General features: G+C 40.3%; 1 protein-coding gene and 3 pseudogenes across 1 annotated transcript; 2 read left to right on the plus strand and 2 right to left on the minus strand.

The window, feature by feature from the left end:
- Positions 1-9435: 9435 nt before the first annotated feature.
- Positions 9436-10827, minus strand: LOC147455345 (protein ASPARTIC PROTEASE IN GUARD CELL 2-like). Its single transcript, XM_086513695.1, has one exon. It carries the CDS (start codon positions 10825-10827, stop codon positions 9436-9438), a length of 1392 nt encoding a protein of 463 aa, XP_086369821.1.
- Positions 10828-19150: 8323 nt separating this feature from the next.
- LOC147455346 (uncharacterized) lies at positions 19151-19899 on the minus strand (annotated as a pseudogene).
- Positions 19900-20657: 758 nt separating this feature from the next.
- On the plus strand, positions 20658-21140 carry LOC147455347 (uncharacterized; annotated as a pseudogene).
- A 2131-nt stretch (positions 21141-23271) lies between these two features.
- LOC147455348 (uncharacterized) lies at positions 23272-24574 on the plus strand (annotated as a pseudogene).
- The last annotated feature ends 47515 nt before the right edge of the window (positions 24575-72089 follow it).

Below are 72089 nucleotides of genomic sequence, written 5' to 3' on the forward strand. Positions count from 1 at the left end.
TAGTGAACCTCATTTGCACCTTTTCTTAAAAAACATGGTTCAAATCGTGAATTCATGGTATATGAAGCATCTTGCCTTCCAAAACTTGTTAAGAATGGCCAACTAGTGAATCTATGATGCACAAAATCTTTTAGAATAGATTGTTTGGATGGATTTATCCACTAGTATGGATACATTTCCTTGCCCTATCTTTATACCACAATGAGTGGAATCTTCATTGGTTCTACATACACAACCAACACAAACAATTTCATTGTCAAGTACCATGTGCCCTTTTTTTCGAGATTCAAAGTCCATCCTACAAATGAAGGAAGTGGTAGAACTTATGCTTGAATGATCCTTTATGATCGAATGGAGCATAGCTTGGAAAAGTGGTAGAAATTATGGTTCTCTATGATTCAATAGAGCCTAGATTTCAATAAATCTTTTAGAATAGATTGTTTGGATGGATTTATCCACTAGTATGGATACATTTCCTTGCCCTATCTTTATACCACAATGAGTGGAATCTTCATTGGTTCTACATACACAACCAACACAAACAATTTCATTGTCAAGTACCATGTGCCCTTTTTTTCGAGATTCAAAGTCCATCCTACAAATGAAGGAAGTGGTAGAACTTATGCTTGAATGATCCTTTATGATCGAATGGAGCATAGCTTGGAAAAGTGGTAGAAATTATGGTTCTCTATGATTCAATAGTGGTGGACCTTGTGGCTCTCTATGCTAGAATGGAACTTTGCTTGGACACTGGTGGACCTTGTGGCTACCTATGGTGGAATGGAGCATAGCTTGAACATGTGTTGGATTTAATGGTCTCTATGTTTCAATAGAACATAAATTGGACAAGTGGTGGACCTTATGGTCCTCTATGCTTTAATGGAGCATAGCTTAGACAAGTGGTGGACCTTATGGATCTCTGTCTTTCAATATAGAAGATATTGGGCACACGGTGAACCTTGTATCTTTCTATGCTTGAATGGGTTAGTTCCTTGGACAAGTGGTGGATCTTATGGATCTATACCCTTCAATAAAGAATAGACTAGACAACTGATGGACCTTGTGTTCTCTATGCTTGAATCGATCTTAGCTTGGACAAGTGGTGGGTCTTGTGGCTCTCTATGCTTCAATAGAGCATAGATCGGACAAGTGGTGCACCTCATGGATCTCTATGCTGGAATAGATCATAGAATGGGACCTTATGGTCCTCTATGCTTGAATGAAACATAGCTTGGACAAGTGGTGAACCTTATGGCTCTCTATGTTTCAATAGGGCATATATTATACAAGTGGTGGATCGTATGGTCCTCTATAACTCAATAGATCTTGGCTTGGACAAGTGGAATGGAAAGGTAGTGAATCTAGGATGCATTTTTTCTCTTACACCACCATGTTTAGAATGGTCTTGTGATGGATCTTTGATGCACCAAACCTTCCTTAATTTGTTTCAAAGGGCAAGTACTCAATACAAGATGCACTTTTCCTTCTCACACCTTGCTCAAAGTGGCTTGGTGGTGGATTAAGATTTCCCTTACTCTTCAACAAGAACTTGAACATCAAATATCCAAGTGATGCATCTAAGAAACAATATTTGCTCTATAACTTTTTAGAATGGACAAGTGATAGATTTAAAATGCAACAAAGCTTCTATAAGTTGTTTAAAATAGTCACTTATTTTGGATCAAGGATGTGACAAGTTGTGAAAATGTTTGTTGGTGGATGTTGAGCTTATATGTGAAGCTACTCAATATATGGATTACATATATAGCTTCTCTATATATAGCACCCAGGTCCCCTCCATATATACATCATCTCATGTATGTATTCAACAAACTTTTGGGTTCTATTTCTGTGCTCTCTCTTTCTTTGTCAACATGGTATTAGAGCATGCCGTTTTGGTTTTTGATTTTTCTCCTAGTTGAAAACGATTTTGTAGAAGAAACTTTTTTCAAATTCTACACCGATTTCGAGTTATCGTTCTTAGACTGCAAACATGTCTGAAAAGCAACTTTCACTTTTTACTTCTGATTTTTCTCCTAATTGAAAACAATTTTGTAGAAACAATTTGAGGAGGCACCGAAATCAATGTTGTCTACAACTTTGCAGAATAATTTTTTTAAAGATTTTGCACCGATTTCAAGTTATTGTTCTCAGACTGCAAACATGTCTAAAAAGCAAATTTTGCTTTTTGCTTTTGATTTTCCTCCTAATTGAAAACAATTTTACAGAAACGGCCAACAGTATCCACCGGAATCAATGTGATCTACAACTTTCCAAAAGAAACTTTTTCCAAATTCTACACTGATTCGAATTATCGTTTTTAGATTGCAAACATGTCTGAAAAGAAACTTTTGTTATTTGCTTTTGATTTTCCTCCTAACTGAAAACGGTTTTGCTGAACTGGTTTGCGTAAGGCGTCAAAATCATTGTGGTCTATAACTTTACAGAAGAAACTTTTTCCAAATTTTGCACCATTTCGAGTCAGGGAAAAGGAGATTAGAAGGAACAAAATAATAGAAATAATGGCAAAAGAAAAAACCCGTATTGATACGATGAAGGGAGCACAATTAATATCTTTAGCAAGGAAGTTGGGTTGTGCCACACCATGATTGAAGAATGTAGTAGCTAAGGCTTTTGTGAAGAAGCTACTAAATGAGCACAATCTTCTCAAACACTAAGGTACTACTCACTAGAAATCATGTTGAATTTTCAATAAATACTTTTGCAAATGATATTTGTATTTTGATTCAAAACACTCACTTCATCATGGTTTCTTGCAGATTTCATCCAGATTATTCTTTGAAGGAGTATTTCATAGGGAATTTGGACGATTTCATTTAGATAAAAGAAGAAACCTCTAAGAACAACCAAGGGTTACTTTGCAAAATTTTGTGTCGTTGCAATCTAAAAACAATTAACACAAATATTATTCTCTGTGTTTGAGTTTTTCTAGATATTAAACCATTGGTTTTTAGACCAAATGTCACCTAATCGTACTTCACCATTGGTTTTTAGACCAATTGTATCAATTGACTTGGAGAGCTTTAAAGTTTACTTATGTATTGACAAATTGCCCTACTTTTATAATCACATGGTTTTTTAGTATTGTGATACCAATTTTAGATTCTTTTGGATGTCTATAGTGATCAAATGTTGAATGCTAAAACCGTCAATTTTGTTTTAAGGTTTAAAAATGAATAGCAACTAAATGTTTTGTGTTTCTTTTCAGAGCCGAAAGAAAGAAATATGTTGTTCTTAGAGTGGGATAATTCATTTGAAAGAGAAAATTCTTTTATTCAACCTTTTATGGGGCCTCATCAAAGCCATCAACCACCCCCTACTCAGTTACTACTTACCTTGAAGCAACAACGGAGGGTTCTTATCTTAGATATAGAGGGTTTACTACTTTATTCAGTTGAAATGTGACACGGTGATATTGTTCCGTCATGGACCAAATACATGCGAATTGCACTTGAAGAAGATGAAGTTTATCATGTGGTGCACCAGGATGCAGAAGCTTTCTCGGACTTTTGTTTTGATTATGAACTTGGATATGGAGTTGCTATAACCTAACCAAAGCTCAACATATACTTGAGATGTGCTTTCCTAGGCATTGTTCAAAGTTCAAGATGTTTATGAGCAATAAGCATTGTCAAAATCCAAACATCATGATTGGACATAAAAGAGTATATCATAAGAATTTGCCTTTGGTTTGAGGGATGTTTTAGGATCTACATGCTAGCAACACATTAATTTTTTATGATACTCCATATAGAGTGATGTAGAATATGCCATGAACTTATCTCATATCTCCAAAATTTTGGAGACAAACACCTGAAAAACTTCAATGCTTCTTAGAAGGCACAATAGCTCCATGGTTAGTGGTATGGTTGTGTGCAAGAAAGAAGAGGAGTTATAATTCCAATACAATTGTGAACAAGGTAGAGGATCCTGAGACAACTTATGTCATGAATGTCTACTTTGTCAAGAAGACAATGTTGAGAGTCACATGTTGAAGTTGTTTGGCAAGAATGTAGTGACAAAGATATCAATTGTACACAAAACCACATATCAATAGAACTAGTTCATTGTAAATTTTTATTCAAGGTGAATATAAATTTACATTTATCTTTTATCCAACCATTTATCACATTATTGTTTTCTTCTTGAAGTGTATCCTATTGTAAGGGGACTTCTGTTCAATCTAATGTGTTTCACATGGAGTGCACCTTAACATCTGGGAGACTCTTTATTAATGGAGTGCATCCTTCTTATGGGTGGTCTTTTTCTTGTTGCTTTGAGTAGAGAACTATCTATATTTTGCTCATATCTTGTGTAAATGGATCCACTTTTCTTGGATGAGTTTGAATGTCATAGAAAAGTAGAGTGTTTTCCTCAATTTGGGTCATAGCTTGGACAAGTGGTAGATCTTGAATAAGTTTAGGTACTCATTTTGAACTTAGCTTGGATAAGTGGTGGGCCTTGAAACTTTACCTTTAGATAAATCATAGGTAGGAGTTCAATAAGGCATACACGACAATAATAAATAGAATGCACTAGTATCTTAATGGTTTAATTGACTAAAACCATGAAATTTCATGTCCAATTTTGTTCTCAATCTATAATCTACGTTCAGAAATTGGAATGAGACCTTAAGCAAATTGACTTCTTTGACAAAGATCTCATTATTTTATACGTGAAATGTTGAAAGTTGTCCAACCTAGGCATTGGGATTTTCCCACCTTACCTAATATAGTCTTTCAAACAAAAAATGTTGCAAATGTCCATAAACACAACAACAATTTCAAAATCATTGCCGCTCAGTAATATGATATTGTTACGATCCAAGAAGATCACTAGAGACTCATGGAAGAGAAGAGGTTTGTTGAAACCACAATGGAGGTGTAGGAAAGGTTAGAGGAGAAAAGATCATCTTTGAAATTCCTTATGGCCAATCACCATAGTACTCTGAAGCAGGTAATCACAGAAAAAATACATATATCAATCTTTAATTGACATTGCTAACCCAGAGGGGAGTCTTACCTTGAATAGAGGAATTCCAAAATATATTGGAGTTGATAAAATACGAGCTAGAAGAGAAGTCAAAAAAATACACTAGTGTGCTTATGAATCAGGTCTTCATTGAGTATATCAAGAACCATAATGATGCTAAGGAGGAAGAAGATGAAGAAGACCAAGAAGAACAAGAGGAAACATGTGATGGTCATTAGGATGATGATGATGATGATGATGATGAGGATGAGGATAATGACCAGCCACCTCTAGGCTCTACAACTAGATCCCAATCCACACAAGGTGCTAGATCAAGCACTTAAGGTGACCAGTCTCAGAATCAGGCAAAACATCAAAACCAGTGTTACTAATAGCAAAGTCAAGACCAATCTTAGAGACAAGGCCACATTGGTTCCAAAGAAACAACAATACAAAAAACCATGGTTCAATATACAACATAGGATTAGGACAAGGGCAAGGTCTAGTTAGTGAAATCTAGTTCACACTCTGAATAAAAAGAATGTTAGTAAACAAGCTACTAGCTTTAAATAAAGCTCTTGGATAACAAAAAGCACTCAAAAGTAGCTTTTTTGGATTAAATGGCATACTTGGATCTGGAATGCTTTCAGATGTTGTTTATGGAAGCTAGAAGGATGGCTAATTGCTAGAAATTGATCAACAAGAAGGATGGTTAAAATCAATCAGCTACCACAACCGACAGCTGTCGTAGCTACCTCCACATCTAAGATGCATTGATGTCATGGAAAGAATCCTAGAATTGTATGTCAAAAATGGAGATCTCATGGTCAACCCCCATTTACAAAAAACACTTTACTCTTAATTTAAGCTCTCTTGGGCTAAAACTGGAGACTCTTTTGGGGAATAAACCACCATACCAGTGTACGAACGTATAGATCACAAACGTACTAATCCTGCTTCAAAGTGCTAGAAAGATATTGGACCATAAAGTTCAAATGCTACTGGAGAACAATGCTACTTCTAGAAAAGGGGCTAGAACTAGAATAAGTCTAGGAGAGCAAAAAAAATCAAAAGTATTTTTCAAATTGTTAAAATCATTAAAAAAATGATGCATTAAGAAAACCGGGTGGTAATGAATTTCTTAGAGTTTGCTCTAGATTCATCTACATTTCTCTATGCTCTTGCAGCTAATGATTTTGAAATGCCCAGATTCTTCCTTGCATTATATCCATTGTACTTGGAGCCTATAGATCAGCAGAGATACATTAGAATTGTTGAAGAGCTCAGAGAGTGGTATAAAGAACCACCACATAATGGATTGCTTGGAAGAAAGTCTTGTGTAAGGCCCCCAAAAAACATTTGTTCCCTACTCTACCTCTGTCAATTTTAAACTTTCAAATCACGATGGACCAGTGGAAGGTTCAAATTTGACGGTTAATTAACATAACCAATCAAATCCTGCAGCTCATTGTTGAGGCATTAAAGATACCAGGAAATGAGTTGGCCAAACAAGGCATCCTTAGAACCATAGTTCAAAGCGATGGCCAAGCTGAATTCCCTTTGAAGCACAAATCAAGCGCAATCAACCCTTACCTCAAGGGTGAATTTCCACTACCTAATATTGTCATAAGTTGGCCAAATCTTGCTTGACCAGAGGGAGAAGAACTTTATACAACCCTAATACAAATACATGGAATGCATTAACGCCTTATGAAGCTAAAATGACGACATTGAGAAACGAACATCTCAAGCAAGAGACATTGTACCACGTGATTCAGAAGGAGAACAAGGGTCCTAGTCCAAGATCTTTAGAACAATACAAGGTATTTTATAGACCTCAGAAGAAGAAGGTTCCAGACAAGAAGAAGCTTATTCAATGGACTAACATCGGGTGACTACTCACTATAAAAAAGTATACACAAAAATATAAGAAAGGGGAGAAGGAATGTAAATATTTGTTGGAGCCGAGGTTGTCACGATGTGTGTGTGTGTGTGTGTGTGTGTGTGTGTGTGTGAGAGAGAGAGAGAGAGAGAGAGAGAGAGAGAGAGCAAAGAAACTCCTTGCACAAAAGACGCTTCCTTGAATCCTTGCTATTGCAGGAGAGATAAGCCTTTGGTAGAAAGAGTATGTAGCTCTCTCTCTCTCTCTCTCTCTCTCTCTCTCTCTCTCTCTTCCCCCCCCCCCCCTCAGGCGGGGGACCACTCTAGTACCTTCACCCAACAAATATCTCTGACCAGAGTCCCAATCCCTCCCCTCCTACTCCTAGGTATTATTCGTTGAAGCCAACCAAAACTCCCCACAAAGACCAGACTGTCTTTCTCACTAGACTCTCTCTCTCTCTCTCTCTCTCTCTCTCTCTCTCTCTCTCTCTCTCTCTACACCACCCCTCTTCACTTCATGCTGGATGCTATCTTATCAGTCTCTATTAGATGTTACCCATAGCTCCCATCAAAATATGCGTGTCATGTGTGTGGGGTGTGGATTGCCCTGTTTGTGTGTGTGTGTGTGTGTGTGTGTGTGTGTGTGTGTGTGAGTGAGAGAGAGAGAGAGAGAGAGAGAGAGGAAGAAGAAGAAGAAGAGAATTTTAATGAGGTAGGAAACCATCTCAAGAGACCTTTTAGATCTATTGAATGAGGATAGTTTAGTCAAGAGGGAAAAGGCAAAACCAATCTACCACACCCAAGTGATAGAGGGGTTATGCCATTTTCCTCTTTTTATTAGCACACACACACACACCTGAGAGAGAGAGAGAGAGAGAGAGAGAGAGAGAGAGAGAGAGACGTTTTTGTTACTTGCTAAAGCATCATGTGTGTATGGAGGGAGAGGCAGAGGAAGAGAAAGTGGAGACGATAGTGGTGACAAAGTGGGAGTCACTGAGAAGGATGGAGAGGGGTTTTTGGGTAGCAGGGGTGGGTGTGTATGGGAAGGTAGACAGATTTCTAGCATCATGGTGGTTGGTTTTGACATGGCTTGCTTATTTTGTCTGCCTCACTAGCAAATAATGCCTCCAATGGCAGGTGCCCGCCACGAACTCACACTATGTATGTATGTATGCATACAAAGAAAGATAGACATATTGTGTCTACAATCAAAGATATCAAAGAGTTTAAGCATGCATGTAAGCTTCGTTGTAGTTAAAAATCCGATAGCTATGTAGGTTCCTAGCTTGACCTGGTGAGGAGGTCAAGGTCTTTTTGTGATGTGCCCAACATTTGTTTGAAATTAATATGTTGAAACACACTTTATTTAAACCTTTGCATAGGCGAGATGGTTATGTCGACCGTCAGCTTGAGCACGTGAGGTGAAAGGTTCAAGCACCATGTCGATGGTGTGCAGTACGGCTTGATCAATTTTTCGCTTAAGCAATCAACATGGTTAATCACTATGCTTGATTAAGCACACATCGTAGATCGGGAACTCAATGGGGCAACTGCTAATTTTTGTCCTCAGCTAGCAACATTTGAAGGCTGCTGTCCTTGAGCTTTTTCTTCGTGACTAGCTCAACCTGTGTGTCGTCCCTCCCAAGATTGGGCGCAAGCCACACAAACAAATGATCTCACCATCTATCAGATTTCTTTGCATGGCACCACATGCGTGGACTCCTCTCTTCTTGATAGATGATGCATTGTGCTTTGCTAGTAGTCCTCCATGTGACCACAACCACATAAGTAGTTTGGTTTTCTTTCTCTCGAGTTGTCTTGGCCTACTAAGATAGAGATATGTTACCATGCTTGATATCTTCTAAAGTGCTCGCCCATAACGGGGGAGAGAGAGAGAGAGAGAGAGAGAGAGAGAGAGAGAGAGGGGGGGGGAGGAAGAAGAAGAAGAAGCCTAACATTGTAAAAACACACCCTATTTCCAAGAGATCTCTAGGATCCATATATACATCTAACTAGTCTTAAACTCAAGGCTTGATATGAGAGAGAGAGAGAGAGAGAGAGAGAGAAAGAGTTGCATGCACGTCTAACCATATGGGCATGTGGACAAGTTGTACCTACATGTGGACAACTTTATGAGTTGCCCTAGAGAAAGTAGTTACAATGATGGTTGGTGCACAAGTGTTCTAAAGAGCTCTTAAAGCTGACATGAGAATCATAGGCATTTAACCCCACTCTCGAGGGAAGGAGATCAATGGTTGATTCAGTTGAAGCACACCATCTTCTTGGCCGCAGCAATGCGCAGGTCATATACTAGTTTCTTTTAAATGCTTATGATGACTTGTTTCCATCCTGAATGTTGTGAGCTCGATGTGAATGGAGTTCCGCTTTGCAACGTCAGCTAAGCAGAGAGAGGCGAGATCTGATGAGAACGAGCAGACAAAGTTGTAAATATTTTAGCGTTTTGATTTTGAACACACAACAATATCGACAAGAGTTATGCATATTGAATCAAAAGAGCTTAAGTCTCTATCGCTATTGATTGAGATTGAGGACAGACCATTGTTAGCAGGCATTTGCTGTAAAGCCAATTCTGAGATTCTCATTGTCAAATGTGACTCGGACGTGTTGTTGGTGGATATTTCCAATGCGAGTCTGACTGTCTCGAGCTCTATCAAAGGTTATGCAGACAGGCACGTGACGTCCTCTCTCGCGGTGGATGTGCCAAAGCAAACTGGAGGGCGGTATCTCCAGCTGAGCACCGTTAGCAAAAGCAAAAACAACCGAAGGAATGCCCGTAGTGAGTTGATTTTCAGGTACGTCGTCCTTGAGGAGGTAGCAGGTGGAGTCTAAGTCTGAATCATCGTAGGTACTGTCGGGGAGTAGTTGCGGGGCATGAGCAGATATAGCGGCTCTGAGTGCCTCTATAAGCGGGGTGAATGCATCGTCAGGAAGGTCAGAGACAGTGGAGCCGGCATCGATGATGGTGCCGCCCTGGCCGCTGTAGGGATCTATGTCAAAAATTCCGGGAAGGAGGAGGAGGGGCTCGCCACCGACGCTGATTCCGATGAGCTGGACAAAGTAGAGGTGCCGTTCGCTAGGTTCAGCATCTGAGTTAATGATGATCGGAGTGAAGACGGTGTCTGGAGGGATAGGGGCGCCGAAGGTGAGCGTAGAGGTGTCATCAGAGTACATGGCAGGAAAGCAGTAGGAAAAAATGTTATTGGGACCGCCTTGCCGTTGCTGCAGCTGGAAGGACAAACCGAAGTACCTGTCCCGACCCAATGCCAGAATTCCCGCAGTAGGGTTGTGCTCGCCTACGTTTTTGTTACTGCAGCCGAAAGCTATGCTAGAGAAGCTGTGGCCGGAGGACAGGGCGACAGTGTCCCTGACAAGCCTGCCAGAAGAAAAGGACTCGTCGTCATACGTAATTTTATACTTGCACGTAGGGCTATCCGGGCCTGATCTCTGGTAGGAGGTGGGAATGCGATCGCAAAGAGCGGAGCGGCCATCGACTTCAGTGAGAGTTCTGGACAATCTGGGGTCAAAGACAGGCTCATCCAGCTGCTGGTAGCACAACTTGCAGGGCTGGCATTGTAGCCACGAGATTTCGCTAGCTGTGTCGATTGTAAAGTAAAAGTCGCGGATAGGGGTGCCCACAGAGAGCCGCGCATAGTAGTCCGTGTCACCAAGCCTATAGCCGGAGCGAATAGGTGCTGATCCCTGTCTCAAATTCCGCCTTCGGAGTCTACGCTCTTCCAAGTCTGCGCCCCACAAATCGCTGGGGCTCATATGACGAATGGGTATCGTTGCAAAAGCCAGGTCGCTGCTGTTGGATGACTCTACTGTTTGAGGAAGAAGCGCTACAAGACAGAGAGAAGCGACGACTGCAAGAAGCACTCCAAGCATCTGTGCCTTGCAAGTAGAAGTGGAAAACGCAACCATTCCTGATAACATGCGTGCTGCGTTTACATGCCTGTCAGAACAATAAAGCACTTTGTACGTGAGGCTCGCACGAGAATTAACGAAGGTATCGCGAAACAACTAATGCTTGGTGACACAACCCCAATGAACTTTGAAGTTTGTACGTCGCCCCAAGCCTCTCGACTTCAGTCCCCCAAACAGAATGAAAATACAAAGTATACAGGGCACATAATGCACGAGTGCCATACAAAAGTACGGTGGAGAGTTGGCCATTTCGTCTCTCTTGAAATTATAAGAAACGGAAGCCGTGCCCTCCTTCGTAGCATTTACGTGTTGCGCCAAGCAAACACATAGACATGGGGAATTGGATGTAGATAACGGACCTTGTATTGTTGTCAAGCTGAGTTGTGGTTGTGCACTTGAAACATCCACTGTTGTGAAAATATGTTCTTTTTGTCACACACAAGACAAGAGTTAACACAAATACAGAAGATGCAAGATAAAGATTAAACTTAAAGATAAGCAGAGCTAACTTTGTGTTCTATTGCGTAGACGGTGTTATTATAGTGATGACTTCTCATTTCAAAAGCCCCAGCGGAACTTAATGAAGTACGTTGCTATCATGAACCATATTATAAATTGCAACATATCTCAATTATTAGCAACTATCTTCTTTTGAAGCTGCTACTGAGGAGGAGACAGGTGTTAGACTTGTCCAAATTAGGTGGGTGAGTGTAGTGGTTTTGAGCCTCTAATAGGACCTCCACCAACATCTCCATCACGTCGCTCACTGTATCCTTCCAACCACCTATAGGCCGAGGATTAAAGCTTTTAACCTATCGCCGCTAGCTTCTACGTGATGAAAAGCATACATAGCATCTACACAATGTGGCCAATGCCACACGGATCAAAAGAGCCCTCTGCTAATGATAGACCTAATTAAGTTTTCATATCTCATACGGGTACGCTTCTAGATATTCCACTGCCTCTGTGCCCAAGCCTCCTCGACACTGATGCCTCCAACTCTCAATCAGCTACATCCCAAGCTGCCTCCGACTCCTCAATGGTGCTGACCTTTGCTCACATATTGATTACAAGCATATTCTCTCTCTCTCTCTCTCCCTTCCAAGGATAGGTCTTTCTGCAATTTTCTCAACAAACATGTTGTATGGATCTTCCAAGATCAAAAGGCAGATCCACTTGTGTGAACTTCTGTACCAAAAAGCCCTTGCTAGCCATTTGATCATGTTTCTAATTAAAAATACATGAGCGATACAACCCCTTCAATGTGGCTTGTCTGTGCACTATAAAACTTGCAAAGTGTTTACCGCTATTAGGAGTTTTTTGAAAGAAGTGATTGCACATATGTACATACACATGCATGGTGCATCAAATTAAATAAAGGGTTGCCCATTTTCCAAAGCCACGTGGTTACGTGGGGCCCACATGTGTACAGGTAGGACAGCGTGTACACAGTACATCGATTTTCATTATCACCGGTGTTAGTGTGTTTTTCTACAATAATGAGAAGTTGGTGGAGCGTAAATCTTCTCAAAGAAGCTATTAGTGGGGCGCATGCCAAGAGGTAAGCAGGTGTGTCAGATGGCATCCAGTGGCGTCAGGAGGTCGAATGGGGTCAATACCTGCACGTGGAAAGTGAGGACACAATAGGAGTGTTTTCTTGTGATCAATTATGCAAAAATATCATCATGAGAACTATATTTGGGGGCCACTTCACATGATTGCAGAAGCATTATCGAGTAGCAAAAACGCACTATGTGACCAATTTTTGGCATGTTCTAGGACCGTTTGAGGTCAGTCAAAAGGCCAAAGGTGTCCAAGGGATAAAGTGAAGTGTGGACACTGAAAAACCTGAGAAAAAAACCAGCAAAACGTGGAGAGAAGAAGAGGAACAGTCAGAACTCAATTTTTGTAGCCAGTTTTGGCCATAAACTGCTCATCCGAAGTCGGATTTGAGCACTTTAATATTATATTGTAGGTTGTGGTTTTGGGCCGTTCGAGATACAATGGCGCTGTTCATTTTGCCAAATTCTTCACTGTTTTTTTGCTGTTTTGGCTATGTAAGTTCTCCTGTGAGCGAAGTCTCTACTCAAATTTGTAATTGTATCTGGCATATTTCATCCATATTGTGTAAGCTATTTGCCCCATTGGTGTTGGCCCAAGCTCAATTGTATCTAAACATCAGAAATCTTCTTTTTTTGAATTGAGTTTTTTGGGTGTGTCTGTGTGTGTACGTGTCTCTATGTTGAGTGGCCAAATGGATAGTTTGTCTCCTCTCACTCCATTAGTGTGTTCTTTGTCTCGGCCAGGTGGGTTGTGTAAGCCGAGTAGTGTCCATAGTGTGTGTGTATGTATCATTCCAAGAGTATGTGTCGGGTGATTATAGAGGAGTTGTGTGTATTTCCATCATGCTCACATCGCGTTCCTTTATTGCGTTTTATACAAAGAGACAGCAAAATGGGGTGGGCAAAGGAGAGAGGGGAGAGCGGGAAGGATTTATTTTGTAAATTAAATATTACCACGTATATTATCACAAATATTACCGTGCATATTACCTCGCATATTATCGTGCATATTACCTCACATATTACCATGTATATTACCTCGCAAATTTCAAAAAGAAAGAGAGCGCGGAATGCCGTATTTTTTGCAACATACCTTGGTCTTCTACTCTACAACCACCGCACCTACTGCCGTATTCTCTCCTTCTCTCCCTCTCAAAGCTCACATCCCTCTCTCTCTCCTTCTCTCTCTCTCTCTCCTCTCTCTCTCTCTCTCTCGCCTACTTTCTCTCCTACACACACACACACACACACACACACACATGCACAATCAGTCTTTGGTGAAGTGCATCGTTGGAGAAGAGAGGGTGGGCGGACCGCAAGAGAGCTCTACACAAGAGGACTGCAAGAAGAATCGAATGTTGGAGGAACACAAGAGGTAAGCTTCTACAAAATCTCCCCTTCCTATTGTCTTAAACACACACACACACACACACACACACACACACATTAGAAAAGTTCGATTCAAAGAATTTGTACCTCTTTCATGTTTGGTGTAGGTGCTTCTTGCTTGATTGATTGATTGTTTGTTGTAGGTGTGTGATTAGTTTGTAGATACTTGCATGATTGCTTGGTGTGTATTAGGGAAAGAGAAAAAGGAGAGATGAAAAGAGAGGGAGAAAGAGAGATTAGCGTAAATTTAATGGTTAATGTTCAATTAAAGTTAAAGTAGAGATGAACGTAGATTTCATGAGATTAATGTTAAATAGATGCTTAAGTAGAGAGAGAAAAAGTCAAATTAAACATCACTCCTACACATTAAACTTCTTGTATGTTTAATGTTAAATTTTTATTAATTTAGAGTGAAATGATGTGTGAAAAATGTGTATGTTAGATTAGAGAATAAAAATAGAGAGACAAAAAGAAAAAGAAAACATTAGAAAAAAGTAATAAAGTTTGATAAATTGTACATTAAAAAAAGGATTTAGAGAAATAAATATTCAATTTAGTGTATGTGAAATGAAAAGAGAGAAAGAGAGAGAGAGAGAGAGGGAGAGAGATAGAGAGAAAAGTGATTCGAGGGAGGAGAAAAGAGATAAGAGAAGAGAGCTAGATTAGAGGGAGGAGAAGTTTTAAAATAGTGTAGATCGGATGAGACAGAGAGAAGGAGAAAGATTAGAGAGAGAAAAAGAGGGATAAAGGGTATAGAGAGAGTGGAGACAGAGAGGAAGTAGAGAGAGATTGTTAGATTAGAGAGAGAAACAAGGGGGTAGAGAGAGTGTGTAGAGAGGGAGAGAGAGTAGATAAAGGGTATCGAAATAGAGATTATATGGAGAGAGTCAAGATTAGGGGATAGAGAGAGTAGAGAGAAGGTAAGATAGATATTAGGTAGAGAGTAGACAGATAAGGTTAGGATCTATAAAGAGATTAGAGTGTAGAGAGGTGTACATAGCTAAGATAGAGTGGGGGTAAATATTATGTAGATTAGGTAGAGAGGGAGAATACATAGCGATTAGCAATAGAGAGAGTTGAAATTAGGGGGTAGAGAGAGTAGAGAAAGGGTAGATATAGAGATTAGATAGATAAGGTTAGGATTTATAAGAAGATTAGGGTGTAGAGAGAGGTGTGGATAGAGTAGATAGAGAGGATGTAGAGATTAAGTAAATTAGGTAGAGAGTACATAGAGAAGGTGTAGAGATAGAGATTAGGTAGAGGAAGAGAGAGAGAGGTGTACATAGAGGTTAGGATGTAGAGGGAGAGTAGAGAGAGGTCAAGATGTAGATAGAGGGAGTAGATAGAGAGACGGAGGATACATAGAGTGTAGAGATAGATAAAGGTACTAGAGAGAGTGTAGAGATTTACCTCTATTTAATGCTCTCTCTATGTTTAGAAGGTAGAGAGTATGAGGGTAGATATAGGGATTAGGTATAGAGTAATTAGATAAGATTCGAATTTAGGAAGAGATGAGAGAGGTGTGGATAGAGTAGATAGAGATGGTGTAGAGTTTAGGTAGACTAGGTAGAGAGGGAGGATACGTAGAGAGTGTAGACAGAGATTAAGTAGAGGGTAGATAGACAAGGTTAGGATTTAGGAAGAGATTAGGGTTTAGAGAGAGGTGTGGATAGATTAGATAAAGGGAGTACAGAGGGTGTAGATAGAGAGACAGAGGATGCATAGAGTGTAGAGATAGATAGAGAGACTAGAGAGAGTGTAGCGATTTATCTCTATTCAGCGCTCTCTTTGTGTTTGGACGGTAGAGACATGGTAGGTAAAGAGATTATGTAGACAGTAAATGGATAAGATTAAGATTTAGGAAGAGATTAGGATGTAGAGAGAGGTGCCAATAGAGTAGATAGAGAGGGTGTAGAGTTTAGGTAGAGAAGGAGGATACATAGAGAGTGTAGATAGAGATTAAGTCGAGGGGACACAGATAAGATTAAGATTTAGGAAGAGATTAGGGTTTAGAGAGAGGTGTCGATGGAGTAGATAGAGAGGATGTAGATATTAGGTAGAGTGTTAAGACAACCTTGTCCTCCCAACCAACACCACCTTGCACCCGCATCTAATCATTCACACGATTTTGACTTTGTTGAAGCTACCCACAACCCCAACTTTATGGACTAGCCCAACCTCGACTCTACCCGAACTGCCCTCAACTCTCAGACTCATCTTGAGCACCAACTTTGACTCTATTCAAGCTGCCTGTGACTCTCTAGTAGTTATGCTTTGAGTCTCTTCATAGGATGCATGTGCCTATCATGGCCACTTGAGCCTCATCTCAAGGCAAGTCTACATTCTCTGGGGTCGTGGAAACACCCCAAAAGACAAAAAAACCTAACACACAGGTCTTCAAAATGAAGTCGAGAAGCTTCGCAAGAAGGAGAATGAGGAGTTGAAGCATACACTCATCGCCATCAAGGCTCGACTCACCACAGTGAAGAACCACAAAAAGGAAGAGAAGGAACATATGGAAATCAACCTCAATAACACAAAGGTGGAAGTAGAGACCACCTTCACAAAGGAGGTCCAAACCCAAGTAGTGTAGGATACCATCTTTTGTAACGTTGAAGATTGTGTAGCGTCCATGCTACGTAAACAACAATGCCAAGACGATATCGTCCTCAATGTTCCCATTGGTAGGCTTCCAAGTGACTGTAAAGGGAAGGGGGGCCTCAAGCTCAATAACACAACGGCTGAAGTAGATACCACCCTCCAAAGGAGGTCAAAACCCATGTGCAAGACATCATCTTTGGTAAGGTTGAAGATCCTGTAGTGTCCACCGTAGGTGAATGACAATGCCAAGAGGATATTGTCTTCAATGTTCACAATTCCTTTGCTCACATCCAAACAACATCCCACATGGTACAATGGGGTCAGCCACAATCACATCTCTTACACACAAACATCACACGAACCATGCAATCCTCACTTTCAAGATCAAGGTAGATCAAATTAAACTCCTTGAGCAATTGCGACTTCTCAAGGACACCAAATTTTGGTTTGCATAAGATCTAACACCCGCCTAACTCAAACAGAAGAAGGAAGAACTCCAAAAGATGTGAGAAGCGCACTCAATAGGGAAATGGTCAGTTTATCAAGAAGGTAAAGCCATTATCCAGGAGTTTTGAACTCCCAAACTGGCTCCCTTCTCACCTACCCCTTCTTAGGTTTTGTTATCATTTCATCGTATCTTCCCTTTATTACACGTCGCTAGACCCTTACTCCTTAATTGAGATGTATTCAACACACAGGGGGTCCACCTTTCAAAAATACCTATAGCACACGTGCACTCAAGAGGTATTTTTAAAACCCCTATATACACACACCTCATCATGAATTAAAAGACCCATCTTCCTTCATAAATCTGTAACTTTTTTTCAATTTCCCATTTTTAAACCCCACTTGTACATAGAATTATCTAACTCTTTTGTATATAAAAAACCCCTCCGGGTGAGCTCACGTGCTACACTTAAATATTTTTAGGTGGAGCCCCCAAGATCCAATAAACGCTTAATTCAGAAGGAACTTTGTAATGTTCTGTTTTTGGTCCCATAGGTCATATTTGACCTTCATGGATGATAATTAAATCTATTTGTCTATCTATATCTACCTATCATAGATGTCATAATGAGAAAAATGCATAATCATTGAAAATGCCAAATGGATGCCACCACAAACATGGCAATGGCAATGGAAATGCTACAAAGTTTCAAATACGAGGATTATCTTAAAGGTTATGAGTGTGCTCCTAGTACTAGAATTATGATCATGCACAAGGTTCTTAGGTCAATCATCAACTACATCATCTTCCAAATCACTGGTTGATTTGACTCACTCTTCAATGTTAAAGATGAGCATACAAACCCCGTACAATAAATAGAGATCCCTTGTGAGAGAAGAGTATTAGGAAGAAGCGACCAATATTTGTTGATGTGAATTATGTGCTAGAAGAAGACAATCATAGACTAGATAACTTTATACAGGTCAACAATAAAGATGCTCATCTGAGCCATCTAGATTGGATGCAACCAGATAAGCATCTTTATTTTTTTTAAATCCATATAGCAGTAATATGCGAAATAATATGCACGATAATGTTCGAGATAATAATCGCGGTTATATTACCGCGTATATTGTTGTCAAACCACTATCGCATCCTTTGCTATTGTTATTGCCACACACACAATATTTTCTCTTTCTATTTTCCTTTATTAATCCGTAGCAATGCTCGTGGTTCTGCAGTTTTCCTCTTATAGCTATGGTTACAATCCAAAGATACATTGATAGTCCCCATGATGCTTTTGCACTTGGTGAACAGAAACCAGGACTAAGGGCGGACTAAGGGCCGTACACGAGGAGAGGGCATTTCCTAACTTCTTTCCCACATATTGATGAGCTTATCCTGCACTACAAAACCTTTAAAAGTCACGAACTTTATCTTAAACAAGGAAAAGGCACTACTAGCCAAGGGGGTGGTTAGCGACGGATAAATGTCGCTTAAGAAAGGGTCAGATGTGTCGCTAAAGACGTCGCTATTGTACATCGCATATGCCACGACCATAGCATGGATTTTTGCATCGACTTATAGTCGCTTATGCATCGGTTGTAGCAGCGCCTTTTGCATGGCATGTAGCATCGCTATTAGCATTGTCTGTAGCATCGCTTTCGATGCTTATGCCACGCTTGTAGCATAGAATAAAGCATCGATTATTGATGCTTATGCCACGCTTGTAGCATCGACGCATCGTCTCTTATGGGACGTCTCATTTTTTGCTAAAAAATGTGCGTCGCAAGCGACGGTTTAGGAACGTTAAGAAGAAAACGACCATTTTTATAGCCGCGAGCTTGTAACAGCTCGCGTTGCTATCTTAGCTTGCTCTCTATCTTTCTCCAGCTTTCTCTCTCTCTCTCTTTGTTTGTTCAGCTAGTAGTGCTCTCTCTATCTCTCTCTCTGTCTCTTTTTGTTTAGCTAGTAGTTCGCTCTCTCTCTCTCTCTCTCTCTCTCTCTCTCTCTCTCTCTCTCTCTCTCTCTCTCTCTCTCTCTCTCTCTCTTTGACATACACATACATACACACGCTCTCTTTCTTGCGTTCGTGATTGCTTACGGAGTTTTTATTATTTGTGAAAGTTGATAGGATCAGTGCGCAAGGAATTTCAGATAACTACTTCAACGGCAAGGATGAATTCTGGTAAACACACATATCCCACTCTTGTTGCTTTGTTATTTGATGCTTGACTAGATTGGGATATATACAAAACAAATATCTACTCTCATCATCCGCATATACAAAACAAGTCTCATCTCCATCCTCAAATATACAACAAACAAATCCCTAGTCTCTATCACTATATGAGCCGTGCTCACTACCAGAACAATCACTAGCATCTGTGTGGTGACCAGCAGTGTCATCTCCATCCGCATCACCCGTGGCACTACGACTGTGGATATCTCCAACCACGTCCCTAGGTCTATCATCATTGACCGGATCGCCGCTCCTCTCAGCCTCTCGGCGTTGCCCCTCTGCCTCCTGTCAAGCCACCTTTGCTAGATCGGCCTCGCCATGTTGCTCTTGTATTAGTAGTGAAATCAAATAGCAACATATTACAATCTGCATGGAGACAAAGTACAAAATAAACAATCATACTCACAAGTGGATCTGGCATGTCAGAAAGCATCGCGCACAAAGCCCGGTAGCCGTAGTACGTAGCGTACTCTATCTCCTGCATCATAGGTGGACGACCATAGTCTTTGGTTTGCAGGAAGACAGAACCAAAGACTTGTTGTAAACTTCATTCGCTAATATTAGCTTTGAAAGCTCAAATTTGAAGGGTCTATACTCACAAATGTGGCCACGAATCCGTCTCGTCCCATCCGGCCTAGTCTAGATGTGTGACCACTAGCCACTCTCTTTCGTGCTGCCTCTTATGTAGATTTGATTATATAAAATAACATACATTAGAGAATCATATAATAGATAAGTTTGTAATAATTCTGGTATATGTTGGCAAAAACACACACCTTGTGCTGAGGAAAAGTGATCCGTAAGCGCATCTCCTTGCAGTAGTTCTTCCATGTCTCCATGCAAATAGACACCTTCCTCTTGTTTGTCTCCACCAAATAGTAGCGTCTGCTTATTTTTTCATTAGAATAAGCGTTAGAGTATACTGTAAGACTCGTTTGATTTCAACGTTATGTTACTTTTATTGAGTTCTTATTTTGTTCATTTGATAAATGTCTCTTGTTTTTATGTTAAATGCAAATTAGATTCGGATTGGTCAGAGGGTACACCGCCACCCCCAACTACTCGTGATCGGGATGCAAATGAACTCGTTTATGATGATTTGTACTACGACGAGTCTGTTATATGTTGGTGCACTCGTTGTTGTGGCACATATCGGAGACCTAGACGGGAGTGTTTTTCACATCAGATGACTTATGGTACTTTTGAGCGAGCACCACCTCCTGAGGAGCGACATCGACCTATGGTATGTGACTGATCTCTCTTATTTTCATATTGAAATTTTATTAACAAAAAATTGATATGTAATAGAACCTATTATATATGTAGGTTCCTTCACTTGATGAGGAGGATGACTTCACTATTAGTGGTGCACATGTCCCTCACACACGACACGGACAAGTCATTTATCGGTTTGCAGCTCGAGGTTTCTCGGCAGCCTTTACCTCTTGCTTTGCATGCTGAGATGAGTTGAGATCACCTCTTGCCTACTCATTTGCAAGCTCTAGTACAGACGTACGATCGAAGGTGATACGGAGGATGGCAGGGAGGATCACTTCCTTTAGATGGAGTTGTTTTTAGCTTTTGGGGTAATCGCTACATGATTGCTCCGTCCACCACCAATGGAGCTGGACGAGGCCTCTTTATTGCACAGGATTTGCACGTTCCCCCTCATTCAGAGGTCACCCTTATGTCTTTTTGTGGACCTATATATGGATGGGGTCCATGGCATCGGCTTGCTCGGTACATCTAGAGCATGAGCACATATGGTTTATGTCTCAATGCAGCCTCTCTTTCTGATAGAGGGATTATACATGCAGAAGGACAAAGACTCTATGTTGATGGAAGACCTTACTCTCAAGGAAACATAGGAGGTTTAATCAATAGTAGTCGAGGGATGAGTGCAAGAACCAATTGCACATTTGTGGAGTGTAAGAATAGTCATGAACCAGGACATATGAGTAGGGTTGTACCACGATATATTGTTGTCAATGCTATCAGACCATTACGGGATGGTGATGAATTGTTAGTAAACTATGGATGGCGTAGACCTCCGCGAGCACCCTTAACGAATTATGATTAAAAACTTCATTGTATACAAATTATTAATGTTATTTTGGACTCTTGTATCCTAATTTTACACTTTAATTTACATCTTGTTTCTTTTATCTCGGATTTATTGTGATGATCGTCTTGTCTTTTATTTTAATGTTTGTACATGTGTAATAAAGTGCAATTTCAATTATAAGGAAAAGTGCTACCTATATGTGTGTTCCTGTCTAAACATGCTAATGATACAATCTTCTTTGCCTATGCAGATTCCGGATTATGACATTGATAATGTCGCAAACCAACATCTACATGAAGTATCTCACATGTCTATAGAGTGCATGAGGATCCTACGCAGAAGTGATCCTCACACGTATGCAAGACTTAAAGAACAATATTCAAAGGATTTTAATGGATGTGCTGATATCTTTGATATTGTTGATGGCATGGCTGATTTTATTGAGGATTGGTATCAAAATGATAGTACAAATATTCCTAAAAATGAGAAATATCTTCGAGAAGAAGCTCTAAAGCATATCTACACAGGAAGCCAGCTAACACGACTAAGTGCAAGCTTACTTATACTTAATCTTACGAATCGTTTTGGATAGAGTAATGTATCTACTTCAACACTATTGAAGTATGTACGAATACAACATACTTTTTTGCTAGAATTCTAAACTTTTGTGATTTTATAGTTTTTGTTCAACTTGCAGACTACTCTCTCAGAAGTTCTTGCCGAGAAGCAATATCCTTCCTACATCACATGATGAGTTGAAAAGGATGATAAGTAGTCTTGGACTTGACGATTCTTCTATACATGCATGTCCCAACGATTGCATTTTATATAGAGGTGAGTACAAGGACAATATGTCGTGTCCAAAATGTCAAACGTTTCGTTATAAACATAAGAAAGGTAAGGTCCCTAGAAAGAGGTTGAGACATTTTCCCCTCGCCCCATGTATAAAACATATGTTTCAAAGTCTCGAACTAGATAAGATATGGGGAGCAGAGCACAAGAGCAAAGATGGAGTAATGCGAATTCCAATGGATAGTCCGGCATTTGAGCATATTGAAACGCTATGGCTAGATTTTGCAAAAGAACCACACAATTTAAAGATGGGTGTAGCATTGGATGGTGTGAATCCATTTTCTATGAAATCAAGTAAATGGTCTACATGGCCAGTGGTAGTTATCAATTATAACCTACCCCCATATCTCAGCATCAAGAAAGAACATTTAATGCTCTCACTCTTGATTCCCGGAAAACGACAAGTTAAAGACTTGAATGTTTATTTTGCTCCTCTTATCGATGATCTTCAAGAATTGTGGAGAGGGATTGATGTCGTTGATATGTCTTGAAGCATTGATCAGAGAAAATTTACTTTTCGTGGAATTTTAGCATGGACTATCCACGATTTTCCAGGATATGGATTTGGCTCAAGTAAATGCGCTTTTATATATAAATTATCTCATATGCTAGGATTTTTAATACGCTAATCACCTTCATTATTTTTTTCATGCAGGGATATGTACGAAGGGCTATAAAGCTTATCCTATTTGTGGTGATTGGTTAAAATCGATTTATAAAAAAAATCTCAACAAAAATATATATCTTCGACATAGACGATTTTTACCTGAAGATCATCATCTACGAAACAGAAAGAAAGCCATACATTTTAATGGTTTGGTAGAAGAAGGAAGATGTTGAATACCAATGACACCAAAGGATTGCTATCTAAAGTGGATTGTTGGACCCGCTATTGATCCGGAGTCTGCGATCATAAGGGATGACGATGATAATGGTGTGAAGGCGTGAGGCAGAGAAAACATCCTTAGCTCAAAGTCCTTCGATATGGTACACTTTGGAATATTGGAAGGATTTGAAGATATGTCATCTTCTTGATCCGATGCACATATTCAAGAATGTTGGTCATTCATTATGGCAACACCTCGTTTGCTTAAAAGACACAGCGACAGCAAGACATGACTTAAAAGATCAAAACTCAAAGCCCAATCTATAGCCACTTTATGATGAAACTCGAAATGAGACAACTTATGAGCCTGCTCCATGGGTACTTACGGCAGAAGAGTTGCGAGCAGTTAACATGAAGATTCATTCAATTCATACACCTACGGGATATGGAGCATCAACTTGTAGAAACATGTTCACTTTAGATGAGAAGAGCTTGTCTGGTTTAAAAACACATGATTGGCACAACTTTGTGAAGGTAAATCTACAACGATCTTTGTAAATAGTTAGTTTCTTGTATATTTTCTTGATTGGATGAATCATGTATGCAGCATGTTCTACCCCTTATTATTGATGGGTGCACTACCCAAGGAGTTGGAGATGTAATTTATCATCTTGGATCGCTTGCAAGGTATATATTTATGGCTCTTTAATTTCAATGAGAATTTTAGTTGATAACTTATTTGAATCATTCTCTAATGTCTTCTTCATAACTTACTGATAGATGGATTACATCTACAAAGATCGACAAACAAATAATTCCACAAAAGAAGCGTGAATGTATAGAGCTTCTTTGTTTGATGGAGAAGGAACTTCCAACATCCTTTTTTGATAATTAAGTCCATCCTTTGGTCCATCTACTGGACGAGATAGAGCTCGCCGGTGTTGTTTCTACTCGATGGATGTTTTGTGCCGAAAGATTTATGGGAGTACTCAAAGGTTATGTACGTCAAAAAGCAAGACCTGAGGGTTCAATGGCAGAGGGATGGATGCTTGAAGAATGCATGTATTACGTTTGAGAATATCTTGAACAAATGGACTCTGAAGCTCCGCGTGCATGGACAAATGAGTCTTCTTCTATCATGTCAGACGAGGTACTGTCTGGTAAGGGAGTCTCTTTTCGACTTAGCATCCAAGATAGTTTGGATATTTCTACTTTCATTGTCTATAATAGCGAATGTATGCAACAATTTATTGATGAGTATGAAGAGGAGCTTGCAAACCAACGAGTTGGCAAACGTAAAAAGAGAAGATCTAGATGTCAAACCAATGTAAATAACAAGAAGAATGTATCTTCTTTCACGGATTGGTTATACACCCGTATGCAACGTGCGGTTAGTGATCATGAGTCGATCTCAAGGGAACAACGAGAGTATATGATCGGGTGTGAAAGAAAGGTAACTTCTTGGGTTTCAAAAAGTGAACTAAATAAGATTCAATCTTCTATTTTTTCTTATCTAATTTATTTATTGTTCTAGGCTCGAATGTATACCAACATGTGGGCTTATGGGCAACATCTTCGGATAAAAGACATTGACAACTTACGTCTAACTCAGGATTCTTGCGTTGTTGCCTCTTTCAAGCAATTATCACGTGCCAGTTCAAGAGACACAAATCTTGTAGATAGTGAACTTGGTTATGTGGGAACCATTGTCGGTATTTATGAAGTATCGTATCGTATCTTCAAGCAGGTAAAATAAAATCTCTCTTCATGAATCAATAACATGTAGTTTCTTGAAGCTATGCATAAGTCTAAAGTTTTGATTCGTGCATATTGACATGTGATTTTGAAGGTGGATTGGTTTCGTGCCAAGTATAAAGGCAATAATGCCACAATGAGACGAGAACCATCCAGATTTTGGTCCGTCGACTCCTCAAAGTTAATGCGTGCAACAAAAGAGCCTTACATTATGCCACCTCATGTTGAACAAGCATTCTTTTTCAAGAATACAGATGCTCATCCATGATGGCAAGTTGTGCATGTCCAACCCAGGGGTCGACACTTGTTTGATAGCGTTGATCTTGAGGAAGAAAATCAAGAAGAAATTATTCCTTCCCCGAATCTAGACACATCGACTTCAGAGAATTGTAGAATTTTCCTTGTAGATCATGATGACATTGTACATGATGAGAACGACAATGATTCATGCTCTGACACTATAGACACTGATTCGTGCTCTAACACTATAGACACTAAAGAGGAAGACATGATGGATGTCGAGTAGACAATGGAAATGAATGTAAACACATATTTAACACTAGGTTGGTAACCTAACAGGACATAAAAGTGTCCTTTCAGGGTTTTGAAAAAAACCTCCAAAACCATAGTAGATCCACTCATTTTGTAAAATCCTTTCATGAGGTTATAGTTCAAGGCCTACTACACAAGTAAAAAATAAAAAACTTGTAAAATTTCTCATCTTTTGGTCACACCAAGCCTCCAACGTTGATGGACCAGTACATTTTCATCAAAACAGTCATTTCTTACGTTTTGTTGCATAAAAATAAGATTAGGGATTTTTGTAGGACTTGAGATAAATTCCCTAGTTAACTTCAATGGGTTGGTGATCAGAACATATGATTTCTTCTCACTCACTATTTTTTGTTTTGCCAAAAGAAATAGGTACAAAAAAGTTGAATTTTTACCATTCCGCAAACCTATCATCAAATTTTCTATAGCCACGCTCAATAAAAATAATATATGCATGTTTTCTTAGTTCCCTATTGTCCTTTAGGTTCATAAGGAGCCATGAAGCATGTCAAAAGAATATTACATCTCTTACCAAGGGGAATCTTGGGGACAAAGATAAAGTGCTAAACACAGCAAACATGAAAAAACTGGGTTCAACATTATGAGTTGTAGAATCCCATAGAAACTACTCAATACCTAGCCAAACTTGATCCTTATGACTAGATATGGTTACTACCTACAAAATGCATGTAGTTGTCACAAGAAACTAACAATATTGAAAAAAATCAACCATCGTTTTCTACTATGCAAAATAGGGTATTAGGTGCCCCAAAACTCAAGGAATATTAGCTTTATGTTACAATATGTGACATAGAAAATCAAAACTGCATTTGGATATCATGAAAGCCACCAAAAAAATGATAGAAGAGCTAAATTGGCTAAAAAACAGGATTTGACAATTTTGTACTTTGGTCATAACTTACAACTTGAACATTTATTTCTCCTTAGAAGCATCAGGACATGTTGAGGACTACTAAAGATAGTTCTCTAGCATTATAGACCTCACAAACATGAATTCTAGAGTGGTATAGTTGCAAAAAGTTGAAAAAACCCAAAAAAAAGGACCCGTTTTTTCACACAGTTTAGGTTATGAGATGTTGTGCAAGGACAAGGTTAAAAATGGAATTGATATTCCAAGGACAAGGTTAAAAATGGAATTGATATTCCAAAAAAATGTCAAGTTTTTTTCAGCTCATGAGACAACTTTCTAGATAGATAGCACCTCAAAATCCATTTTGAAACTCTTGACATAATTCAAGGAAAATGGTCACTTAACAGGACATAAAAGTGTCCCAGGACATAAAAGTGTCCCGTTATCAACCTAGTGTTAATGTTGAGAGATAAAGATAGAGCACAAAAATAGAACCCCAAAGTGTGTAGAATACACACATGAGATGATGTATATATAGAGGGGACGTGGGTGCCATATATAGAGAAGCCATATATTGAGTAGCTTCACATATAAACTCAGCACCCCCGCTCAAATAAGAGTCCCTAACTGTGGATCAAAAAACCCTTGGGGGATCAAGGGAAAAACCCACAGCTCTATATACACCCACCATTATATTATTAAAATCATTGATTATACAAATGTTCATGAGGAGCTACATCACTCGTTTACAATGAATATTTTATGAGGAGCTACATCACTCCTTTTACAATGAATGTTTTATGAGGAGCTACATCACTCCTTTTACAATGAATGTTTTATGAGAAGTTAAATTACTCCTATCCTATCAAATACAATAATGAATACAAAGGTTCAATGAAGAGGTGTAAAGGCTATTGATTAGCTCGTAATCAGAAGTGTCTCGAAGAATCTGCTGTGTAGCTTGTCATCACTATCGCATCACCAAACATATCTTCATGTTGTCATCAATATGGCATCACCAAACATGTCTTCATAAATATTTTATTGTCACCAAGTTTTTCTTCATGAAAAAAATTCTTTGATCAATCCTACATAGATCATAGACTCAAAAAGAAAAAAACATAGTCATGAAAATTATCATCGTTAGTGAAATAATTACGTTCACAATGTCATAAGAGATGGTTCGTAGTGAAATAATTACTTTCACAATGTCATAAGAGATGGTTCGCGACGCCACTCTATTGACGACATATATACGCACGACAATATATGGTACATAAAGTATGGACGTAAAAGTACAAGATGCGTGATTACGTGATGCAAATGATATGTGTATATACTACATAAAACAACATTTATCAACATAGTGATCAATGAATATCATCAAAGTATTAAGAAAACATTATCATTGTATCAATAAAAATGAATAAATCATCATGGTATCAACAAAAAGCATCATGATATCATGGAGAATAATCATTGTATCAACGAAACAACATCATGGCATCACCGAAAATAACCATGGTATCAACCAAACAACATCATGGTATCACCGAGAATAACCATGGTATCAACAAAACAACATCATGGTATCACCAAGAATAACCATGGTATCAACGAAACAACATCATGGTATCACCGAGAATAACCATGGTATCAACGAAACAACATCATGGTATCACCGAGAATAACCATGGTATCAACGAAACATCATCATGGCATCACCGAGAATAACCATGTATCAATGAAATATCATCATGGTATCAACGAAAATCACCATGATCAAAGTACTAATAAAACATCATCATGGTACCATGAAAATCACTATGGTATTTACGAGAAATTATCAATAAAACGACGTAAACTATATCTCTAAAAGAATAATTATACGAGAATCAATGAACGAGTATATCATATAACAAAAGATCATGTACCAACAGTAGCTCGATAGAATTTGGACGATCATCAACGGCTCGACTGAATCGGAACGATATGTAACTGGCTTCTGCAGCAAAGTTACGTCAGTAACAAACACTACAAGAGGCTCTTCATATTAGCGACGCTCACACAGCGACGCTCAAAAAAGAAATTCCCGGCGTCGCTATAAGCGTCGCAAATTTCTTTGTAAATTTGCGACGCTTATAGCGACGCCGGCTGGGGTAAAAAAATAACCGAGCGCGCCCAAAAACTCAGATCTCAGATCTGAGTTTTTCTGCGTCCTCAAGCAAGGAGCAGGTAACGCTCTCCCTCACTCTCTCTCTCTCTCTCTCTTTTTCTTCTCCACACACACACACACACACACACACACGAGGAGAGGAGGGAGAGCCAGGTATGCTCCTTCCCTCTCCTCATTCTCATGTTCCCTTCCCCTCTTTCTCTCTCCCTCTCTCTCTCTCTCTCTCATACACACACATACACACACACACACACATAGTGTTTTTGAGAGAGAGAGAGAGAGAGAGAGAGTACAAACAAAAACAAAAACGCACACACACATACATAAACAAAGAATGCACACACACATTGAGAGAGAAAAAGAGAGAGAGAGCATGCATAAACAAAAAACGCACGCATTGAGAGAGGAAAAGAGAGAGAGAACATGCATAAACAAAAAACGCACACATTGAGAGAGGAAAAGAGAGAGAAAACATGCATACGATCCAAAAAAGCGCACACACATTGAGAGAGAAAGAGAGAGAAACTAATTTAACGTCGTAGGAAACTAATTAAAATTAAAAGACCTAAAGATCTAGCCGACGAGGAGTTGAACTCAAGACCTATTATTCAAGAGGGAAATGGCATAATCAATCTATCATACTTGGCATGGGTGATAGAAAGGTTATACCATTTATCTCTTTTTATTGGCACACACATCCACACACGCGCACACACACAAGAAGAAGAGAGTTATAACGTCGTAGGAAACTATCTTAAAAGACGTTAAAGATTAGGTTATATGTAGACTTACATTAAATTAGATTTAAGTTTATTTTTAACTAGATTTACGTTTATTTAAGTTAGATTTAGATTTACGTTATATTAGATTAGATTTAGGTCTCCATAGACTGCAATGCCTTCATGAAGCGGGTGAAGAAAGCCCTCAATGGAATATAGGGTATTGTTGCCTTCACTCATGGTGGGCTCCGTCGATCCAAAAGTACTGGTGAAATGTCTTCAGAAGATAGGGAAGAAGGTGGATCTTCAGGGCGGCAAGAGTCACTACATCCCCGACACAATGACCATCTAGACAACCTCTAGTCATTAGACTTACGTTAAATTAGATTTAGCTTTATTTTTAGTTAGATTTACGTTTATTTAGATTTACGCTTATTTACGTTAGATCGAGTCCACACAAGAATTACTTACGGTTTAGGGTTTATAGTTAGACGAATAGTGAAAAGATCTACTGTGAAAAGATGTTAAGATGAAGTGAAGTGCTACAGCTAGAGAAGAGGCAAAGGGGTTTTGTCCACTACATGCAGTATCATGTAGACGTGGGTGTGTAGATTTCTTGTACCCACAAATATAGGTATTGACCAATAAAGACGAGATTATAACCCGGTGGTTCTGATCTCCGTGCACCTCTAGACCGAGGTGTGCGGGGATTGGACATGACTAGAGAATGTGAGGTAAAGAGAGAGAGAGAGAGAGAGAGAGAGAGAGAGAGAGATAAGACGAAGAATGCCAATAGAATATTAAATTTGTTGTCCAGGTTATAAGTTTTTTATCCTCATTATGAGTAGCGACTAGGATGTGGGACCGTCCAACCGAAACACCTATCTCTCAACGAGGGTCTTATGTCCTTGTAATCAATGCAAGCATGCTGTGCGACGGACAAGACGTGTTTCTTTGTAGCACGTTCGCGAATTTGGCGAGTTCGATCCATCTATTATAGATCGAGTTGTTGCCAATTATAACTCGTCGGACTCTGACACTGGCCAACAAGCAGCAATCTTGCAACCCAATAGACATGTTCGCAGGCGCTTTGGTCAAGCAGCATATGTGAGGCCACAAGATGTAGCCTCTGACAGCTCGGGGGATGATTATGCAGAGCACATTCCCAACGAGGCAATGTTTGAGCCCGAGATTGATGAAATGATCGAGACGATCATGGATTCAGAAAGGCTTATCTATGATGATATAAAAAGTGAAGCCGATACGCCATTGTATAATGGAGCACGTATGTCTAGATTGAAAGCACTCCTGGTTCTTCTCAACATGCAGGCAAAGTTTGGATGGAGTGACACTAGCGTCACAGCGCTTTTCAGGTGATCTATTACAATTAGTTTACTTTAATAGAACTCTAAATGTATAATGATCTGATAGATTTTTACACGACTGTATCATATTTTTATGTTGTGTAGATTGCTGAAAGAGCACATACTACCAGCTGACAATGTGATGCCAGATTCCCGAGATGAAGCAAGAAAGATTTTGCAAAACTTGGGGATGGATTACAATTCTATCCACGCTTGTCCTAATGACTGCATTCTTTTCAGAGGGGAATACATAGACATGGAGAAGTGTCCGAAATGTGATTCCGAAAGATATCGAGTAGATCTCCACGGGACAAAAATTCCACAAAAGGTTTTGCAACATTTCCCTCTGCTTCCTCGCATCAAGCATTTCTTCGAATGTAAGTCCATGGCCGCCCTAGCATCATGGCATGAGGAGAATAAATCTTCGGATGGTGTGCTACGAATTCCTGCAGATTGCGTAGCGTGGAAACATATAGATGGAACATGGTTGGATTTTGCCAGGGAAGCTCGAAATTTGCGCTTAGGCCTGGCTATGGATGGCGTAAATCCATTTGGTCAAAGATCAACATCTTACAGTGTATGGCCCGTAGTCATCGTCAACTACAACATTCCCCCGTGGTTGACTACGAAGAAGGGGCACCTATGGCTAAGCTTGATTGTGCCAGGGTGATATAAAGTGGGGAATATGGATGTGTATCTTCGTCCACTATTGGAAGAGCTACAACAATTGTGGATTGGCATAGAGGTAATGGATATGAGCCGACACACAAGATGACGGAATGCTTTGATCAGAGGCATTCTAATGTGGACCATGCATGACTATCCCGGGCTAACAGAATGCTCAGGTGATCATTGACACTCCTCACTCAGACACTGTAAATCTTGTTTTTTCCCATAGTTGATCTATTATCATGTGTATACATGCAGGGCTTCAAACAAGCGGATACAGAGCATGTGTCACATGTGGACCTAGACTGAATGCACGTAGGGCACCCTCACTGAAGAAGCAAATCTACGAAGGTCATCAAGCGTATCTTCCAAAGAATCATGTGTTACACGACGACTTTTTGGGAAGAGAGCCACCAAGGATGTCTGCACAAGCATGGTTAGAGCAGAAGGAGATGTGCGATGACGGATTGCCTCCAGGGATGAAGAGACTATCTCTATGGTACGAGTTACCATACTGGCCCCGACTCATGATCAATCACTTGCTCAATCCAATGCACATATTCAAGAATGTGGGTAATCTACTATAGGAACATTTGACCGGCAAGAAAGATACTTTGGGAGCCAGAGTTGACCTTACAAATGTGGATCGTATGGAGCAATATTGGCCGCAAACAGCGTCTGATGGATCGATAAAACTCCCTAAAGCACCATGGATTTTCACAGGATCCCAAGAACGCAAAGTAAAAGAGACCATTTGATCTTTGCGGACCCCCAGTGGCGTTATGCACTCGCTCCGAACGTGTTTTACTAAATAAGGAAAGCTTACCGGTTTGAAGTCACACGATTGGCATAAAATGTGTCAGGTACGTTCATAGTGGACTTTAATATCATTGCATAAAATGTGGACTTTAATATCATTGCTGCACATACTTTACAGTTTATTTTACCGGTTGCCATTGAGGGATGTTTGTCTCTCGACATCCGTAACACAATCTAAAAACTTGCAAAGCTGGTGCAATGGATCTCACAAAAGGAGATCAACGCCAAACTAAATGTTGCGGAGCTTGTGTGCATGTTTGAGAAACATTTTCCTACTACAATGCTAACCATTCAGGTGCATCTTCTTGTTCACATAGTTGATGAGGTGGAAATAGCTGGCACAGTTCATTCCAGATGGATGTTCTTCTTAGAGCGTTTCATGAAAACGCTTAAGGGATATGTGCGTCAAAAGGCACGTCCGGAGGGTAGCATGGCAGAAGGTTGGTTGGTATCAGAGTCCCTAGTGTACATTGGAGAGTGGCTAGACAGATTTGATAAATACTGGGACACGCTATGGAGAACCATAGATGATGAGCGCATATCTGGGATTGTCATGTGCAATCTCGGTGTTGAGAAGAAGATGACGGAAGATCTAGAGGCTAAAATCAACCGATTTTGCATGCTTCACAATCCAGTGATGCAAAAGTGGATTTCACAATATGAGGATGCAAAGCAAGAGCGACAAAGGCCACGAATCCAGTGGAGACGGGGAAGACGACCACCGATACATTATCCAGCGGTTCTAGAGAGCCTACCAACCTTCATGAGCTTAAGATGGTTGCACAACCAATTGAAAAGCGCACAACAATGCGGTGACGAAGTGACTGAAGAAGAGTGGGAGTACTCTCGCGGTTGCGCGACCAAGGTAAGTTTGCAATGTACAACTAGCAAGTGACTTTATTTATAAACGTTTGAACGGCCACTCATAACCTTTGTTCGTTGTAGTATAAGTCATACACAGAAGCATGGTGTAAAGGTCGACATTTTAGGGTGGAACGAATCGACAAAAAGCATTTTACTCAAGATTGTGGAATCATGGCAAAATTTGAACAGTCTAGTCGACGACGTTCCTCTGATGCAGATCCTGTGGTGGCGGAACTCACTTACTTCGGCACGCTGCAAGAGATTTTGAGGATCGATTACAGAGGATTTTTTGTCGACTTGTTCGACGTGCAATGGTTCAAGATAATCATGGAGGGTCGCAACGCTACTGTGCGTAGAGGAGAGTCTGGTTTTGTTGAGGTGGATTCTACTAAGAAATGGACTGACCTAAGAGACACTTTCGTACTAACCGAGCATTGTGAACAAGTAAGTATGTAAATAGTCAACATCCCCCTTTTACAAGTTATGTGCTTGAAAGCTCTCATGTAAGTTATGTGGCTCTGGCAGGTAATATTTCATCCTACAAAGTCTACATCAAACTGGTGGTACGTCATAGAGGTAGCCCCTCGTAGTGCAAGGATGTATGAAGGCTACCATGTGCCAATCACAACGACATCAATGGAGGAGATCAGAGAAGATGCTCAATCAGAAGCCGCTGCGGTGGTGCCAGACGAGCATCAAGATGCTACTACTCTATATGGGGTGCATGCAGAGGAGCTACAAAATGAAACAGAGGATATGTGTTTAAACGGAGAGCTCTATATAGATATAGGAAGTTCTGCTGAGTTATGCGAGGATGAGAGAGAGATCTCTTAAAGCCACAAATATTGTATTTGAACAATTTTGCTCCGTGTTGTAAAAGCTCTGGCTCTCTAAGTACCTTCCATGGTGTATAACGCTCTTTTCTACTCGCGCTCACATCTTTTGATTGAAAATTCTGAGTTTTCGACTTGCCTCTTCTATCACTCAATTCATTGCGTCATTACGTCATTGTATTTAATGGTCTTTGCGTCATTGTCTACTCTATTCATTCAATATTAAGTTTAAATAATCGTGTGTTTAATGCAGGTATGGATGATCAGGAGTTTCTTTCTTCTTTGTCACCGCAGCAGAGACAGTGGTACGTGGAGCGTCATCGCTCTGGCGCATCATCGCGCGTTCCTACTCCATCCGCATCTCCCTCTCTTTCGGAGCATTCGGCGCGCTCCGAAGCTTCGGCGTCGACGAGACGAGCTTCACACTCGTCTAGACACCGGCGCTCTAGTGGTGGCGGTGGCGGTTGTTGTGGGGATTCCGCCACCGATGCCTCCACACCGCCTCGTGTTCGAGGAGGCTCTTTACCCTCCCCTTCTTTGCCCGCCCCCACACCAGCCACAGCATCGCCATCTACGCCAGGTTTTGCACGGCTGACTATTCCTAGAAGCTACACACCTCTACCTACTCCACCAGGAGCCACCCCACTCGACACTCCTCGCTTCGGGGCCCAGACGCTGGTGGAGACACCTGACGTCCGTACCCCCATCGACACGCCGCTAGAGACCCCTGCCGGGACACCCAGGTTCACGCGTCACCGGCCAGAGGGCTTGCCTTACTCCATCGACATCAGCGGCGGCATCATCATGGATGATGACGGCAAGAAGGTGATCTCGCGCATGCGTGGTCTTTGCTCTCAGCTGTTTAGACACTACATACTAAACAAATGGAGTGAAGTACCAAGTGATTTAAAAAACAAAGTCATCAGCATACTTCATGATGAGTTTCCCGTTCCAACGCGGGATCAGCGCTTCAATGAAGACCTGATGAAGATTACTTCATGATGAGTTTCCCGTTCCAACACGGGATCAACGCTTCAATGAAGACCTGATGAAGATTCGAATGCGCGAATACTGCAAACACAAGCGTTCCGAAGTGCAAAAAGCAATCAAGAATGGGTGGAACAGGCCAGATTGGTTGGCCAAAGAAGATTGGAAGAATGCGAAGAAAGCAGCGTGCGAGAATCCCGACAAGTGGAAGCAACAAAAGGATGCAGCCAGAGCGCGAGTAGAGGCAGGGAGCTTGCACCACTTGGGGAGCGGTGGATGGGCATCATTTGAGGCCGATTTTGTAAGTGTTTTCACATTGCTCTTTATGCATGTTCGATAGTTTAGGGTTTATGAGTTTTTTAGTTCTAACATAATGAAATCTTTGTATGTTTTGACAGTGGTCGATGACAGGACGTGATCCCACACCGTACGAGCGCGAGTACGCAGGCAGGAAGGGCTTAAACGCCCTGATGGACATTCTCAGTTCTCGCGGCGGCATGGTTAGTATTAGGGTTTACTCTTTTTTATTTTTTGTATTGTTTTATAAATGTCGTTATATGTTTATACTTACTGAAAGCTGTCTTATTGTCTTTTTTTGCAGAATCCGAAAGATATGCCGCTTGGACGCGATGAGACGTCTGACTAGACGACATCAGTTTAGCCGTAGCTAGATAGCATTAGTTTAGGGTTTCTCATAGCTTATGTATCATGAGACGGATTTTATACGTCTTTTTGAACCATGCATGTATATTATTACATTTGTCACCGCAGTTCCTTTTGCCAATCAATTCTTTATGCCTATGATGTTGTACAATTGTCATTATTACATTTCCCAATCAATTCATTTTGCCTATGATGTGTACAATTGTCAATTTTGCAAACAATGCGTCTTGTGGGTGACTATTTTGGGTCTATTATCTACCTTTGCACTTTTTTTAAAAAGTGAATCAAGTACAATATGGTTGATGGGTGGCAGGGCATTCAATGCCCTGCCACCAAAAAAAAATTCTCTCGGGCGTCGCTATAAGCGTCGCTATGAGCGTCGCTATAAGCGTCGCTATGAGCGTCGCTATAGTCTTCTGTGTAAACGTCGCTATAGGCGTCGCTATATGCGTCGCTATATAGCGACGCTCGTAGCGACGCCTATAGCGACGCTCGTAGTGACGCCTATAGCGATGCTCGTAGCGACGGTTTTAGCGATGCCTGGGGTTATAAAAACCCAGTGTATTTCCGTCGCTAACAGCGTCACAAGAGCACACAACCTCTTGTAGTGAAATATATGATTGATGAAGAAAACATATAATTGAGAACTTCTCAATTATGAGAAAAATAAAAAGCAAAAAGTAAAATTTTTCTTTTCAAACATATTCACAGTCCAAGACGATAACCCAAAATCGGTGCAGAATTTAGAGAAACTTTCTTCTGCAAAGTTGTACACCACATCGATTACGATGGCTTAAGAAAATAATTTCTCATCGATTTCGATGCCTACATCAGCTAGTTTCTGCAAAATCCTTTTGCTTCTGGAGAAAAATTAAAAACAAAAAGCGAAGTTGCTTTTAAGGCATGTACGCAGTCTACGAACGATAACTCAAAATCGGTGAAGAATTTGAAAAAAAAAATAAAAAATTTGCAAAGTTGTAGACCACATTGATTCCGGTCCCTTGCACGGGTAGTTTCTGCAAAATCATTTTCAATTAGCAGAAAAATCAAAAACATAAAACGAAACTTGCTTTTCGGACATGTACGCAGTCCGCGAACGATAACTCAAAATCGGTACAGAATTTGAAAAAACTTCCTTCTGCAAAGTGGTAGACCACATGGATTCCGGTCCTACATGCAGATTTTTTTTGCAAAATCGTTTTCAATGAGGAAAAAACTCAAAAACAGAAAGCGGAAGTTGCTTTTCAGGTATATACGCAGTCCACGAACGATAACTCAAAATCAGTGCAGAATTTGAAAAAAACTTCCTTCTGCAAAGTTTTAGACCACATCAATTCCGACTCCCAGCTCGTGTGGTTTCTACAAAATCGTTTTCAATTAGCAGAGAAATCAAAAACAAAAAGCGAAAGTTGCTTTTAAGGTATGTACACAGTCCGCGAACGATAACTCAAAATTGGTGCAGAATTTGAAAAAACTTCCTTCTGCAAAGTTGTAAACCACATTGATTCCAGTAGCTTTAACGAGTAGTTTCTAAAAAATCTTTTTTGATCAGGAGAAAAATCGAAATAAAAAACGTACTGCTCTCATACCATGTTGAGAGAGAAAGAGAGAGCACAGAAATAGAACCCCAAAGTGTGTAGAATACACACATGAGATGATGTATATATAGAGGGGACCTGGGTGCCATATATTGAGTAGCTTCACATATAAGCTCAACATGTAACGGTGGAAGAGTTTGAGGAAGTCCACAAGGATCATGAAGATGAGATTTTATTGACGATTAATCTCAGAGATGACGATGAGGACTACTAGTCTTATTAGACGTCAACTCACGACTCAACTTATGCTGGGTAAGATTTTATCTCAAAGAAATTTATTGTATGTCAAGATTTTTATTCTTTTGAAAATCTTACTAATAAGGGTGGGTGGTGGGGAGTCTCTTGGTGATAGCCTCATATGGCTAGTGTCGGGGTCTGATTCCCCTCAGACTCGTTTTTCTTTCTTTGGTTGTATACAGGGTGGCAAGGGTACCTTCATAGTGAACCACCAAACAACATACTAGAAGATTGACTCCCAAGCTGACAGGAATGCAAACACAATGATGCACAATACATTCAGTATTTTCTCAATGACTGCTATTTTTGGACTGTTTTGTAGCCATATGGATGCCTGGAACATTGGGAACAACGCCCAATTGTCAGAGTACAATTTTGGGAATGGTTGGGGCTGGAAACAGGTGAAAAACCAGAAATCTAGAGAGCTATAATTGCTCTTTTTGAGTTGGAATTAGAGGGTTTTTGTCAAAGAAAGTGAGTTCTTGGTTGGAAACTTGTTTGGGACCAGTTTGGAGTTGTTATGCTGCCAAAATTTGGTCAATACAAGTCAATAGGGTGGTGCATGACTCTCTGTCATAACCTTCTATCGAAGAAGTTGACAAACACAAAGCTTTCCACGAAACATCAAAAAATGAATCAGGATGTTTTCCACGAACAAGAGCGTCATAGGGCTCAACAAAATCCGCATCTGTATTGTAATGATCTTGCATCTCATCCAACTCAGCCGCTACATGTGGACGCCTAGACAAGGTATCTGCTACCACGTTCTTCTTGCCTACAACATGCACAAGCTGAAAATGAAACATAGACAAGAAGTTGGCCCATGACAAATGCTTCTCACAAAGCTTGGCCTGAGTGAGAAAATATCGCAATGACTGATGATCAGTTTGCATAGTAAAATCCGCTCCAAGAAGATAGTGCTTCCATGACTCTAGAGCATAAATAACGCCAAGCAACTCCTTCTTGTCCATCTTGCATCATGCAAAGGTGTTGCTATCTCTGCAAAGAAACAAATAGTCATAGTAGATGTATATGCAAGCCCCATCTCGTTCGTCTTTACTCCATCTTCTCAGCTAGCTCTGGTGTAATAAAACTGGCCCTTACTCCCGGATCGAAGAAAACAAGCAATTGATGATCCCGGACCTGACCCCATGCTCTGCAGATTTGAACTCGCATCCGCATCCCTTGATCCCAGAATATCATGTACTAAACCTGTAGATGGACGGGATCTACTCGAAGACGATCTCTGGTTCTGGTTCTGGTTCTGGTTCATCAAGATCAGCCATAGTCTGGGTTGTCTTTGTATACATAGAGAAAGCCTGTCAACCAATGTTAACTGATGTATAGTGCGAAACCGGAACTTGATACAATGATTCCCGAGTATCTTTGGCAATCCTACAACAAATCACTCAACTTTCTCCTTAAGAGTAAATTCCGAAATGAAGTTATCGGCAACTGTGCCTTCCAAAACTTTGATATGTACTATTCCATAGTCGAGCAACCAAGATGAGAAAGTGTATTCCAAGTTGCTATCACAACCGCTTCAAAAGCCACAGTCATAAAGATAGCTGCAAATGTTCTCTTGAAATCCACCCAAGTCCTCGGCTGAATGCGGTTGTTCATAAGGCCATTCCACCATGACTGCATATCGTCCTTCAGAAAAGTAGCGACTTTGCGAAGTTTGGAAGCCTCTGCAAAATTCTCACCATTAAAGGCATTGTCGAACTAAGACCATATTAGGTAAAGTGGGAAAATCCCAATTCCCAGGTTGGACAACTTTCAATATATCATGTATAAAATATAGAGATTTTGTCAAAAATTTGAGTTTTCTTAAGGTCTCATTCCACTTTATGCACATACAATACACAATGAAAACAACTAAAATATCATGGTTTCAATCAATTGGATTATTAGGAGAGGAGTATATTGCATCCATTATCGTTGTCTATGTTCTACTGTCCTACCTACAACTTATCTCAACATGGAGAGCTTGGTTTCTAGGTCCACCACTTGTCCAAGTTAATGTAAAAGTGAGTCAAGGTTCACAACTTGTGAAAGCAAGGATCCATTGAGGAATACAATCCACTTGGCTATTTTTCCTTAATTTATTGCATGTGACATTTAAGCAAGGTCCACTTCTAATCTATAACTTCTTAATTTGAGGCATGGGGCATACATAAAATATGTAGCATATGCTCTATTGCCTCATAGGAAGGTTGGTTTCAAGGTGCACTTATCCATGCTAGCCTATCTTGGAGAAATGATGGAGCTTGCTTCTCTCCTTGTTTCAATGGAGACTAGCTTGGACAAGTGGTGGACCTTTGCTTCTCTCTATGTTTCAATAGAGTTAGCTTGGACAAGTGGTGATCTTGGAACAAAACCCCCATGTAAAACATATCATGGGTATTCCAAGTGATTAGAAAGATTACCATTTAAGATATAACCTTATAGGTTGGACAACTAGATCTTGGCTTGGAGAAATGGTGGACCTTTGATTCTCTCCATGTTTCAATGGAGTCTATCTTGGAGAAATGGTGGAGCTTGCTTCTGTCCATGTTTCAATGGAGCCTAGCTTGAACAGTTGGTGGACCTTTGCTTCTCTCTATGTTTCAATAGAGTTAGCTTAGACACGTGGTGGATCTTCAAAATAAACCAACTACTATCAATGTTGCCTAGCTTGGACAAGTGGTGGAGTGTTTCTCTACTCCATGTTTCAATGGATCTTAGCTTGGACAAGTGTTGGACCTTAAAACAAAAACCCCATGTACAACATAGAATGGATTTTCTAGATTTCAATGGAGTCTAGCTTTAACAAATGGTGGAGCTTGTCTTCATCCATGTTTCAATGAAACTAGCTTGGACAAGTGGTGGACCTTGTAACAAACCCTCCCATGTACAACATATCATTGGTTTTCTAAGTGATGGGAAGGAATACCATTCAAGATATAAACTTATAGCTTGGATAAGTAGTTGACTTTAAAACCAAATTCATCATAATACAATGAAATACAGGTCAGCCAATTCCTAAATCTTGAGACCAAACCTCCCATGCTATTAGAGATAATATATTGGATAAGTGGTGGACCTTCTATTATTTTCCCATGCCTAGTTTAGACAACCGGTACACTTCGCAGCTATAAAGGTTGGACGAGTTGTGGAGCCTTGTTTCTATCCATGTTTTAATGGATCCTAGCTTGGACAAGTGGTGGACCTTGGAAAAAAGCTTCCATGTACAACATATATGAGGTTTTCCATGTTTTAATGGAACCTATCTTGGACAAATGGTGAAGCTTTCTTCTCTCCATGTTGATTTTGGAACTACCTTAGACAAGTGGTGGAGCTTTTCTTTTCTACTCTTCATAATACAATGAAGTATATGTTGGTTACATGGTGAATCTTAAGGCCAAACCTCCCATTTTACTAGAGATGATAGGTTGGACAAGTGGATCAACCTTCTATCATTTCTCCATGACTATATTGGACAATTAGTAGACATAACATCTCTCTATGTTGTCTAGAGATGAGCTTGGACAAGTGATGGACCCTGCTTCTCTCTTCCCTTGGTTTACTAGTTTGAAGACTCAGTATATATACTTTCTTAGATCTAGCTTGAACAAGTGGTGGACCTTGCATCCACAATCTTAATTCAGTACAAAAAAGTATATGAAAAAAGAATATAGGAATCTTGGTTTGAAGGTCAAGCAATTAGGTTCCAAATGCACACAATAATATATTCTCCACCCATATTAAAAGAAAATTAAATATGTTATTACCAAATTGACAAAGGTAACGTCCAAGAATTATATCTTTCCATCTTGTCAGATCTAAATCTTCATCAAGGCCACATGCATGTATACATCAACTTTCAAGCCATTCAAGAATACATGCACTTAGATTCCATAGTTTTGTTTTCAAAGTCTTTTAGGTTCTAAAACTCTTTCACATAAAGTATGTAATGACAAAATTCTTGAAGCAAACATTTGTGCCCAAGAAAAAGATCCCTCTCACATATTTAAAGTCCATGAATTCTCTGATCCACACTTACAAGTTTTATTTTGACATCAAACATCAATTCTTTCATAGTTCCAAATAAATGCAACCTCGATATGAATTGACAAAAAATGACCCAACATAGGCCCCAATCAAATAAAAAATGAGTCCCCAAAAATTTGGGTGCACTCTAGCAATACATCAGAGTCCCCTTACAATAGGATGCACTCCAATAGTACATTGAAGTCCCCTTAGAGTAGGGTGCACTCCATTCAAGTGTTCATAAAATTGACACACCTTTAAAAAAAAAAAAAAGACTATATCAAATTATACAAATGTTGAAAGATACAAACTAGAATAAAAAAAGCATCTTATAGCCATATTTATTCAATGCTTTCGTGTTGACAAGTACACACCAAGGACATAATTTGTCTCAGAATCACTATACTGATTTACAATTGTGTTGTATGTATAGACTCTCTTATCTCTTGCATACAACCATCCTACCAACCATGGAATTATGGTTCTCTGCAAGAAGTTTTGAAGTTGCTCGGAAGTTTGCCTCCACATCTTTGGAAATATAAGATATGTCCCTGGCATGTTCCACATCACCCTATATGGAGTGTCATCAAAAATTAAGGTATTGTTTGCATCCAAATCCTCAAATATCTTCCAAATATCACTCAGATTTTTGTGATAAACCCTTGTAAATCCTAACATGATATTTGGATTTTGGCAATTTTTGTTACTCATAAACACCTTGAACTTGGTATACTGCTCAGGAAAACACTTTTGTGTGATGCGTTGCACCCTTGTTAAGTTATAGCAACTTCATATCCATAGCTCAAAGTATTCAGCACAAAAATCCAAAAAACTTTGTGCGTCTGGTCGCACCACGTGATAAACTTCATCTTTGTCCTCCACAAGTCGCATGTGTTGAGCCCAAGATGGCATAGAATCTCCATGTTTCATTTCAACTGTCTTGAGAAGTAACCCCTCTAGATCCAAGATAAGTACTCTTTTTATGTCCTTGAAAGCAAGTGGTAGGTGATAAGGAGGTGATTCATTCCTTGGACAAGGTCTTGGAGGAGGTTGGATGGGTAATTCAATAGTTTTCTTCAATTTATGCCAGCATATAGCCAATCCATTTTTCTGTAATGGTTCTGAAATTAAAGAACAAGAACACTTAATGCAAACACAACAATAGACATGAGTTTTACATTGTCTACCCTAAGGTTTTATTAGATACCAAAATCCATCTATGATCTACTCATTAATAGAAAGAAAGTCAAATTAAAATCCTGACTCTTTTTTATGCTACACTCTCCCTTAGTCTCAATACCATGGAGTTCAACTAGACTTAAGTCAACTAATAACTACTACTTGTTGTTAAAGGTATGCTTGAAGTGTATAAGGCTTAACCAATGCTCTAGTGTAGAATGGGTATTTAGGTCTCAAGGTCTACCACTTATCCAAGCAAAGATCCATTTAGATATGGAAACCCAATTTTTCTTAATATAATGATATAGAGTGGACAAGTGGTGAATCCTGAGACCAAGCCACTCATGCTACTAGGGATAATAGGTTGGACAAGTGGTGGACCTTGAATGTAAACCCCCCATGTACAAAGTATCAAGGGTTTTGGGTATTTCAATGGACTCTAGCATCTTGGAAACATGGTGGAGCTTACTTCTGTCCATGTTTCAATGGAGTCTATCTTGGATAAATGGTGGAGTATCATTCTCTCCATGTTTCAATGGAGCCTACCTTGGACAAGTGGTGCACGTTTGTTTCTCTCTATGTTTGAACAGATTTAGCTTGGACAAGTGGTGGACCTTGGAACAAAATCCCCATGTAAAACATATCATGGACATTACAAGTGGTGAGAAAAAATACCATTCAATATATAACCTTATAGGTTGGAAAAGTGGTGGACCTTAACACCCAATTATTATTAATATAATGACATAGAGTGGACAAGTGGTGAATCTTGCGACCAAACCTACTAGGAAAAGTACGTTGGACAAGTGGTGGACCTTGAATGCAAACCCCCCATGTACAAAATATTACTCATGCTACTAGGAATAATTTGGTATTAAGGTCCATGTTTCAATGGAGCCTAGCTTGGAAAAGTGGTGGACCTTTGTTTCTCTCTATGTTTCAATAGAATTTGCTTGGACAAGTGGTGAACCTTGGAACAAAACCCCCATGTAAAGCATGTCATGGGCATTACAAGTGGTGAGAAAAAATACCATTCAAGGTATAACCTTATAGGCTGGACAAGTGGTGGACCTTAGCACCCAATTCCTCTTATTATAATGACATAAAGTGGAAAAGTGGTGAATTGTGAGACCAAACCTACTAGGGATAATAGGTTGGAGAAATGGTTGACCTTGAATGTAAATCACCCATGTACAAAATATCATGGGTTTTGTGTATTTCAATGGAGCCTAGCATGTTGGAGACATGGTGGAACTTACTTCTCTCCATGTTTTAATGGAGCCTATCTAGGAGAAATGGTGGAGGTTCCTTCTCTCCATGTTTCAATGGAGCCTAGCTTGGACAAGTCGTGGACCTTTGTTTCTCTCTATGTTTGAATATGGTTAGCTTGGACAAGTGGTGGATCTTGGAATGAAACTCCCATGTAAAACATATCATGGGCATTTCAAGTGGCGAGAAAGGATACCATTTAAGATATAACCTTATAGGTTGGACAAGTGGTGGACCTTAACACAATATAATGACATAGAGTGTACAAGTAGTGAATCTTGAAACCAAACCACTCATGCTACTAGGGATAATAGGTTAAACAAGTGGTGGGCCTTGAAATAAAACCCCCTAGAGTGTTTCAATGGAGCCTAGCTTGGAAACATGGTAAAGCTTGCTTCTCTCCATGTTTCAATGCAGCCTATCTTGGATAAATGGTGCAGCATCATTCTCTCCATGTTTCAATGGAGCCTAGCTTGGACAAGTGGTGGACCTTTGTTTCTCTCTATGTTTGAATAGAGTTATCTTGGAAAAGTGGTGGACCTTGGAACAAAAACCCCATGTAAAACATATCATGGGCATTACAAGTGGTGAGAAAAAATACCATTAAATATATAACCTTATAGGTTGGACAAGTGGTGGACCTTAACACCCAATTATTCTTAATATAATGGCATAGAGTGGATAAGTGGTGAAATTGGGACCAAACCTACTAGGGAAATAGGTTGGACAAGTGGTGGACCTTGAATGTAAACGCCCCATGTACAAAATATCACTCATTCTATTAGAAATAATTTGGTATTAAGGTCCATGTTTCAATGCAGCCTAGCTTGGAAAAGTGGTGGACCTTTGTTTCTCTCTATGTTTCAATAGATTTATCTTGGACAAGTGGTGTACCTTGGAACAAAACCCCCATGTAAATCATGTCATGGGCATTACAAGTGGTGAGAAAAAATACCATTCAAGCTATAACATTATAGGTTGGACAAGTGGTGAACCTTGAATGTAAACCCCCCATGTACAAAAAATTATGGGTATTGGGTATTTCAATGGAGCCTAGCAACTTGGAGACATGGTGGAGCTTATTTCTCTCCATGTTTCAATGGAGCCTATCTAGGAGAAACAATGGAGGTTCCTTCTCTCCATGTTTCAATGAGCCTAGCTTGGACAAGTGGTGGACCTTTCTTTCTCTATATGTTTTAATAGAGTTAGCTTGGACAAGTGGTGGACCTTGGAATGAAACCCCCATGTAAAACATATCATGGGCATTTCAAGTGGTGAGAAAGGATACTATTTAAAATATAACCTTATAGGCTGGACAAGTGGTGGACTTTAACACATATTTCTTCTTAATATAATGACATAGAGTGTACAAGTGGTGAATTTTGAGACCAAACCACTCTTGCTACTAGGGATAATAGGTTGGACAAGTGGTGGACCTTGAATGTAAACCCCTCATGTACAAAATTATGGGTTTAGGGTATTTCAATGGAGCCTAGCTTGGAGACATGGTGGAGATTGCTTCTCTCAATGTTTCAATGGAACCTATCTTGGAGAAATGGTGGATCATCCTTCTCTCCATGTTTCAATGGAGCCTATCTTGGACAAGTGGTGGACCTTTGCTTCTCTCTATGTTTTAATGGAGTTAGCTTGGACAAGTGGTGGGTCTTGGAACAAAACCCCTTTGTAAAACATAGCATGGACATTACAAGTGATGAGGAAAAATATCATTCAAGATATAACCTTATAGGTTGGAAAAGTGGTGATGGACCTTGACAAGTGGTGAAGGATACCATTTAAGATATACCCTTATAGGTTGGACAAGTGGTGGACCTTAACACCCAGTTATTCTTAATATAATGACATAGAGTGGATAAGTGGTGAATCTTAAGACCAAATCACTCATGCTACTAGGTATAATACGTTAGAGAAGTGGTAGACCTTGAATGTAAACACCCCATGTACAAAATATCATGGTTTTAGGGTGTTTCAATGGAGCCTAGAATCTCGGAGACATGGTAGATCTTGATTCTTTCCATGTTTGAATGGCACCTATCTTGGAAAAATGATGGAGGTTACTTCTCTCCATACTTCAACGGAGCCTAGCTTTGACAAGTGGTGAACCTTTGCTTCTCTCTATGTTTGAATAGAGTTAGCTTGGACAAGTGGTGGACCTTTGCTTCTCTCTATGTTTGAATAGAGTTAGCTTGGACAAGTGGTGGACCTTGGAATGAAACCCCCGTGTAAAACATATCATGGGCATTTCAAGTGGTGAGAAAGGATACCATTTAAGATATAACCTTATAGGTTGGACAAGTGGTGGACCTTAATACATAGTTCTTCTTAATATAATGACATAGAGTGTACAAGTGGTGTATCTTGAGACCAAACCACTCGTGCTACTAGGGATCCTAGCTTGGACAAGTGGTGGACCTTGGAAAAAAGTCCCCCTGTACAACATAGATGAGTTTTTTCATGTTTTAATGGAAGAGAGATTCGACAAATGGTGGAGCTTGCTTATCTCCATGTGGATTTTAGAACTAGCTTGGACAAGTGGTGGAGCTTTGCTTTTTTACTCTTCATAATACAATGATGTATAGGTTGGTTACATGGTGAATCTTAAGGCCAAACCTCCCATCTTACTAGAGATGATAGGTTGGACAAGTGGTCAACCTTCTATCATTTCTCCATGCCTATAATTAGACAATTAGTAGAACTAGCATCTTTCTATGTTGTCTAGAGCTGAGCTTGGACAAGTAGTGGACCTTGCTACTCTCTTCCCTTGGATTATTAGTTTGAAGACTCATTATATATACTTGCTTAGATCTATATAATTACTCATTAGTTAGGTTACAAGTGGGTATGTAATTTGTTAGCCTCAAGGGACTTTGAATATTGAATAGTAAGAAAGTCAAGTGCTGGTTTGAAGATCTTTTGCTTATCTAAACTAGACTCTAACTCAATAATAAGTTTCATAAGTTCCACGAATTGTCCTATCTAGGCTCCAAAAGAGTCTTAATTGGTTTGTGCTAGATTCTAACTTCCTTGATGGGGTAGAATCCTAGAAAAATGAGGCACTATAAGTTTTACCTTAGCTCAAATGGATTTTTCACTTAAACTCGACTGCAATTTGGCTATCTAGTCTTTGTCTCGATGGAGTTTAACACTAGATACATAGTAGTGATATTTAAGCTTCATGTCTCTTCACTTGATCGAGATATGAGACCATACTTTCAAGGTCACCACTTGTCTTACCTAAAGACCAATGTGAGACATGGGAGCAAGAAAGCCATCCGATATTGTTTTAAGGACTATTACATAGGCAATCAATAACTTAAGTAAAGCAAAAAGACTTGGATCTTTCACAATTAATAACTTAAGTAAAGCCAAAAAGACTTGGATCTTTGACAGTTTTTTTCAAACTAAAAAAGCACAATCTCATGCTAACAAAACTATAAATCACAATTGAAAGGTTTGAACAAGAAAAAGATCAACAATCTTAATAAGAAGGATACTTTTCATTTCATTTGATGATTACAAACTAAAATAAAGTCTCTCAAGAAATTGATAAACAAAAAATGTAGGTGACTGCTTCATTATTTTGAGCAAAAATATCAAAATCTCTATTGATTGAGCTCCATCTAGTAGTATCCTTTGTAAGATCCTGCAAGAAGGAATAAAAAGAAAGATTTGTTAGATACCATGCACATGAGTGTTCAAGCATGTGTATCAAGAATATATGACATGTCACTAGTACCTTAGGGTTGCTTTCTATCCAGCCTTAGAAGATTGTTCTCAGCTTTCACCTTATTTATATAAGCCTTTGCTGTGGTTGCCTTCAAAACTCCTTTTGTGTTACAACCCAATTGCCTAGCTAAAGTGGTCAATTGTGACGCCTTCATGCTTTCAATGGGTGTACGCTCCTTTGCCAAGATCTCTTGTATTTGGGCTCTTCTCATTTCATTGCGGTGGCTTGTGTCACTTGCATCTTCAATGATAGTTTCATCTCTGTCACCTTTTGCAGGTGGTATTCTTCTTGTAAAGAACACCTTAGCTGACCAAACATCATTTTTCTGCTTCCAATACTCCATGATTTGTTTGTATTCACTATCATTTGTCACTATAGGTTGTCCATAACGATTAGAAGCAATTAAATCACGCACATCCCTTCTCTCATCAAGCTGAATCAAGTATGGCAGTAGCTCCTCCAAGAGCATATTGTCAACCATCTTCTCAGCATCAAATTGTGGTGGAAAAATGCAATTGTTTGCTGGTGAAATACATCCCTTGTAAGGAGAGTCATCAATAAGCACTGTTCTTTGTGGATCACATTCAAACCCCATGGCAATTTTGGCTAGAGGCTTGAACATTGCCTCAACGTTTGGATTGTCGGGTCTAAACAATTTTTGAGTTTGAGCGGTGTAGCAAACATCTTGCGACCAAATTGCAAAGAAAGGCAATGTATCCTCAGCTAAGTTGTTTAGTGCTGCAAGGATTTGATACACATTATTCCTAGTAGCTGTCGACCAAATTGCAACATTAAACCTTTGTAAAATAGTCTTCAAGAATTGGATGCAACCTGGCCTGAGTATAATATATCTTTTTGAATCCATTTGCACTGAGTTGTGGTGTGAGGATGGTTGAGGGGAACGTTTCAACAATAGACCATTTAAATCCAATATAATTGTAAGCATGGATTTCTCAACATCTACGCTACATGACGTAGTACCAATTGGCAATAGCTCGTGAGTGGACTTTTCAGTCTCTTTTGATGTATGTTGCATTTTTGAAGCATCGATTTCTTGGTTCTCATTATTGGAAGCTTGCTCAAGTTGCACAACACTAGACTCTAGTATAGAAATATCATCCATCTTGGGCACTTTAGAAACCATAGAATCTATGGATTCTATAGTTGTTGACTGAACCATAGGAGCATTATCCATCCCAGTTTGTGAATCTAAGAAAACACACACACAAATGGTATCTCAAAACCACTAGAATTTTATTCACCATATTTATATGTAGAACTCCTAGTAAGAAATTTATTTAAGGTAAAGTCGTTGTTAGAATCCTTGCAACCATTTTCAGCATTCGTACACCAAACACCACTTGTCTAAAATACAATCTACTAACTCAACATTTTCCATCCTACACTTTATTAAAGATGAGTACTTAAAGTGAAAACTAAAAGCCACCCTTGTTGAGGAAACATGGATACAAGGTCCACCAAATGTCCAACCTAGACTACAAGAAAATAATTAGAGATTTGGATTCAAAGGCCACCACTTATTCAAGTAAGATAACTCCACTTGTTTAAGACAGTAATGTTTGAAGCCCCACCACTTGTCCAACCTAGACATTGATTAAATTTTGGTAAGATTTATCACAAATCTAGAGTAGAATCAAGATTCTATGGCCAAGGTAGTCAAATATGTTAGACAACACACAAAGCATAAGAGCACTCTAGATTCTCGTTGAGCATAAACTAAACAATAATCAAATGTTATATTCACTTGAGATTTCATCCATGAAAAATGAAAATGATGCATGTACTTGAGATTTCCATCCATGTACAATACTTTACAATGTCAAGTAAAGTTATAGTCAGCAAACAACTCTTCTCCTGCTTCAACTTGACAAATAGTCTCAATGCATACATGGCCATATTCTTCTGACTTGATGTGTGAAGAGGTGCATTTATGCCAAGGTGGCAAATTTGGATCAAATGTATAGCGTACGTTGGGACAGACATTTGTACTGTGAGAACTATTTATATAGCCCGACACGTTTCCTTCTTCTACACAACCAATAATGTATGATTGATCTTCCTCTTCTTCTATGTTTGGATCCTCTAGAAGAGAATATTTATAAGCTCTTGGAAATATTTTGCATATCTTTTTCCAGTCTTGAAATCTATACTTATGCCCTCCATAGTTTAGAATAGTCAAACCACTTTCCAGGGTAGTATGCACAAATAGCCCATAACCAGCTCCTTCAATACATGAAAGTCGCACTTCAAAATCCACACCGTTAATATGGAAAATTACATCTTTGGGAATAGGAAAAGTTGGTGTCCCAAAAGGATCTTCATGCCAATCATAGTGTGAAATACATCTAGTTTTTATATCACTTAACTCCTTTGTGTCTGCAAAAAGAAGAAAATATTATGCATAAAATAATGACAATATCAAAGAAAGATATCATTATTTTATAGTCCAATAGGTCCATTGTATGGAAGACTTAGAGTGCCTCTTACATGGTGCCTCCAAGGTTTCCAAAAAATAAAATCATTGGAAAAAAAAGGCCACTGTGTCTCCAATCTATTGCCCATTTGAAGCATAGAGAGAACCAAGGTCCACCACTTGTCCAAGCTAGACATGGAGCATTGACACAAGATCCAACACTTATCCAAGAACCCTATAGTATATGTGGTAACATGGGATGCATTGATGCAACAAAAGTAGTCTAGCCTCCTCATCCATCTCTTTTTTCTTGTAGCCTAGAGGGATTAGTTTCAAGGTCTATCACTAGTCAAAAACTACACATAGAACATTGATACAAGGTTCCACCACATGTGAAACCTATCATCTCTAGTAGCATGGATGGTTTGATATCAAGGTTCATCGCGTGTCCTACCTATACTCTATTGTAGCATATAGATTCTGGTTTGGTGGTACTACACTTGTCCAAACTTGGCTTGTTGTTGATATCTGGAGGTAATCAAGGGTCCTCCACTTGTCCAAGTTAGGCATATAAAACAATTGCAAGGTCCACCATGTGTACAACATATGATTGATTATAGCATGCATGGTCTTATTTCATGGGCAACCATCTTCTCTCCAACATGTGTCCAACCTCGGCTCCATTGAAGCATGGAGAGAAGCAAGGTCCACCACTTATCAAAGCTATTATTTTCTCCCAGTGCTTTCAAAACCCATAATACGTTGTACATGGGGGGGGGGGGATTCTTGTTTCAAGGTCCACCCCTTGGCTAAGATTGGATCCATTGAAACATAAAGAGAAGCAAGCTCTACCATTTGTCCAAGCTAGGAGCCATTGAAACATGAAAACCCCATAATATGTTGTATACGGGGGGTGTTTTTCAAGGTCTACCACTTGTCTAAGCTATGGTCCATTGGAACATGGAGAGAAGCAAAGCTCCACCACTTTTCTAAGCTAGGATCCATTGAAACATGGAGAGAAGCAAGCTCCATTGTTTGTCTAAGCTAGGCTCCATTGGAACATGGAGAAAACAAGCTCCACCACTTGCCTATTATTGCATAGAGATTCTGGTTTGAAGGTCCACCACTTGTCCAACCTTGCCTTCATGTATGGAGATAATCAAGAGTGCAATGCTTCTCTAAGCTAGGGACATAAAAGAGTTTCAAGGTCCACTACATATACGATCTATGATGGGTTGTAGCATGGGAGGTTTCATTTTAAGGTTGACCACTTCTCCAGCTCCGCTTGTCCAACCTCAGATCCATTGAAGAATGGAGAATAAAGGTGTACCAACTCTCCAAAATAGGCAAGACAATCTCTATAAAACCCATGAATTGTTAATATATGCTATGCTGTGGAGTTTTGTTTGAAGTTCCACTCCTTATCCAAGCTACAATCCATTGAAGCATGGAACTAAGTAAGATATATCTCTAGTCCAAGATAGGATCCATTGAAACATAGAGAGAATCAAGGTCCACCACTTGTCCAAGCTATGCATGGGTAATTGATATAAGGACCACTACGTTTTCACCTATACTATGCTCTATCATGGATGGTTTCATATCCCACCAATTTTCCAACCTATTTAGTAGGTTGTATTATGGGGGTTTGGTTTCAAGGTACTTCACTTGTCTAAGGTGGGTTCCATTGAACCATGGAGAGAAACTATGTCTACCACTTGTCCGAAATATGCTCCTTTAAAACATAAAAACAAGGTCCACCACTTGTCCAAGCTAAAGTTTCTCTCCATTGAAGCATGGAGAGAAACAAGGTCTACCACCTGTCCAAAATATGCTCCATTGAAACATAAAAGCAAGGTCCACCACTTGTCCAAGCTAATATAACAAATGGGTGTTGGTTACAAGGTGTACCACACTTGTCTAAACTAGTCTTCATGCAAGGTCTACCACATGTCCAAGCTATATGAGCTTGTTTTGAAGGTCTACCACACCTCTTGAAATTAGGATCCATGTAAGGTCCACCTTTTGTCAAGCTATGCATTTAATGAGTACTAAAACTAAGTAAATTGCAGTACTTAAATACCTTTCCAAGCTCATTAAGATTTTGGTCTCTAAGGCCGGCCACCACCACATGTCTAATCTATGCTCTAATTGATTACTTATGCTAGTTCTCAAAGTCCAAACATAAGCTCCCTTCTAGCAAGGTTAGTTTAAATTTAGGCTCCAGCACCTGTCTAAGCTAGGTTCAATTTATGAAGCATCACCATTTAACCATGCTACGATCTAATGTATCATATCAAGGGGGTATTGATAAAAGGTCCAAAACTTATTGAGTTCAAGCTCTTAAGTAATTAAGTCTTTGTGAGTATTAAATGTTATAGTTTTAGTCTACAGATCCACCATTCAAAAACTCAAGTAATTTACTATTTACATTCAAACCTTGAATGCTTGAGATAAAAAATACAAACTCAATCAATACTATATAAAGCAAAATCTAACATTAAGAGTATCAAATCAGTAACAAGAAACACTAACATGCACAAGAAACTCAAAACATACGTGTCTCCATTTCCAAAAAGTCCTCCATTGACAGAGGATGGTGTTGTTGTTGTTCTTCTTCTCTTTGTGGAGAGCACTCCTCTGTAACAGGCACAATGTCGCCTGATTGCGAAGTGGATTGTTGAAGTCCAGCCCATTTTTCTATATCTTCATGAGACTTAACAAAGTCTAGCAGCATGGTCTCCACGCTTTTTGCCTCCTCCACACTATCAATTAAGCAGATAACTTCTTTTTTCTGTTGTATTCCTTCTTGTGCAACCAAGGAGCCATCACCAAAAACATCAACAAGCTTGCGGTCTTCAAAACAATATGTACGAATGTAGTGCTTGACCAAAGCTCTTTTTTTGGCCTCCAAATATTGCAAATCTGACATATCGTTATCTGCTACTTGAAGAAGAGAACAATCAATTGGCATGGGATGTTCCTCTGATCTTCTTCTCAGGTCTTCAAATGCATTGCCTTGTCCCAAGAAGGCAATAACTGTTAGGAATTGAATTGCTCCTTTGCAAGGAGCTGATGGAAAGTGATGCAATGCACCACAACAATGGTAGCTCAGATTATCTCCCATGGCGTGAAAGGCACATTGCAATTTTGTGAAGTTAGTGAAATCCACAAATGCAAGAAAGACAAATCCAGGATCTGTTGACCCTCCAGCAATAGCCAAGATCCCATCCAAAGCATTGTTAAATGTCTCCTCACTCCACTTCAAATTGCCTCCAACGTTTTTTGTCATATCTAAAACACATAAGCCAATAGGCACTTTATTATTGAAGTGGCGCATCAAGTAGAGATTGCCTTCCATTTGTAGGCTCACCACATAGATTGACCATGGCAAATCTCTAGGCTCAGTTTTCTCCTTTTGAAGGTGAATTGCCCATTGCATGTATTTTATTGCTCCATCTGGAAAAGCCATTTTCTTTGTTCCACGCGTCAAACTAGATCTGATCCATTCCTCGCATAGCATTAAAATTGTTTTATAAACAACATCATTGATGTTATACATTTTGACCACCTCCTCCCAGTCTTTACATGGTGAAGACTCATTCAAATTGTTGAAGCCTTCAAGAAGTGCATCTTGAATCAATTTGTCTTGCTTCAACTGCTTGATTCGATCATACATGTCAGTTGCATCACCATCCTTTGCACTCTTTGACAGTAAAATCTTCTCATCTCTAATCTCTTCTTGAATAGTCTTTACCTCTGATTCCTCAAGGCCACAAAGGTATCTAAATACAGTTGTTGGGGGTTTCTTATTCTCCTCTTCTAGATTTTCAATGATTTCTATCCAGCAATCATAAACTAAATCAGAGTACGTGACCATGTGTGCCTGTTTAGCAATCCAACTTGCTGCTGCACTCATTCTTGCCAATCGAAGAAAAGCCTAAAAAGAAATAGAGAAATAATTAAACTATTGAGCAAGATTTGTTAATTAAACACTATCAAAAAGACAAAGAAAATAACTTACATCCCATCCGGCACGAGATGCATGTCCCTCTGCAATTCCACTTGCTGCCTTTGGTGGTCGTCCTGAGAAGATCCATTGACTCCGTAAATGTCTCAATATTTGGCTGTAAGGTTGCTTGACATACAATGCCTGAGCCTCCTCATTTGCAATGGCAGATATAGCAGTTGCAACAAATGGAGGAGCATTCACAACAATGCGAGCCTTTCTAAATTTATACACGCTAATCAGTCTTTCAAAGATCTCTTTGTTGTTTTGTTCATTGTGAAGCAAAACTTTTGCAGCATAGATTGAATGCTGCCCATCAAGAATCCAATAATGATAATCTTTAATTTTTTGCTCCTCTACCTCTTCTACTGCCAAAGGAGTCCCCTTCTTTGATTTTGCATTTCGAACAGGCATCAAATATGCACATGCTGCAGGCTTGGTCGTACTCCGTGAAAATCCAAATAACACACTTTCAGCGTGTTTTTTATCCATAATACGTGCATTATAGTGATCAGGAGCAAGCCAACAATTTTGAATAGGGATATCAAATTCCCTATATTGGAAAGGAAAATAATTTATGTACTTATTCATTCCACCTGTATCTTTTTCTTGTCCTTTCATGGCCTCAGCTTCTAAAACATCTGGATCCACAATTCTCATCTTTGACATTGAACCCTCTGTTGATGAGGATGCCAAAGATGCCTTGTCTACATCCAAAATGGAACTAGTTCGCTTAGCTTCTACTTTCTGCACTTTTGCTTGCTTCTTTGTGGATGGTGGTCGTGAAGCTTTCACCTTTTTTCGTTGTAGTGTGGCAATGATGGAGCTTTGAAGTTGATCTGCTGTGATATTTGGATTTGATTCTGCAAACTTCCATCCTCGAGAAAACATTGTCTCTTCTTTGTTTCTAGACATGCGCTCCAATGCATATGCTCCTGGAGATAGTTGAAATTCTAGATTCATTGGAACTAGAATGTCAATGCATTCCACCTCTGGATGACTATCAACTACAGAGACAGATGCTTCCACAATTTGTCCAACATCTTCAAACAAGCTTTCATTCTCCTTTTTGGCAATAAATAGATGCACCTTATGAAATTGTGCACCCTCTATACCATGTATGTCCAAATACCATTTCCTAAGATCATTGCAAGTATACTCAACTGAGACAGCAACCCTTGCAACCGGTTTTTTTGGAGCCATCTTTCCTGAAACAAAAAAAACCAAATGTTATTTTAACATATACTTTTTTGTAATGGATTAAGTTTGTGTGAATACAAGTTCCACCACTTGTTCAAGTATACATAGTGATCATTTAAGCTAGTAAACTAAGGGAAGGGAGAAGTAAGGTCCACCACTTGTCCAAGCTCAGCTCTAGACAACATGGAGAGATTCGAGGTCTACTAATTGTCTAATATAGGCTAACTATATTGAAACATAGAGAGAAGCAAAGGTCCACCACTTGTCCAATCTAGGGTCCATTGAAACATGGAGAGAAGGATGCTCCACCATTTGTCCAAAATAGGCTCCATTGAAACATGAAGAGAAGCAAGATGCACCATGTCTTTGAGATGCTAGGCTCCATTGAAATACCTTAAACCCATGATATTTTGTATATGTGGGGTTTAAATTCAAGGTCCACCACTTGTCCAACCTATTATCCCTAGTAGCATGAGTGGTTTGGTCTCAAGATTCACCACTTTTCCACTCTATGTCATTATATTAAGAAGATCTGGGTGTTAAGGTCCACCACTTGTCCAACCTATAAGGCTATATCTTAAATGGTATTATTTACCACCACTTGGAATGCACATGATGGGTTTTACATAGGGGTATGGTTCCAAGGTCCACCACTTGTCCAAGCTAACTCTATTGAAACATAGAGAGAATCAAAGGTCCACCACTTGTCCAAGCTAGGCTCCATTGAAACATGGAGAGAAGGATGCTCCACCATTTGTCCAAGCCAGGTTTGATTGAAACATGAAGAGAAGCAAGCTGCACCATGTCTCCAAAATGCTAGGCTCCATTGAAATATCTTAAACCCATGATATTTCGTACATGGGGGGTTTACATTCAAGGTCCACCACTTGTCCAACCTATTATCACTAGTAGCATGAGTGGTTTGATGTCAAGATTCACCACTTTTCCACTCTATGTCATTATATTAAGAAGATCTGGGTGTTAAGGTCCACCACTTGTCCAACCTATAAGGCTATATCTTAAAGGGTATTCTTTCTCACCACTTGGAATGACCATGATAGGTTTTACATGGGGGTTTGGTTCCAAGTTCCACCACTTGTCCAAGCTAACTCTATTGAAACATAGAGAGAAGCAAAGGTCCACCACTTGTCTAAGCTAGGGTCCATTGAAACATGGAGAGAAGGATGCTCCACCATTTGTCCAAGATAGGCTCCATTGAAACATGAAGAGAAGCAAGCTGCACCATGTCTCCAAGATGCTAAGATCCATTGAAATACCTTAAACCCACGATATTTTGTACATGGGGAGTTTACATTCAAGGTCCACCACTTGTCCAACCTATTATCTCTAGTAGCATGAGTGGTTTGGTCTCAAGATTCACCACTTTTCCACTCTATGTCATTACGTTAAGAAGATCTGGGTGTTAAGGTCGACCACTTGTCCAACCTATAAGGGTATATCTTAAAGGGTATTCTTTCTCACCACTTGAAATGTCCATGATATGTTTTACATGGGGGTTTGGCTCCAAGGTCCACCACTTGTCCAAGCTAACTCTATTGAAACATAGAGAGAAACAAAGGTCCACCACTTGTCCAAGCTAGGCTCCATTGAAACATGGAGAGAAGGATCCTCTACCATTTGTCGAAGCTAACTCTATTGAAACATGGGGGGTTTACATTCAAGGTCCACCACTTGTCCAACCTATTAACGCTAGTAGCATGAGTGGTTTGGTCTCAAGATTCACCACTTTTTCACTCTATGTCATTATATTAAGAATATTTGGGTGTTAAGGTCCACCACTTGTCCAACCTATAAGGCTATATCTTAAGGGTTATTCTTTCTCACCACTTGGAGTGACCAGCATAGGTTTTACATGGGGTTTTGTTTCAAGGTCCACCACTTGTCCAAGCTAACTCTATTGAAACATAGAGAGAATCAAAGGTCCACCACTTGTCCAAGCTAGGGTCCATTGAAACATGGAGAGAAGGATGCTCCACCATTTGTCCAAGATACGCTCCATTGAAACATGAAGAGAAGCAAGCTACACCATGTCTCCAAGATGCTAGGCTCCATTGAAATACCTCAAACCCATGATATTTTGTACATGGGGGGTTTACATTCAAGGTCCACCACTTGTCCAACCTATTATCTCTAGTAGCATGAGTGGTTTGGTCTCAAGATTCACCATTTTTCCACTCTATGTCATTCTATTAAGAATATCTGGGTGCTAAGGTCCACCACTTGTCCAACCTATAAGGCTATATCTTAAACTTTATTCTTTCTCACCACTTGGAGTTACCAAGATAGGTTTTACATGGGAGTTTGGTTCCAAGGCCCACCACTTGTCCAAGCTAACTCTATTGAAACATAGAGAGAAGCAAAGGTCCACCACTTGTCCAAGCTAGGCTCCATTGAAACATGGAGAGAAGGATGCTCCACCATTTGTCCAAGATAGGCTCCATTGAAACATGAAGGGTCTGCACCATGTCTCCAAGATGCTAGGCTCCATTGAAATACCTTAAACCCATGATATTTCGTACATGGGGGGTTTACATTCAAGGTCCACCACTTGTCCAACCTATTATTCTTAGTAGCATGAGTGGTTTGGTCTCAAGATTTACCACTTTTCCACTCTATGTCGTTATATTATGAAGATCTAGGTTTTAAGGTCGACCACTTGTCCAACCTATAAGGCTAGATCTTAAAGGGTATTATTTCTCACCACTTGGAATGACCATGATATGTTTTACATGGGGGTTTGGTTTCAAGGTCCACCACTTGTCCAAGCTAGGCTCCACTGAGACATTTAGAGAAGGATGATCCCCCATTGGTGGAAGATAGGCTTCATTGAAACATGAAAAGAAGCAAGTTGCACCATGTCTCCAAGATTCTAGGATCCCTTGAAATACCTTAAACCCACGATATTGTTTACATGTGGGGTTTAACGTCAAGGTCAGTCACTTTTCCAAGCTATTATCCCTAGTAGCATGAGTGGTTTGGTCTCAAGATTCACCACTTTTCCACTCTATGTCATTATATAAAGAAGATCTAGGTGTTAAGGTCGACCACTTGTCCAACCTATAAGGTATATCTTAAAGGGTATTCTTTCTCACCACTTGAAATGTTTTTTACATAGGGGTTTGGTTCCAAGGTCCACCACTTATCCAAGCTAACTTATTCTTCTCATAGAGAGAAGCAAAAGGTCCACCACTTGTCCAAGCTAGGCTCCATTGAAACATGGAGAGAAGGATGCTCCACCATTTGTCGAAGCTAACTCTATTGAAACATGGAAGGTTTACATTCAAGGTCCACCAGTTGTCCAACCTATTAACGCTAGTAGCATGAGGGGTTTGGTCTCAAGATTCACCACTTTTTCACTCTGTGTCATTATATTAAGAATATTTGGGTATTAAGGTCCACCACTTGTCCAACCTATAAACTATATCTTAATGGTTATTCTTTCTGACCACTTGGAGTGACCATGAAAGGTTTTACATGGGGGTTTGGTTCCAAGGTCCACCACTTGTCCAAGCTAACTCTATTGAAACATAGAGAGAAGCAAAGGTCCACCACTTGTCCAAGCTAGGGTCTATTGAAACATGGAGAGAAGGATGCTCCACCATTTGTCCAAGATAGACTCCATTGAAACATGGAGAGAAGGATGCTCCACCATTTCTCCAAGTAGGCTCCATTGAAACATGAGGAGAAGCAAGGTGCAACCATGTCTCCAAGATGCTAGGCTCCATCGAAAAAACATTAAACCCCCACGATATTCGTAATGAGGGGTTTACATTCAAGGTCCAACACTTGTCCAAGCTATTATTGGTAGTACCTGAGTGGTTTGGTCTCAAGATTCACCACTTTTCCACTCATGTCATTATATTAAGAATATGTGGGTGTTAAGGTCCACCACTTGTCCAACCTATAAGGCTACATCTTAAAGGTTATTCTTTCTTACTACTTGGAGTGACCATGATAGGTTTTACATGGGGGTTTGGTTCCAAGGTCCACCACTTGTCCAAGCTAACTCTATTGAAACATAGAGAGAAGCAAAGGTCCACCACTTGTCCAAGCTAGGGTCCATTGAAACATGGAGAGAAGGATGCTCCACCATTTGTCCAAGATAGGCTCCATTGAAACATGAGGAGAAGCAAGGTGCACCATGTCTCCAAGATGCTAGGCTCCATCGAAAAACATTAAACCCACGATATTCGTAGATGAGGGGTTTACATTCAAGGTCCACCACTTGTCCAAGCTATTATTGCTAGTAGCCTGAGTGGTTTGGTCTCAAGATTCACCACTTTTATTAATTAATAATATGGCGTGTTAAGGTCCACCACTTGTCCAACCTATAAGGCTACATCTTAAAGGTTATTCTTTCTTACCACTTGGAGTGACCATGATAGGTTTTACATGGGGGTTGGTTCCAAGGTCCACCACTTGTCCAAGCTAACTCTATTGAAACATAGAGAGAAGCAAAGGTCCACCACTTGTCCAAGCTAGGGTCCATTGAAACATGGAGAGAAGGATGCTCCACCATTTGTCCAAGATAGGCTCCATTGAAACATGACGAGAAGCAAGCTGCACCATGTCTCCAAGATGCTAGGCTCCATCGAAAAACATTAAACCCACGATATTTCGTAGATGAGGGGTTTACATTCAAGGTCCACCACTTGTCCAAGCTATTATTGCTAGTAGCCTGAGTGGTTTGGTCTCAAGATTCACCACTTTTCACTCTATGTATTATATTAAGAATATGGGTGTTAAGGTCCACCACTTGTCCAACCTATAAGGCTACATCTTAAAGGTTATTCTTTCTTACTACTTGGAGTGACCATGATAGGTTTTACATGGGGTTTGGTTCCAAGGTCCACCACTTGTCCAAGCTAACTCTATTGAAACATAGAGAGAAGCAAAGGTCCACCACTTGTCCAGCTAGGGTCCATTGAAACATGGAGAGAAGGATGCTCCACCATTTGTCCAAGATAGGCTCCATTGAAACATGAGGAGAAGCAAGGTGCACCATGTCTCCAAGATGCTAGGCTCCATCGAAAAACATTAAACCCACGATATTTCGTAGATGAGGGGTTTACATTCAAGGTCCACCACTTGTCCAAGCTATTATTGCTAGTAGCCTGAGTGGTTTGGTCTCAAGATTCACCACTTTTTATTAAGAATATGTGCGTGTTAAGGTCCACCACTTGTCCAACCTATAAGGCTACATCTTAAAGGTTATTCTTTTCTTACCACTTGGAGTGACCATGATAGGTTTTACATGGGGGTTTGGTTCCAAGGTCCACCACTTGTCCAAGCTAACTCTATTGAAACATAGAGAGAAGCAAAGGTCCACCACTTGTCCAAGCTAGGGTCCATTGAAACATGGAGAGAAGGATGCTCCACCATTTGTCCAAGTAGGCTCCATTGAAACATGAGGAGAAGCAAGCTGCACCATGTCTCCAAGATGCTAGGCTCCATCGAAATACATTAAACCCACGATATGTCGTAGATGAGGGTTTACATTCAAGGTCCACCACTTGTCCAAGCTATTATTGCTAGTAGCCTGAGTGGTTTGGTCTCAAAGATTCACCACTTTTCCACTCTATGTCATTATATTAAGAATATGCGCGTGTTAAGGTCCACCACTTGTCCAACCTATAAGGCTACATCTTAAAGGTTATTCTTTCTTACCACTTGGAGTGACCATGATAGGTTTTACATGGGGGTTTGGTTCCAAGGTCCACCACTTGTCCAAGCTAACTCTATTGAAACATAGAGAGAAGCAAAGGTCCACCACTTGTCCAAGCTAGGGTCCATTGAAACATGGAGAGAAGGATGCTCCACCATTTGTCCAAGATAGGCTCCATTGAAACATGAGAGAAGCAAGGTGCACCATGTCTCCAAGATGCTAGGCTCCATCGAAATACATTAAACCCACGATATTTCGTAGATGAGGGGTTTACATTCAAGGTCCACCACTTGTCCAAGCTATTATTGCTAGTAGCCTGAGTGGTTTGGTCTCAAGATTCACCACTTTTTTATTAAGAATATGTGGGTGTTAAGGTCCACCACTTGTCCAACCTATAAGGCTACATCTTAAAGGTTATTCTTTCTTACCACTTGGAGTGACCATGATAGGTTTTACATGGGGGTTGGTTCCAAGGTCCACCACTTGTCCAAGCTAACTCTATTGAAACATAGAGAGAAACAAAGGTCCACCACTTGTCCAAGCTAGGGTCCATTGAAACATGGAGAGAAGGATGCTCCACCATTTGTCCAAGTAGGCTCCATTGAAACATGACGAGAAGCAAGCTGCACCATGTCTCCAAGATGCTAGGCTCCATCGAAAAACATTAAACCCACGATATGTCGTAGATGAGGGGTTTACATTCAAGGTCCACCACTTGTCCAAGCTATTATTGCTAGTAGCCTGAGTGGTTTGGTCTCAAGATTCACCACTTTTCCACCTATGTCATTATTAAGAATATGTGGTGTTAAGGTCCACCACTTGTCCAACCTATAAGGCTACATCTTAAAGGTTATTCTTTATTACCACTTGGAGTGACCATGATAGGTTTTACATGGGGGTTTGGTTCCAAGGTCCACCACTTGTCCAAGCTAACTCTATTGAAACATAGAGAGAAGCAAAGGTCCACCCCTTGTCTAAGCTAGGGTCCATTGAAACATGGAGAGAAGGATGCTCCACCATTTGTCCAAGGTAGGCTCCATTGAAACATGAGGAGAAGCAAGGTGCACCATGTCTCCAAGATGCTAGGCTCCATCGAAAACATTAAACCCACGATATGTCGTAGATGAGGGGTTTACATTCAAGGTCCACCAACTTGTCCAAGCTATTATTGCTAGTAGCCTGAGTGGTTTGTTCTCAAGATACCACTTTTTCACTCTATGTCATTATATTAAGAATATGCGCGGTGTTAAGGTCCACCACTTGTCCAACCTATAAGGCTACATCTTAAAGGTTATTCTTTATTACCACTTGGAGTGACCATGATAGGTTTTTACATGGGGGTTTGGTCCAAGGTCCACCACTTGTCCAAGCTAACTCTATTGAAACATAGAGATAAGCAAAGGTCCACCACTTGTCCAAGCTAGGGTCCATTGAAACATGGAGAGAAGGATGCTCCACCATTTGTCCAAGATAGGCTCCATTGAAACATGAGGAGAAGCAAGTGCACCATGTCTCCAAGATGCTAGGCTCCATCGAAAAACATTAAACCCACGATATTTCGTAGATGAGGGTTTACATTCAAGGTCCACCACTTGTCCAAGCTATTATTGCTAGTAGCCTGAGTGGTTTGGTCTCAAGATTCACCACTTTTCCACTCTATGAATCATTATATTAAGAATATGGGTGTTAAGGTCCACCACTTGTCCAACCTATAAGCTACATCTTAAAGGTTATTCTTTCTTACCACTTGGAGTGACCATGATAGGTTTTACATGGGGGTTTGGTTCCAAGGTCCACCACTTGTCCAAGCTAACTCTATTGAAACATAGAGAGAAACAAAGGTCCACCACTTGTCCAAGCTAGGGTCCATTGAAACATGGAGAGAAGGATGCTCCACCATTTGTCCAAGATAGGCTCCATTGAAACATGAGGAGAAGCAAGCTGCACCATGTCTCCAAGATGCTAGGCTCCATCGAAATAACATTAAACCCACGATATTTCGTAGATAGGGGTTTACATTCAAGGTCCACCACTTGTCCAAGCTATTATTGCTAGTAGCCTGAGTGGTTGGTCTCAAGATTCACCACTTTTCATTAGAATATGAATGGGTGTTAAGGTCCACCACTTGTCCAACCTATAAGGCTACATCTTAAAGGTTATTCTTTCTTACCACTTGGAGTGACCATGATAGGTTTTACATGGGGGTTTGGTTCCAAGGTCCACCACTTGTCCCAAGCTAACTCTATTGAAACATAGAGAGAAGCAAAGGTCCACCCCTTGTCTAAGCTAGGGTCCATTGAAACATGGAGAGAAGGATGCTCCCACCATTTGTCCAAGATAGGCTCCATTGAAACTGAGGAGAAGCAAGTGCACCATGTCCCAAGATGCTAGGCTCCATCGAAAAACATTAAACCTCACGATATGCGTAGATGAGGGGTTTACATTCAAGGTCCACACTTGTCCAAGCTATTATTGGTAGTAGCCTGAGTGGTTTGGTCTCAAGATTCACCACTTTTCCACTCTATGTCATTATATTAAGAATATGCCGTGTTAAGGAGGTCCACCACTTGTCCAACCTATAAGGCTACATCTTAAAGGTTATTCTTTCTTACCACTTGGAGTGACCAGATAGGTTTTACATGGGGGTTTGGTTCCAAGGTCCACCACTTGTCCAAGCTAACTCTATTGAAACATAGAGAGAAGCAAAGGTTCCACCCTTGTCTAAGCTAGGGTCCATTGAAACATGGAGAGAAGGATGCTCCACCATTTGTCCAAGGTAGGCTCCATTGAAACATGAGGAGAAGCAAGGTGCACCATGTCTCCAAGATGCTAGCTCCATCGAAAAACATTAAAACCCGACGATATGTCTAGATGAGGGGTTTACGTTTCAAGGCCAACACTTGTCCAAACTATTATTGGTAGTAGCCTGAGTGGTTTGGTCTCAAGATTCACCACTTTTCCACTCTATGTCATTATATTAAGAATATGCGCGTGTTAAGGTCCACCACTTGTCCAACCTATAAGGCTACATCTTAAAGGTTATTCTTTATTACCACTTGGAGTGACCATGATAGGTTTTACATGGGGGTTTGGTTCCAAGGTCCACCACTTGTCCAAGCTAACTCTATTGAAACATAGAGAGAAACAAAGGTCCACCACTTGTCCAAGCTAGGGTCCATTGAAACATGGAGAGAAGGATGCTCCACCATTTGTCCAAGATAGGCTCCATTGAAACATGACGAGAAGCAAGTGCACCATGTCTCCAAGATGCTAGGCTCCATCGAAAACATTAAACCCACGATATTTCGTAGATGAGGGGTTTACATTCAAGGTCCACCACTTGTCCAAGCTATTATTGCTAGTAGCCTGAGTGGTTTGGTCTCAAGATTCACCACTTTTATTAAGAATATGTGGGTGTTAAGGTCCACCACTTGTCCAACCTATAAGGCTACATCTTAAAGGTTATTCTTTCTTACTACTTGGAGTGACCATGATAGGTTTTACATGGGGGTTTGGTTCCAAGGTCCACCACTTGTCCAAGCTAATCTATTGAAACATAGAGAGAAGCAAAGGTCCACCCCTTGTGTAAGCTAGGGTCCATTGAAACATGGAGAGAAGGATGCTCCACCATTTGTCCAAGTAGGCTCCATTGAAACATGAGAGAAGCAAGGTGCACCATGTCTCCAAGATGCTAGGCTCCATCGAAAAAACATTAAACCCACGATATGTCGTAGATGAGGGGTTTACATTCAAGGTCCAACACTTGTCCAAGCTATTTGGTAGTAGCCTGAGTGGTTTGGTCTCAAGATTCACCACTTTTCCACTCTATGTCATTATATTAAGAATATGCGGTGTTAAGGTCCACCACTTGTCCAACCTATAAGGCTACATCTTAAAGGTTATTCTTTATTACCACTTGGAGTGACCATGATAGGTTTTACATGGGGGTTTGGTTCCAAGGTCCACCACTTGTCCAAGCTAACTCTATTGAAACATAGAGAGAAACAAAGGTCCACCACTTGTCCAAGCTAGGGTCCATTGAAACATGGAGAGAAGGATGCTCCACATTTGTCCAAGATAGGCTCCATTGAAACATGACGAGAAGCAAGCTGCACCATTCTCGAAGATGCTAGGCTCCATCGAAATACATTAAACCCACGATATTTCGTAGATGAGGGGTTTACATTCAAGGTCCACCACTTGTCCAAGCTATTATTGCTAGTAGCCTGAGTGGTTTGGTCTCAAGATTCACCACTTTTATTAAGAATATGTGGGTGTTAAGGTCCACCACTTGTCCAACCTATAAGGCTACATCTTAAAGGTTATTCTTTCTTACTACTTGGAGTGACCATGATAGGTTTTACATGGGGGTTTGGTTCCAAGGTCCACCACTTGTCCAAGCTAACTCTATTGAAACATAGAGAGAAGCAAAGGTCCACCCTTGTCTAAGCTAGGGTCCATTGAAACATGGAGAGAAGGATGCTCCACCATTTGTCCAAGGTAGGCTCCATTGAAACATGAGGAGAAGCAAGGTGCACCATGTCTCCAAGATGCTAGGCTCCATCGAAATACATTAAACCCACGATATTTCGTAGATGAGGGGTTTCATTCAAGGTCCACCACTTGTCCAAGCTATTATTGCTAGTAGCCTGAGTGGTTTGGTCTCAAGATTCACCACTTTTATTAAGAATATGTGGGTGTTAAGGTCCACCACTTGTCCAACCTATAAGGCTACATCTTAAAGGTTATTCTTTCTTACTACTTGGAGTGACCATGATAGGTTTTACATGGGGGTTTGGTTCCAAGGTCCACCACTTGTCCAAGCTAACTCTATTGAAACATAGAGAGAAGCAAAGGTCCACCCCTTGTCTAAGCTAGGGTCCATTGAAACATGGAGAGAAGGATGCTCCACCATTTGTCCAAGGTAGGCTCCATTGAAACATGAGGAGAAGCAAGCTGCACCATGTCTCCAAGATGCTAGGCTCCATCGAAAACATTAAACCCACGATATGTCGTAGATGAGGGGTTTACATTCAAGGTCCACCACTTGTCCAAGCTATTATTGGTAGTAGCCTGAGTGGTTTGGTCTCAAGATTCACCACTTTTCCACTCTATGTCTTTTATTAAGAATATGCGCGTGTTAAGGTCCACCACTTGTCCAACCTATAAGGCTACATCTTAAAGGTTATTCTTTATTACCACTTGGAGTGACCATGATAGGTTTTACATGGGGGTTTGGTTCCAAGGTCCACCACTTGTCCAAGCTAACTCTATTGAAACATAGAGAGAAACAAAGGTCCACCACTTGTCCAAGCTAGGGTCCATTGAAACATGGAGAGAAGGATGCTCCACCATTTGTCCAAGATAGGCTCCATTGAAACATGACGAGAAGCAAGCTGCACCATGTCTCCAAGATGCTAGGCTCCATCGAAATACATTAAACCCACGATATTTCGTAGATGAGGGGTTTACATTCAAGGTCCACCACTTGTCCAAGCTATTATTGCTAGTAGCCTGAGTGGTTTGGTCTCAAGATTCACCACTTTTATTAAGAATATGTGGGTGTTAAGGTCCACCACTTGTCCAACCTATAAGGCTACATCTTAAAGGTTATTCTTTCTTACTACTTGGAGTGACCATGATAGGTTTTACATGGGGGTTTGGTTCCAAGGTCCACCACTTGTCCAAGCTAACTCTATTGAAACATAGAGAGAAGCAAAGGTCCACCCCTTGTCTAAGCTAGGGTCCATTGAAACATGGAGAGAAGGATGCTCCACCATTTGTCCAAGGTAGGCTCCATTGAAACATGAGGAGAAGCAAGGTGCACCATGTCTCCAAGATGCTAGGCTCCATCGAAATACATTAAACCCACGATATTTCGTAGATGAGGGGTTTACATTCAAGGTCCACCACTTGTCCAAGCTATTATTGCTAGTAGCCTGAGTGGTTTGGTCTCAAGATTCACCACTTTTATTAAGAATATGTGGGTGTTAAGGTCCACCACTTGTCCAACCTATAAGGCTACATCTTAAAGGTTATTCTTTCTTACTACTTGGAGTGACCATGATAGGTTTTACATGGGGGTTTGGTTCCAAGGTCCACCACTTGTCCAAGCTAACTCTATTGAAACATAGAGAGAAGCAAAGGTCCACCCTTGTCTAAGCTAGGGTCCATTGAAACATGGAGAGAAGGATGCTCCACCATTTGTCCAAGGTAGGCTCCATTGAAACATGAGGAGAAGCAAGCTGCACCATGTCTCCAAGATGCTAGGCTCCATCGAAAAACATTAAACCCACGATATGTCGTAGATGAGGGGTTTACATTCAAGGTCCACACTTGTCCAAGCTATTATTGCTAGTAGCCTGAGTGGTTTGGTCTCAAGATTCGCCACTTTTCCACTCTATGTCATTATATGAAGAATATGCGCGTGTTAAGGTCCACCACTTGTCCAACCTATAAGGCTACATCTTAAAGGTTATTCTTTATTACCACTTGGAGTGACCATGATAGGTTTTACATGGGGGTTTGGTTCCAAGGTCCACCACTTGTCCAAGCTAACTCTATTGAAACATAGAGAGAAACAAAGGTCCACCACTTGTCCAAGCTAGGGTCCATTGAAACATGGAGAGAAGGATGCTCCACCATTTGTCCAAGATAGGCTCCATTGAAACATGACGAGAAGCAAGCTGCACCATGTCTCCAAGATGCTAGGCTCCATCGAAATACATTAAACCCACGATATTTCGTAGATGAGGGTTTACATTCAAGGTCCACCACTTGTCCAAGCTATTATTGCTAGTAGCCTGAGTGGTTTGGTCTCAAGATTCACCACTTTTATTAAGAATATGTGGGTGTTAAGGTCCACCACTTGTCCAACCTATAAGGCTACATCTTAAAGGTTATTCTTTCTTACTACTTGGAGTGACCATGATAGGTTTTACATGGGGTTTGGTTCCAAGGTCCACCACTTGTCCAAGCTAACTCTATTGAAACAAGAGAGAAGCAAAGGTCCACCCCTTGTCTAAGCTAGGGTCCATTGAAACATGGAGAGAAGGATGCTCCACCATTTGTCCAAGGTAGGCTCCATTGAAACATGAGGAGAATCAAGGTGCACCATGTCTCCAAGATGCTAGGCTCCATCGAAAAACATTAAACCCACGATATGTCGTAGATGAGGGGTTTACATTCAAGGTCCACCACTTGTCCAAGCTATTATTGCTAGTAGCCTGAGTGGTTTGGTCTCAAGATTCACCACTTTTCCACTCTATGTCATTATATTAAGAATATGCGCGTGTTAAGGTCCACCACTTGTCCAACCTATAAGGCTACATCTTAAAGGTTATTCTTTATTACCACTTGGAGTGACCATGATAGGTTTTACATGGGGGTTTGGTTCCAAGGTCCACCACTTGTCCAAGCTAACTCTATTGAAACATAGAGAGAAACAAAGGTCCACCACTTGTCCAAGCTAGGGTCCATTGAAACATGGAGAGAAGGATGCTCCACCATTTGTCCAAGATAGGCTCCATTGAAACATGACGAGAAGCAAGCTGCACCATGTCTCCAAGATGCTAGGCTCCATCGAAATACATTAAACCCACGATATTTTGTAGTGATGAGGGGTTTACATTCAAGGTCCACCACTTGTCCAAGCTATTATTGCTAGTAGCCTGAGTGGTTTGGTCTCAAGATTCACCACTTTTATTAAGAATATGTGGGTGTTAAGGTCCACCACTTGTCCAACCTATAAGGCTACATCTTAAAGGTTATTCTTTCTTACTACTTGGAGTGACCATGATAGGTTTTACATGGGGGTTTGGTTCCAAGGTCCACCACTTGTCCAAGCTAACTCTATTGAAACATAGAGAGAAGCAAAGGTCCACCCCTTGTCTAAGCTAGGGTCCATTGAAACATGGAGAGAAGGATGCTCCACCATTTGTCCAAGGTAGGCTCCATTGAAACATGAGGAGAAGCAAGGTGCACCATGTCTCCAAGATGCTAGGCTCCATCGAAAAACATTAACCCACGATATGTCGTAGATGAGGGGTTTACATTCAAGGTCCACACTTGTCCAAGCTATTATTGCTAGTAGCCTGAGTGGTTTGGTCTCAAGATTCACCACTTTTCCACTCTATGTCATTATATTAAGAATATGCGCGTGTTAAGGTCCACCACTTGTCCAACCTATAAGGCTACATCTTAAAGGTTATTCTTTATTACCACTTGGAGTGACCATGATAGGTTTTACATGGGGGTTTGGTTCCAAGGTCCACCACTTGTCCAAGCTAACTCTATTGAAACATAGAGAGAAACAAAGGTCCACCACTTGTCCAAGCTAGGGTCCATTGAAACATGGAGAGAAGGATGCTCCACCATTTGTCCAAGATAGGCTCCATTGAAACATGACGAGAAGCAAGCTGCACCATGTCTCCAAGATGCTAGGCTCCATCGAAATACATTAAACCCACGGTATTTTGTAGATGAGGGGTTTACATTCAAGGTCCACCACTTGTCCAAGCTATTATTGCTAGTAGCCTGAGTGGTTTGGTGTCAATATTCACCACTTTTATTAAGAATATGTGGGTGTTAAGGTCCACCACTTGTCCAACCTATAAGGCTACATCTTAAAGGTTATTCTTTCTTACTACTTGGAGTGACCATGATAGGTTTTACATGGGGGTTTGGTTCCAAGGTCCACCACTTGTCCAAGCTAACTCTATTGAAACATAGAGAGAAGCAAAGGTCCACCCCTTGTTTAAGCTAGGGTCCATTGAAACATGGAGAGAAGGATGCTCCACCATTTGTCCAAGGTAGGCTCCATTGAAACATGAGGAGAAGCAAGGTGCACCATGTCTCCAAGATGCTAGGCTCCATCGAAAAACATTAAACCCACGATATGTCGTAGATGAGGGGTTTACATTCAAGGTCCACCACTTGTCCAAGCTATATTGCTAGTAGCCTGAGTGGTTTGGTCTCAAGATTCACCACTTTTCCACTCTATGTCATTATATTAAGAATATGCGCGTGTTAAGGTCCACCACTTGTCCAACCTATAAGGCTACATCTTAAAGGTTATTCTTTATTACCACTTGGAGTGACCATGATAGGTTTTACATGGGGGTTTGGTTCCAAGGTCCACCACTTGTCCAAGCTAACTCTATTGAAACACAGAGAGAAACAAAGGTCCACCCCTTGTCCAAGCTAGGGTCCATTGAAACATGGATAGAAGGATGCTCCACCATTTCTCCAAGATAGGCTCCATTGAAACATGACGAGAAGCAAGCTGCACCATGTCTCCAAGATGCTAGGCTCCATCGAAATACATTAAACCCACGATATTTCGTAGATGAGGGGTTTACATTCAAGGTCCACCACTTGTCCAAGCTATTATTGCTAGTAGCCTGAGTGGTTTGGTCTCAAGATTTACCACTTTTATTAAGAATATGTGGGTGTCAAGGTCCACCACTTGTCCAACCTATAAGGCTACATCTTAAAGTTTATTCTTTCTTACTACTTGGAGTGACCATGATAGGTTTTATATGGGGGTTTGGTTCCAAGGTCCCCCACTTGTCCAAGCTAACTCTATTGAAACATAGAGAGAAGCAAAGGTCCACCCCTTCTCCAAGCTAGGGTCCATTGAAACATGGAGAGAAGGATGCTTCACCATGTGTCCAAGATAGGCTCCATTGAAACATGACGAGAAGCAAGCTGCACCAAGTCTCCAAGATGCTAGGCTCTATCGAAATACATTAAACCCACGATATTTCGTAGATGAGGGGTTTATATTTAAGGTCCACCACTTGTCCAAGCTTCTATTGCTAGAAGCCTAAGTGGTTTGGTCTCAAGATTCACCACTTTTATTAAGAATATGTGGGTGTTAAGGTCCACCACTTGTCCAACCTATAAGGCTATATCTTAGAGGTTATTATTTCTCACCACTTGGAATGACCATGATAGGTTTTACATGGGGGTTTGGTTCCAAGTTCCACCACTTGTCCAAGCTAACTCTATTGAAACATAGAGAGAAACAAAGGTCCACCCCTTGTCTAAGCTAGGGTCCATTGAAACATGGAGAGAAGGATGCTCCACCATTTGTCCAAGGTAGGCTCCATTGAAACATGAGGAGAAGCAAGGTGCACCATGTCTCCAAGATGCTAGGCTCCATCGAAATACATTAAACCCACGATATTTCATAGATGAGGGGTTTATATTTAAGGTCCACCACTTGTCCAAGCTATTATTGCTAGTAGCCTGAGTGGTTTGGTCTCAAGATTCACCACTTTTATTAAGAATATGTGGGTGTTAAGGTCCACCACTTGTCCAACCTATAAGGCTACATCCTAAAGGTTATTCTTTCTTACGACTTGGAGTGACCATGATAGGTTTTACATGGGGGTTTGGTTCCAAGGTCCACCACTTGTCCAAGCTAACTCTATTGAAACATAGAGAGAAGCAAAGGTCCACCCCTTGTCTAAGCTAGGGTCCATTGAAACATGGAGAGAAGGATGCTCCACCATTTGTCCAAGGTAGGCTCCATTGAAACATGAGGAGAAGCAAGGTGCACCATGTCTCCAAGATGCTAGGCTCCATCGAAAAACATTAAACCCACGATATGTCGTAGATGAGGGGTTTACATTCAAGGTCCAACACTTGTCCAAGCTATTATTGGTAGTAGCCTGAGTGGTTTGGTCTCAAGATTCACCACTTTTCCACTCTATGTCATTATATTAAGAATATGCGCGTGTTAAGGTCCACCACTTGTCCAACCTATAAGGCTACATCTTAAAGGTTATTCTTTATTACCACTTGGAGTGACCATGATAGGTTTTACATGGGGGTTTGGTTCCAAGGTCCACCACTTGCCCAAGCTAACTCTATTGAAACATAGAGAGAAGCAAAGGTCCACCACTTGTCCAAGCTAGGGTCCATTGAAACATGGAGAGAAGGATGCTCCACCATTTGTCCAAGATAGGCTCCATTGAAACATGAGGAGAAGCAAGCTGCACCATGTCTCCAAGATGCTAGGCTCCATCGAAATACATTAAACCACGATATTTCGTAGATGAGGGGTTTACATTCAAGGTCCACCACTTGTCCAAGCTATTATTGCTAGTAGCCTGAGTGGTTTGGTCTCAAGATTCACCACTTTTCCACTCTATGTCATTTATTAAGAATATGCGCGTGTTAAGGTCCACCACTTGTCCAACCTATAAGGCTACATCTTAAAGGTTATTCTTTATTACCACTTGGAGTGACCATGATAGGTTTTACATGGGGGTTTGGTTCCAAGGTCCACCACTTGTCCAAGCTAGGGTCCATTGAAACATGGAGAGAAGGATGCTCCACCATTTGTCCAAGATAGGCTCCATTGAAACATGACGAGAAGCAAGCGTGCACCATGTCTCCAAGATGCTAGGCTCCATCGAAAATACATTAAACCCACGATATTTCGTAGATGAAGGGTTTACATTCAAGGTCCACCACTTGTCCAAGCTATTATTGCTAGTAGCCTGAGTGGTTTGGTCTCAAGATTTACCACTTTTATTAAGAATATGTGGGTGTTAAGGTCCACCACTTGTCCAACCTATAAGGCTACATCTTAAAGGTTATTCTTTCTTACACTTG

Source organism: Adiantum capillus-veneris, chromosome 6 (assembly GCF_014529385.1).
Source record: "Adiantum capillus-veneris isolate H3 chromosome 6, ASM1452938v2, whole genome shotgun sequence".
NCBI classification, from domain to species: domain Eukaryota; kingdom Viridiplantae; phylum Streptophyta; class Polypodiopsida; order Polypodiales; family Pteridaceae; genus Adiantum; species Adiantum capillus-veneris.

Bases quoted from the DNA above. Each gene is read 5' to 3' on its own strand.
- LOC147455345 (XM_086513695.1), bottom strand. From the start codon at position 10,827: ATGTTATCAGGAATGGTTGCGTTTTCCACTTCTACTTGCAAGGCACAG.